Genomic DNA, 72,089 nt, shown 5'->3' with positions numbered 1-72,089 from the left:
ACGTGAACCTTCAGCCACAAAACCCTGGTGGTACGCTTTCCCTTGGTCAAGGATGCTAAACCAAGAGTACCCCCCCAAGGTGTCTAGCAGGTCCCGTATGCGAGGCAACGGGTGTCTGTCTGGTATCGTTTTCTGATTTAGGAGACGGTAGTCTATGCAGAGACGTAGCGTGCCGTCCTTCTTTCGCACGCATACGACCGGGGCAGAATAGGAGGACTGAGATCTGACTATCCATCCCTTCACCAGAAGGTCCTGGATATACTCTTTGACCTCTTTAAATAGCGGTTTTGGAATGGACGTGTATGTCCTCTGCACCGGAATGTCGTCTTTTAAGTTAATTACCATTTGCAGGCTAGGGTTGCATCCAATGTCGTTCCCATCCCTTGCAAAGGCCTTTGACTCTTCATACAACATCCTCTTGGCCATCTCTTGGTGTTCTTCCTCCAGGTGGCTGAGGCTCACGGGTGGATGCCACGTGGATGGAGCTGGTTCCGTAGGTGCAGCGGTGACCTCGTTGACTGTTACTGTGGATGTCAGTTCTTTGGGAGGATTAGCATCCACCACCCTTTCAATGTGCTGCAAGGTGCCCAGGGCAGTCTTTCGTGGTAGGGTTACATTATGCCTGGTGTTGTTGCCAACAGCAATCACGACGTACGGTTTGGTAGGGTTACGTATCTCCAACAGGCCTGCCCCTACATCCAGCTGTTCTAGTGGCTGACTGCCCTCCTCTGCCTCAAACAACACCCGACAGTCAGAGGAATCTATGGTTGGCGGAACCCGGCACCTCACCCAGGCTACTTGACCAGCAGGAATGACCATGTCATTTGCGCCTGTTCTCAAGCGGCCGTGCTGCACGCTCTGTCTTGCTGTCTGAATAAAGTTCACAATTGCTTCTGCTTCCTCATTAGGAATAGAGATGGCATTATGAAGCAGTTTCGCAAGAGTGGGTATCAATCTTTCTGGCTGTTCTTCAATGATCTGCTCCAAGACATTGAAGCCAATCAGTGGTTTCTCCATGGCCAGCTTACTGATAAGGAATGGGACACTGATGGACAAATTGGGGTCCTCGTTCCCTGGTAGGTTGATCATTATGGCCACCCAGCCCTCAAAAGGGATAAGATCTCCAGTAACTGCATAAACCTTTAGCTCTTCCATCTCCTCAATGATCTCAGAAATGGGTCGAACGTGGAGATCCGGCAGATAGCTGTCTTTCCAGGCACTGCTTATCATACTAACTTGTGCACCTGTATCAAGTAATGCAGTCACTGCCAGGCCGTTAAGCTTACACTGTATCAGAGCTTTCTTTCCTATTAGGTTGGCAATAGCTCCACGTTTAGTACATGGTGGCTCACGAGACGATTGAGTGGGGGATTTATTTCCGGTGTCACTGTCCTGTGTGCTAGCTGCTTTAAGGTTAATCTGTGAGGGAGGGTCTGAGTTTCTGCTCTTACGTTTGGTTTTCACTCTCACCCCTCCAGGGTGCTCAGTTTTGGGTTCTTGTCCATATCCGATCACTGGTTGCCCCGCTCCAGTGACCGGTTCCAGTTTCCCTGGTTCTTTTGTTTCTTCAAACAGCCCACGGCCCTGTGGCCTTCCTCCCCACAAGAGAAGCAATGATTACAGTCTGGTCGGTTTTGCTCCACACATTTTGAACAACCGTAAGGCCTCTCTTTCTTATTTTGAGAATACCGACTCCCCTGGTCGGAGAGTTGTGGCTGTCTCTGTTGTTTCAATGACTCGATCATGCTTGTGAGCTCATCCACTTTAGCTGCAAGCTCTTGAATTTGGTCTGGCTTTGTTTTGACTGCTAATGCTATGCTCTCTTGTTTGGTGTTAGATTCTTGGACAGCATTGAGCTCCAGTTGTGCACTGTGTGCATTTGTGGTCTGCCGACGGGAAGAACCGATCCTCTTCTGTCTCTCATTTTCCTCACTAGTGATTTTCATTACATGACGGAGTATTGTTTCATCACTTACATCATTATCTGACAGGAGGGACTTTAGTTCTCTGCGTATGTCACCGTGTTTGTAACCTAACCCCTGGTAGACTGTGTGTAGGAAGACGTCTTGAACAGTAGCTGTACTATACTGTATGCCTGCATCTGACAGTTTGGATGTGAATAGGACACGCTGCTTCAAGCCTATCACACGGTAGAGGAACTGTTGTGGTGTCTCATTATCGTCCTGTTTGGCACACATTAACTCTTGGAATAACTCTGTGCTGTTTTTCTCTCTTAGATGGGCCTGAAGGAACCCCCTGAGTTCACTCACTGTGAGGTCATCTTTATTGATTAGCATGTCTTTAAACATTCCAGGTTTTATCATTCTGAGCACACCACGGACAATCTCTGTGTCAGAGAAGCCTTCTCTGGTCCCTTCCTCCATCTGCTTACAGACCGTATTATAGCTTATGTCTGAGGACTGGTCTCCAATCTGACCCCCTTGTACTTTAAACTCCCTCCTCTGAAGATAAGAGAGCTCTCTTAAAGAGATCATCCCGTCACGGACAGGCTGGACAGCAGACGGGCTTGGTGAGTGGAGGGACGATGAGTCACTATGAGACTTGCTACCCTGTGAGGGTACGGGCGGAGAATACGGGGACTGTATTGTGGGTACCATAATGCTTTGTCTAAGCCTCTTGCCAAGCTCTTCATAACTAGTGAGCATATTCATTAACTCCATATTTGTGGCACCAGTAACTGTGCCTGCGGCTTGGGACATTTGGCTCATGGCATTGTTTGTGTTGGCTGCAGGGCTAGTTTGATGTGGTGTGGTGACACTGCCATCTGCACTGTGAGCACTATCTGATGTATGGATAACTGTCTCTGTGTTGTCTAACGGTAAATCACTTGTGTCATCTGATGAACGTAATACAATGCAGGTCTGGATCATTCTATCAATACCATCATTCAAAATCAACAAGTCAGTCATACCACTATCTTCTAATTCAGTCAAGCGCTTACTGTTCAGGAATGCACTTACATAGTCGAAGCAGGCCTCATGGTCTCCTTTAAGGTCAGATAGTTTCGGGTCGAGCCCCGGACCCAAGCCCTGGGCGATGTCGAAGAGGTCTTCTGCTGACAGGGTGAGTAGTTTTTTTCTAATGTCCCACACAAGGCGCTTTCTTCCATTGTCAGCCATGGCAGTAGCTCCTTGTATTTCACGCTACAGTTAAACAGCGTATTGAGTCCTGTCCTTCACACCGAGTGTCACACAATTCAACAACGTCTTGTGGTCTGACTCCGACAAGGCTCTGCTCTAGCAACCAATGTTCTGCAACGACTCCAACTGACGACAACCGCTCCAGCTGACTGCAACGACTCCAATGTTCTGCAACGACTCCGGCTGACGACAACAGCTCCAATGTTCTGCAACGACTCCAGCTGACGACAACAGCTCCAATGTTCTGCAACGACTCCAGCTGACGACAACGACTCCAACTGACGATGACTCTGCTTCCACTGACAGCTCTGTTCTAGCTGACGGCTCTGCTCCAGGTGACGGTGACTCTGCTTCACTCACCAGCTCTCTGCTCTAGCTGACGACGTTCTGCCTTCACCGACAACTCTGTTTCAACCGACAGTGTTCTGCTTTAGCTGACAGTGTTCTGCTTGCATCAGTCGGTTCCAGGTGTCATTTGAAGATCAGCGACAGACCAGTAGGTGGCGCCGATCCCGGACGAGCCCCCAAGATTTGTAACGGGTCTCAGGGCCGCTGAGTACCTCAGTACAAAACTGAACCTGAATAAACAGGAGAAAAGACGGAATCATGAAAAGACTTGACTGTTTGCTTTTCTTTCCAGAACGGATCTCTGTCGGTTTTATTAAACCCCAAATTATCAACCATCATGTAATCACGATACAATTCACATCATTTCTGTTTTAGTCTTTGGTACAGTAGTTTGGCTCATTTCCACATTAATAAGAATTCCAGTCACTTCAATACAAATTCCAATCATCTTAATTCACATCATCACTCACAGTAAATACCTTATTTGACTCTTAAATCAACAATGACCCCTTAGTAGAAAGGCATAATTTAATCTCACAGTATATAACTGGTTTGACACACTGTATAAAAGTGCATTATCAAAGTGCAGTTTTTAAGGTGCACTGTTCCTTTAAGCTACTGTTTACCAAACGTGACATTATATCTGTGTTGTTCACAGGCATTGACATGTTAATTTGTAATGTTTGTGTTTCACACTGTTGACAAAAGAACATAATCCGCGGGAGTTTTAGGCACCAAATGGCGTCACCCAGACCCTTGAAAACCCCGTTCTGACCCACCACGCTTTGGCACAAAATGGCGTCAGTTTCCTTTCTCATTATATCTTTTCTTCCTCAAAAGACGTCATTGTAAACATTCGTTTTTCACAATAATACTTAGCGAAAATACAATACTTATAAGGTCTGTTCTTATGAGGTAGATCGTTACATTGTTTACATGGTACTGACCTGAATAAACAGGAGAAAAGACGGAATCATGAAAAGACTTGACTGTTTGCTTTTCTTTCCAGAACGGATCTGAGGAAAACCGGAAGCTGCGCTCCTTATATTCAGACCCCAGAGAAACGTGGCTAGAACAAACGTTCCGTCCTCATTGCATGTTACACTTACAGTACATTTAAATCACAGAATTAAATGTAAACCCTCATGTAAACCTTCATAAACACAAAAAACACTCAAAACACATTACATTGGGTCACACTCTCCTGGGGGTGCCACACATGCGTGTCTGCGTGCGTGTGTGTGTGTACGGTTGTTAATGCACGTAACTCCGAGAACCGTTCGCCCCCACCGACACGTTCCGCGTTCCACAGGGAGTGCATTGCCCGGAACTCGAGTCGGCCGGACCCACGGTTCTCCAGAGCCACCACAAAAGGCTCTGCCCTGCAGTCCCCTCGCCTGCAGGGCCATTTCCAGCCTCTGCCCTCAGCCAATTGATTGCCATGGCAACCACCACACCTGACAAATTGATTAGCCTACTTAACCACAGTCAGTCAGTTTGCCCTCTTCCCACACAGACAGACCGACAGACACAGAGATCTACATGTGGACAGACAGACCGTTAAAACGGGTGCTGTGACAAGTTGACGGGTATTATTAGGTTCCCAATTTGCATCGTTCTCAAGTAGGCCGGTGGCCGACGGGCACGTACAGGTCTAGTCATTCTAGAGCTGTACAGTACGTGCCCGTCGGAGTTTATAACTCCACGTGTCTCTTCAATAGATGTTTATAACTCCACGTGTCTCTTCAATAGATGTTTATAACTCCACGTGTCTCTTCAATAGATGTTTATAACTCCACGTGTCTCTTCAATAGATGTTTATAACTCCACGTGTCTCTTCAATAGATGTTTATAACTCCACGTGTCTCTTCAATAGATGTTCAATAGATGTTTATAACTCCACGTGTCTCTTCAATAGATGTTTATAACTCCACGTGTCTCTTCAATAGATGTTTATAACTCCACGTGTCTCTTCAATAGATGTTTATAACTCCACATGTCTCTTCAATAGATGTTCATAACTCCACGTGTCTCTTCAATAGATGTTCAATAGATGTTTATAACTCCACATGTCTCTTCAATAGATGTTTATAACTCCACGTGTCTCTTCAACAGATGTTTATAACTCCACATGTCTCTTCAATAGATGTTTATAACTCCACATGTCTCTTCAATAGATGTTCATAACTCCACATGTCTCTTCAATAGATGTTTATAACTCCACCTGTCTCTTCAACAGATGGGAAGGTCATCCTAGAGTGCCCTGTGCTTCCTGTGCTGGAGGGCAGTGACGTCACGCCCCGTTGCCTGACCAGGGACAAGTCGAGCGACCGGCCGTTCGACGTCTATCACGACGGAGCCTTCCTCAGCCGAGGGACGACCATCCGCCGCGTCAGCAGGCTGGACCGAGGGCTCTACAAGTGTTCCATCTCTGGCCTCGGAGAGTCCCCAGAGAGCCTGATGGAGGTGACAAGTGAGTCGTCGTCGTCGTCAGTCAGTCACACAGTTGTTGTTTCCCCAGTGGCGTGCACAGATAAGACACTAGGTCTTGCCCTTTTGGCAATGTGGCAATTTTTGTGTGTGGACCATGCGGTGACATTGATCAAATCTTGATAAAAAAAACGCTTCTACTATATTATTTAGGCCCCCCACAATCTAAAGCTATGTTTCTATGTCAGTGGTTCTTCGATAAAAGAAATAGCAGACCTACAAGCTTTTGGCGCGCTATGAGCTTGTAGATCTGCTATTTTTCAATAGCTTTAAAGCACCAAAATGGGTGTCCCGCCCGAAAATGCGCTGTACAAGGTGCCCTTTTTTTCACTTGAGCACCGTCTGCCCCTCTAAATGTCTGTGTGCACGTTCCGCCCACTGAAACCGAGACGACTTTGCCTTTTTTCACTGCATGGCCAGAACTAAATGGAAACTAAATGAAAGCTATAAGCTATGAGGACTAAAACCTAGACTAAATGGAAACTAAATGAAAGCTATAAGCTATGAGGACTAAAACCTAGACTAAATGGAAACTAAATGAAAGCTATGACGACTAAAACCGAGACTAAATGGAAACTAAATTAAAGCTATAAGCTATGAGGACTAAAACCTGGACTAAATGGAAACTAAATGAAAGCTATAAGCTATGACGACTAAAACCTGGACTAAATGGAAACTAAATGAAAGCTATAAGCTATGAGGACTAAAACCGAGACTAAATGGAAACTAAATTAAAGCTATAAGCTATGAGGACTAAAACCGAGACTAAATGGAAACTAAATGAAAGCTATAAGCTATGAGGACTAAAACCTAGACTAAATGGAAACTAAATTAAAGCTATAAGCTATGAGGACTAAAACCTAGACTAAATGGAAACTAAATGAAAGCTATAAGCTATGGGGACTAAAACCTGGACTAAATGGAAACTAAATGAAAGCTATGACGACTAAAACCTAGACTAAATGTAGTGACAATTTGGTCGACAAATAAAAACTAGACTAAAATGTCAGGAAGGGATCGGGGAGAAGAGTTTAAGACATTTTACACTTTGCGGTTTCATGCTGAAAATAGCAGATCTGCAAGCTCACAATATGTGACGCGTTGTGAGCTTGTAGATCTGCTATTTTCAGCATGTGTGAATTCAGTCATTGCGACGGCATCGATGCCCGCCAAAATATGTTTTAGTCGACTAAATCAACCGTAGATTTAGTCGACTAAAAACTAGACTAACACACTAAAACATTCCAGGTGAGTAAAATATGACTAAAATTAAAGGAATTTTCAGTCCAAAGACTGACTAAAATAAAATAGACTGACTAAAATAAAATAGAACATTTGCTGCCAAAAACGACACTGTTGTCAGATGATTCTCGACCGTCCTCACCGTAAGAAGACCATCCAGTCAGTGTTGTTTTTGGCAGCAAATTTTCTATTTTAGTTTTAGTCGTTAGTTTTCACTTAGTTTTAGTCACATTTTAGTCACCTGGAATGTTCTAGTGTTTAGTCTAGTTTTAGTCGACTAAATGTCATACGATTTCAGTCGACTAAATCTACAGTTGATTTAGTCGACTAAAATGTGTTTTGACAGGCCTTGATGTCGTTGTAATGACATATTTTACACTTTGGTTGCATGCTGAAAATAGCAGATCTACAATCTGATTGTAGATCTGCTATTTTCAGCATGCAACCCAGCATAAAACTGAATCTCTTGTCCACTATAGTCCCTTCCTAACATTTTAGTCTAGTTTGTATTAGTTGACGAAATTGTCAGTGTATTTAGTCTCAGTTTTAGTCATCATAGATTCATTTTTATTTCGTTTTTATTTAGTTTTAGTCGGTGAAAAAAAAGGTAGTCGACGAACATTTTTCGTCTCAGTTTTAGTCGAGGAAAACAACACTGCATCATCCAGTGTTTGGATGGATACTACAAGTAAGACGCGCAAACGCGGGAAGCGAACGCAGCTTGTGTGTGTGTGTGTGTGTGTGTGTGCTACAGCTGCGCCCTGTGTGTGTGTGTGTGTGTGTGTGTGTGTGTGTGCTACAGCTGCGCCCTCTGGTGGCGGGCGGGTGGTGTAACAGCGTGACACACACACACACACACACACAGACATTCAGCCCTTGCTGTCATAGTAAGTGGCTCACTGCGTTCGCAATAAAGCTTGGGTTTGTCTTTCACAGACTCCTCCTCCTCCTCGTCTGACCCGGGCGCCGAGCCAGCAGAACCTCTCATGACTCTGACCCAGCTGATCGTCAAGATTCTGGTGTTCACTCCCTACGTCGTCTCCACCTTCCTCTACTTCTCCATCCAGAAGGAACGCGCCAGGAAGGCCAGAGCCAGGGGTGAGAACACACTTTCTCTATGTAGTTCTAGTTCTACGCAGAAGGACAGAGCCAGAGGAACACACTTCTCTATGTAGTTCTAGTTCTACGCAGAAGGACAGAGCCAGAGGAACACACTTCTCTATGTAGTTCTAGTTCTACGCAGAAGGACAGAGCCAGAGGAACACACTTCTCTATGTAGTTCTAGTTCTACCTAAAGGACAGAGCCAGAGGAACACACTTCTCTATGTAGTTCTAGTTCTATCCTGAAGGACAGAGCCAGAGGAAACACTTCTCTATGTAGTTCTAGTTCTATCCAGAAGGACAGAGCCAGAGGAAACACTTCTCTATGTAGTTCTAGTTCTATCCAGAAGGACAGAGCCAGAGGAACACACTTCTCTATGTAGTTCTAGTTCTACGCAGAAGAACAGAGCTAGAGGAAAACACTTCTCTATGTAGTTCTAGTTCTATGCAGAAGGACAGAGCCAGAGGAAACACTTCTCTATGTAGTTCTAGTTCTATAAAGAAGGACAGAGCCAGAGGAAACACTTCTCTATGTAGTTCTAGTTCTACGCAGAAGGCCAGAGCCAGAGGAAACACTTCTCTATGTAGTTATAGATCTACGCAGAAGGACAGAGCCAGAGGAAACACTTCTCTATGTAGTTCTAGTTCTACGCAGAAGGCCAGAGCCAGAGAACACACTTCTCTATGTAGTTCTAGTTCTACGCAGAAGGACAGAGCCAGAGGAACACACTTCTCTATGTAGTTCTAGTTCTATCCAGAAGGACAGAGCCAGAGGAAAACACTTCTCTATGTAGTTATAGTTCTACGCAGAAGGCCAGAGCCAGAGAACACACTTCTCTATGTAGTTATAGTTCTACGCAGAAGGACAGAGCCAGAGGAAACACTTCTCTATGTAGTTCTAGTTCTACGCAGAAGGCCAGAGCCAGAGGAAACACTTCTCTATGTAGTTCTAGTTCTACGCAGAAGGACAGAGCCAGAGGAACACACTTCTCTATGTAGTTCTAGTTCTATCCAGAAGGACAGAGCCAGAGGAAAACACTTCTCTATGTAGTTATAGTTCTACGCAGAAGGCCAGAGCCAGAGAACACACTTCTCTATGTAGTTCTAGTTCTACGCAGAAGGACAGAGCCAGAGGAAACACTTCTCTATGTAGTTCTAGTTCTACGCAGAAGGCCAGAGCCAGAGGAAACACTTCTCTATGTAGTTATAGATCTACGCAGAAGAACAGAGCCAGAGGAAAACACTTCTCTATGTAGTTCTAGTTCTATGCAGAAGGACAGAGCCAGAGGAAACACTTCTCTATGTAGTTCTAGTTCTACGCAGAAGGACAGAGCCAGAGGAAACACTTCTCTATGTAGTTCTAGTTCTATGCAGAAGGACAGAGCCAGAGGAAACACTTCTCTATGTAGTTCTAGTTCTATCCTGAAGGACAGAGCCAGAGGAAACACTTCTCTATGTAGTTCTAGTTCTACCTAAAGGACAGAGCCAGAGGAACACACTTCTCTATGTAGTTCTAGTTCTATCCAGAAGGACAGAGCCAGAGGAAACACTTCTCTATGTAGTTCTAGTTCTACGCAGAAGAACAGAGCTAGAGGAAAACACTTCTCTATGTAGTTCTAGTTCTATGCAGAAGGACAGAGCCAGAGGAAACACTTCTCTATGTAGTTCTAGTTCTATCCAGAAGGACAGAGCCAGAGGAAACACTTCTCTATGTAGTTCTAGTTCTATGCAGAAGGACAGAGCCAGAGGAAACACTTCTCTATGTAGTTCTAGTTCTACGCAGAAGGACAGAGCCAGAGGAACACACTTCTCTATGTAGTTCTAGTTCTACGCAGAAGGACAGAGCCAGAGGAAACACTTCTCTATGTAGTTCTAGTTCTACGCAGAAGGACAGAGCCAGAGGAAACACTTCTCTATGTAGTTCTAGTTCTATGCAGAAGGACAGAGCCAGAGGAAACACTTCTCTATGTAGTTCTAGTTCTACGCAGAAGGACAGAGCCAGAGGAAACACTTCTCTATGTAGTTCTAGTTCTATCCAGAAGGACAGAGCCAGAGGAACACACTTCTCTATGTAGTTCTAGTTCTATCCTGAAGGACAGAGCCAGAGGAAACACTTCTCTATGTAGTTCTAGTTCTACGCAGAAGGACAGAGCCAGAGGAAACACTTCTCTATGTAGTTCTAGTTCTACGCAGAAGGACAGAGCCAGAGGAACACAGTTCTCTATGTAGTTCTAGTTCTATGCAGAAGGACAGAGCCAGAGGAACACAGTTCTCTATGTAGTTCTAGTTCTATCCAGAAGGACAGAGCCAGAGGAACACAGTTCTCTATGTAGTTCTAGTTCTATGCAGAAGGACAGAGCCAGAGGAACACACTTCTCTATGTAGTTCTAGTTCTATCCTGAAGGACAGAGCCAGAGGAACACACTTCTCTATGTAGTTCTAGTTCTATCCAGAAGGACAGAGCCAGAGGAAACACTTCTCTATGTAGTTCTAGTTCTATGCAGAAGGACAGAGCCAGAGGAAACACTTCTCTATGTAGTTCTAGTTCTATCCAGAAGGACAGAGCCAGAGGAAACACTTCTCTATGTAGTTCTAGTTCTATGCAGAAGGACAGAGCCAGAGGAAACACTTCTCTATGTAGTTCTAGTTCTATCCAGAAGGACAGAGCCAGAGGAAACACTTCTCTATGTAGTTCTAGTTCTATCCAGAAGGACAGAGCCAGAGGAAACACTTCTCTATGTAGTTCTAGTTCTATCCAGAAGGACAGAGCCAGAGGAAACACTTCTCTATGTAGTTCTAGTTCTATCCTGAAGGACAGAGCCAGAGGAACACACTTCTCTATGTAGTTCTAGTTCTATCCTGAAGGACAGAGCCAGAGGAAACACTTCTCTATGTAGTTCTAGTTCTATGCAGAAGGACAGAGCCAGAGGAAACACTTCTCTATGTAGTTCTAGTTCTATGCAGAAGGACAGAGCCAGAGGAAACACTTCTCTATGTAGTTCTAGTTCTATGCTGAAGGACAGAGCCAGAGGAAACACTTCTCTATGTAGTTCTAGTTCTACGCAGAAGGACAGAGCCAGAGGAACACACTTCTCTATGTAGTTCTAGTTCTATGCAGAAGGACAGAGCCAGAGGAACACACTTCTCTATGTAGTTCTAGTTCTACGCAGAAGGACAGAGCCAGAGGAAACACTTCTCTATGTAGTTCTAGTTCTACGCAGAAGGACAGAGCCAGAGGAAACACTTCTCTATGTAGTTCTAGTTCTATCCAGAAGGACAGAGCCAGAGGAAAACACTTCTCTATGTAGTTCTAGTTCTATCCTGAAGGACAGAGCCAGAGGAAACACTTCTCTATGTAGTTCTAGTTCTATCCAGAAGGACAGAGCCAGAGGAAAACACTTCTCTATGTAGTTCTAGTTCTATCCAGAAGGACAGAGCCAGAGGAACACACTTCTCTATGTAGTTCTAGTTCTATCCTGAAGGACAGAGCCAGAGGAAAACACTTCTCTATGCAGTTATAGTTCTATCCTGAAGGACAGAGCCAGAGGAACACACTTCTCTATGTAGTTCTAGTTCTATGCTGAAGGACAGAGCCAGAGGAACACACTTCTCTATGTAGTTCTAGTTCTATGCAGAAGGACAGAGCCAGAGGAACACACTTCTCTATGTAGTTCTAGTTCTATGCAGAAGGACAGAGCCAGAGGAACACACTTCTCTATGTAGTTCTAGTTCTATCCAGAAGGACAGAGCCAGAGGAAACACTTCTCTATGTAGTTCTAGTTCTATGCAGAAGGACAGAGCCAGAGGAAACACTTCTCTATGTAGTTCTAGTTCTATCCTGAAGGACAGAGCCAGAGGAACACACTTCTCTATGTAGTTCTAGTTCTATGCAGAAGGACAGAGCCAGAGGAAACACTTCTCTATGTAGTTCTAGTTCTATCCTGAAGGACAGAGCCAGAGGAAACACTTCTCTATGTAGTTCTAGTTCTATCCAGAAGGACAGAGCCAGAGGAAACACTTCTCTATGTAGTTCTAGTTCTATGCAGAAGGACAGAGCCAGAGGAAACACTTCTCTATGTAGTTCTAGTTCTATCCTGAAGGACAGAGCCAGAGGAACACACTTCTCTATGTAGTTCTAGTTCTATGCAGAAGGACAGAGCCAGAGGAAACACTTCTCTATGTAGTTCTAGTTCTATCCTGAAGGACAGAGCCAGAGGAACACACTTCTCTATGTAGTTCTAGTTCTATCCAGAAGGACAGAGCCAGAGGAAAACACTTCTCTATGCAGTTCTAGTTCTATCCTGAAGGACAGAGCCAGAGGAAACACTTCTCTATGTAGTTCTAGTTCTATGCTGAAGGACAGAGCCAGAGGAACACACTTCTCTATGTAGTTCTAGTTCTATGCAGAAGGACAGAGCCAGAGGAAAACACTTCTCTATGTAGTTCTAGTTCTACGCAGAAGGACAGAGCCAGAGGAACACACTTCTCTATGTAGTTCTAGTTCTACGCAGAAGGACAGAGCCAGAGGAACACACTTCTCTATGTAGTTCTAGTTCTATCCAGAAGGACAGAGCCAGAGGAAACACTTCTCTATGTAGTTCTAGTTCTATCCTGAAGGACAGAGCCAGAGGAACACACTTCTCTATGTAGTTCTAGTTCTATCCAGAAGGACAGAGCCAGAGAACACACTTCTCTATGTAGTTCTAGTTCTATCCAGAAGGACAGAGCCAGAGGAAACACTTCTCTATGTAGTTCTAGTTCTATGCAGAAGGACAGAGCCAGAGGAAACACTTCTCTATGTAGTTCTAGTTCTATCCTGAAGGACAGAGCCAGAGGAAACACTTCTCTATGTAGTTCTAGTTCTACGCAGAAGGACAGAGCCAGAGGAACACACTTCTCTATGTAGTTCTAGTTCTACGCAGAAGGACAGAGCCAGAGGAACACACTTCTCTATGTAGTTCTAGTTCTACGCAGAAGGACAGAGCCAGAGGAACACACTTCTCTATGTAGTTCTAGTTCTATCCAGAAGGACAGAGCCAGAGGAAACACTTCTCTATGTAGTTCTAGTTCTATCCTGAAGGACAGAGCCAGAGGAACACACTTCTCTATGTAGTTCTAGTTCTATCCAGAAGGACAGAGCTAGAGGAAAACACTTCTCTATGTAGTTCTAGTTCTACGCAGAAGGACAGAGCCAGAGGAAACACTTCTCTATGTAGTTCTAGTTCTATCCTGAAGGACAGAGCCAGAGGAAACACTTCTCTATGTAGTTCTAGTTCTACGCAGAAGGACAGAGCCAGAGGAACACACTTCTCTATGTAGTTCTAGTTCTACGCAGAAGGACAGAGCCAGAGGAACACACTTCTCTATGTAGTTCTAGTTCTATCCTGAAGGACAGAGCCAGAGGAAACACTTCTCTATGTAGTTCTAGTTCTATCCTGAAGGACAGAGCCAGAGGAAACACTTCTCTATGTAGTTCTAGTTCTATCCAGAAGGACAGAGCCAGAGGAAACACTTCTCTATGTAGTTATAGATCTACGCAGAAGGACAGAGCCAGAGGAACACACTTCTCTATGTAGTTCTAGTTCTATCCAGAAGGACAGAGCCAGAGGAACACACTTCTCTATGTAGTTCTAGTTCTATCCTGAAGGACAGAGCCAGAGGAAACACTTCTCTATGTAGTTCTAGTTCTACGCAGAAGGACAGAGCCAGAGGAAACACTTCTCTATGTAGTTCTAGTTCTATCCTGAAGGACAGAGCCAGAGGAAACACTTCTCTATGTAGTTCTAGTTCTATCCTGAAGGACAGAGCCAGAGGAAAACACTTCTCTATGTAGTTCTAGTTCTATCCTGAAGGACAGAGCCAGAGGAAACACTTCTCTATGTAGTTCTAGTTCTATGCAGAAGGACAGAGCCAGAGGAAACACTTCTCTATGTAGTTCTAGTTCTATCCTGAAGGACAGAGCCAGAGGAAACACTTCTCTATGTAGTTCTAGTTCTATCCTGAAGGACAGAGCCAGAGGAACACACTTCTCTATGTAGTTCTAGTTCTATGCAGAAGGACAGAGCCAGAGGAAACACTTCTCTATGTAGTTCTAGTTCTATGCAGAAGGACAGAGCCAGAGGAAACACTTCTCTATGTAGTTCTAGTTCTATCCAGAAGGACAGAGCCAGAGGAACACACTTCTCTATGTAGTTCTAGTTCTACGCAGAAGGACAGAGCCAGAGGAAACACTTCTCTATGTAGTTCTAGTTCTACGCAGAAGGACAGAGCCAGAGGAAACACTTCTCTATGTAGTTCTAGTTCTACGCAGAAGGACAGAGCCAGAGGAACACACTTCTCTAAGTAGTTCTAGTTCTACGCAGAAGGACAGAGCCAGAGGAAACACTTCTCTATGTAGTTCTAGTTCTACGCAGAAGGACAGAGCCAGAGGAAACACTTCTATATGTAGTTCTAGTTCTACGCAGAAGGACAGAGCCAGAGGAAAACACTTCTCTATGTAGTTCTAGTTCTACGCAGAAGGCCAGAGCCAGAGGAAACACTTCTCTATGTAGTTCTAGTTCTACGCAGAAGGACAGAGCCAGAGAACACACTTCTCTATGTAGTTCTAGTTCTACGCAGAAGGCCAGAGCCAGAGGAAACACTTCTCTATGTAGTTCTAGTTCTACGCAGAAGGCCAGAGCCAGAGGAAACACTTCTCTATGTAGTTCTAGTTCTATCCTGAAGGACAGAGCCAGAGGAACACACTTCTCTATGTAGTTCTAGTTCTACCCTGAAGGACAGAGCCAGAGGAAACACTTCTCTATGTAGTTCTAGTTCTATCCTGAAGGACAGAGCCAGAGGAACACACTTCTCTATGTAGTTCTAGTTCTACGCAGAAGGACAGAGCCAGAGGAACACACTTCTCTATGTAGTTCTAGTTCTACCCTGAAGGACAGAGCCAGAGGAACACACTTCTCTATGTAGTTCTAGTTCTACCCTGAAGGACAGAGCCAGAGGAACACACTTCTCTATGTAGTTCTAGTTCTATCCTGAAGGACAGAGCCAGAGGAAACACTTCTCTATGTAGTTCTAGTTCTATCCTGAAGGACAGAGCCAGAGGAAACACTTCTCTATGTAGTTCTAGTTCTATCCTGAAGGACAGAGCCAGAGAACACACTTCTCTATGTAGTTCTAGTTCTATCCTGAAGGACAGAGCCAGAGGAAACACTTCTCTATGTAGTTCTAGTTCTATCCAGAAGGACAGAGCCAGAGGAAACACTTCTCTATGTAGTTCTAGTTCTACGCAGAAGGACAGAGCCAGAGGAAACACTTCTCTATGTAGTTCTAGTTCTATCCAGAAGGACAGAGCCAGAGGAACACACTTCTCTATGTAGTTCTAGTTCTATCCTGAAGGACAGAGCCAGAGGAAAAGACTTCTCTATGTAGTTCTAGTTCTATCCAGAAGGACAGAGCCAGAGGAAACACTTCTCTATGTAGTTCTAGTTCTATCCTGAAGGACAGAGCCAGAGGAACACACTTCTCTATGTAGTTCTAGTTCTATCCTGAAGGACAGAGCCAGAGGAAAAGACTTCTCTATGTAGTTCTAGTTCTATCCAGAAGGACAGAGCCAGAGGAAACACTTCTCTATGTAGTTCTAGTTCTATGCAGAAGGACAGAGCCAGAGGAAACACTTCTCTATGTAGTTCTAGTTCTATCCAGAAGGACAGAGCCAGAGGAACACACTTCTCTATGTAGTTCTAGTTCTATCCAGAAGGACAGAGCCAGAGGAAACACTTCTCTATGTAGTTCTAGTTCTACGCAGAAGGACAGAGCCAGAGGAAACACTTCTCTATGTAGTTCTAGTTCTATGCAGAAGGACAGAGCCAGAGGAACACACTTCTCTATGTAGTTCTAGTTCTACGCAGAAGGACAGAGCCAGAGGAAACACTTCTCTATGTAGTTCTAGTTCTATGCAGAAGGACAGAGCCAGAGGAACACACTTCTCTATGTAGTTCTAGTTCTACGCAGAAGGACAGAGCCAGAGGAAACACTAAAACTAAAACTAAAACTAAGACTAAATATACTGACAATTTCGTCGACAAATAAAAACTAGACTAACATGTTAGGAAGGGACTAGTGGACAAGAGATCCAGTTTCATGCTGGGTTGCATGCTGAAAATAGCAGATCTACAATCTCGCAACGCGTCGCAGCGCGACGCGTTGCGAGATTGTAGATCTGCTATTTTCAGCATGCAACCAAAGTGTAAAATATGTCATTACAACGACATCAAGGCCCGTCAAAACACATTTTAGTCGACTAAATCAACTGTAGATTTAGTCGACTAAAATCGTATGACATTTAGTCGACTAAAACTAGACTAAACACTAGAACATTCCAGGTGTGTTAGGTGTGCCAGTGACAATATTGACGATGACAACATTCCCTCCAAACTTCTCAGAGACTCAGCCGTCTCCGTACAGCTCCAGTCATCACCCACACAGTAAACCTCTCCATCAAACAGGGACAGGTCCCCCGAGATGTAAAACTGGCCAAAGTAATGTGGAACGCCCTACCAACAGTCATTAAGACATGCACATCAGCTTGACTCCCACAAAACCGCTCTCAAAGGGCTCTCGAAACTGGCCCCCGTAAAATCTGAATGTCTCTGTCTCCCTCTCCCTCTGTCTCCCTCTCCCTCTCCCTCCCCCTCCCCCTCCCCCTCCCCCTCTCTCTCCCTCTCTCTCTCTCTCCCCCTCTGTCTCTCTCTCTCTCTCAGCTGCTGCAGCAGCAGCCAATGGCAGGAGGAGAAGACGAGTCAATGATGTCATCATGGAGGTGGCTGTGTAGCCAATCAAAAGTGTTGAAGGTGACAGTTCAACTTCCTGTCACAGTCACACATTGATGCAGCGCCCGCTCCCCCCCCCTCTCTCTCTCTCTCTTCCCCCCTCCCCCCCTCTCTCTCTCTTCCCCCCTCCCCCCTCTCTCTCTCTCTTCCCCCCTCCCCCCCTCTCTCTCTCTCTTCCCCCCTCCCCCTCTCTCTTCCCCCCTCCCCCCCCTCTCTCTCTCTTCCCCCCTCCCCCCTCCCCCCTCTCTCTCTCTCTCTTCCCCCCTCCCCCTCTCTCTCTCTTCCCCCCTCCCCCCTCTCTCTCTCTTCCCCCCCCCTCTCTCTCTCTCTTCCCCCCTCCCCCCCCTCTCTCTCTCTCTTCCCCCCTCCCCCTCCCTCTCTCTCTCTTCCCCCCTCCCCCCCCTCTCTCTCTCTCTTCCCCCCTCCCCCTCCCTCTCTCTCTCTTCCCCCCTCCCCCCCCTCTCTCTCTCTCTCCTCCCTCCCCCCCTCTCTCTCTCTTCCCCCCTCCCCCCTCTCTCTCTCTCTTCCCCCCTCCCTATCTCTCTTCCCCCCCCCTCTCTCTCTTCCCCCCTCCCTCTTCCCCCCTCCCTCCCCCCTCTCTCTCTCTCTTCCCCCCTCCCTATCTCTCTTCCCCCCCCTCTCTCTCTTCCCCCCTCCTCTCTCTCTTCCCCCCTCCCTCTCTCTCTTCCCCCCTCCCCCCCCTCTCTCTCTCTTCTCTCTCCTGATAATAGTTTAGCAGAACTCTGCATGTACACACTCTCTCTCTCTCTCCCCCCCCCTCACTTCCTCTCTCTCTCTCTCTCTTCCCCCTAGCTCACTTCCTTCCTCTCTCTCTCCCTCTCTCTCTCTCTCTAACGTTAATTCTGAATTGAGTGCAGGGCAAAACCATAGATATAATTAAAGTTGTCATTATAAGTAAATTGATATGATAACAGTATAGTAGCTTTTTCATATTTTCCATTCTGTTTTGCATATTCTCCTATACATAATGCCTATATTTTTATATTTAGATGTACAATTTCAGAAAATGTGTAATAGGATAAATCATTGTCTTTGTGTAAGTATGATCAACTGAATGCATAAAGGCAATTTTTTGTTTTTACTTTTCCTGTCATTTCCGTTCATCATATATTCATCATATAACCTTTTGTAAGTGTTAAGATTATAATAAAGATTATGATTTGCATTTCAAAGCTTCCTGCTTCCATCTATGAAATGGTACAATAAAGGACCGTGGAACTGTTTTAGGCTAAGGTTTGACAAACATAAAAAGGTTTGGTAAAACTGTACTATAGGGCCAATGTCAGAACCTTTACTGTTTAAAGGAGAATTCCATGCTAGAATTCTTTCTTATCTTTCTTACCTTTCTTTGTAGTTGTTACGTCCCCACCAAAGAGGTCCAGGTGTTTTTTGTGCAAAAACTCCTTATTGGCTATTTTCCCTACCATAAGCCCTCAATGAATTGCATTGAATTGTATGGGGCTATGGGGTGTTATGCTAGTTCGCTTATTCCAATCGAAAGAAGTAGTAAAGTGTGCCGCTTGGGATATTATTTACATTATGAAGAGAGGATATATACAAAGAAATTATAATTTTGAGCGATGGAAATAAGCGAATTAGCACAACACCCCATAGCCCCATTCAATTCAATGCAATTCATTTAGGGCTTATGGTATAGGGGAAATAGCCAATAAGGAGCTTTTGCACAAAATAACACCTGGAACTCTTTGATGGGGGACGTAACAACTACAAAGAAAGGGAAGAAAGCCTTCTAGTATGGAATTCTCCTTTAACATTCAGTAAAACAGCTCTAACATTTATGAATACAGAATGCAACAATCTATTTATCATCTTTAAGTTTAATATAACATAACAAACTCATAGTATCACATACAGCATCCCCTTTAAAACAGTTTAAGTGCCATAAACGTCAAGACGTCTAATTGGCAATTAAGTACCGGATTTCTTTATTTAAATTTTATATATATATATTTTATTTCATCCATATTTTGAAAGTCCCTCTAATCTGGTGTATACAGGTGATGACATCATGCACATTACATGCATAATAGAATTACACATTCTTTCTTTCTTTATAATGGGAGAATTGGCACTCAGAGCCTAAACTGGTGACCACCAGGTGGCGCTAAAAGAGAAACCATGTGGTTCCCAAACCTATTCATGTCAAGGACCCCCATATTGAAAAGCTATGCCAGGGACCCCCCCCCCCCCAGGGACCCCCATGAGAGAAGACCTTTACGGCTCCAGCAGTGATTCTCAACCCGTTTAATTTCAAGGACCCCCAGTTTGACATGCATCAGTCTACGGCAGGGGTGGTGCAACTTTGACCATGGAGAGGGCCACTATATTTCCACACTCACTCCCTAGGGCCATATATTACTGTCGTAGCAAAAAATAGCCGATCTACAAGCTCAAAACGCGTCGCAGTGCGACGCGCTTTGAGCTTGTAGATCGGCTATTTTTGCTATATTCGAATTGGAATCCTGAAAATGTACATTTTTATGTAATTTCAAATGCCTTTAATTATACGTGTGTTGAAGCATTGAGCTACTCATTTAGACTGAAGTATAATTAAAGCGGGTCATGTTTGCATGTTGTGGAATTGTAAACAGCTGAAACCAATATTATATCAGTGTTCTGATATTAACCTGAGGGCCACATTAAGTGAAGGTGGGGGCCGCATGTGGCCCCCGGGCCTCCAGTTGCCCGAACCCACCTCACCCCTGCCCACTTTGACAGGCTGGGATGGCTTGGGGTCGACGACAGAGTACAGCATCTTGCAATGGGTCTGGTCCACAAGATTCGATACACCACCAAGATACCCATGTACCTGTCTAAATACTTCACTAAGATACCCATGTACCTGTCTAGATACTTCACCAAGATACCCATGTACCTGTCTAAATACTTCACTAAGATACCCATGTACCTGTCTAAATACTTCACTAAGATACCCATGTACCTGTCTAAATACTTCACTAAGATACCCATGTACCTGTCTAGGTACTTCACTAAGATACCCATGTACCTGTCTAAATACTTCACTAAGATACCCATGTACCTGTCTAAATACTTCACTAAGATACCCATGTACCTGTCTAAATACTTCACTAAGATACTCATGTACCTGTCTAGATACTTCACTAAGATACCCATGTACCTGTCTACATACTTCCTTAATGTAAACGAAGTCCACACCCACAACACCAGAGGGAGTGCAACAAACCATGTACAACCCAGATTCGGCACAAACAAGGGACTAAATTCTTTTCGATCCTATGCCACCAAAATGTGGAACGCCCTACCAACAGTCATTAAGACATGTGAATCCCTTGAGTCCTTCAAAACCGCTCTCAAAGGGCACCTACGGATGGCTGCAATTCGAAACTGGCCTCTGTAAAATCTGAATCCCCCCCACCGCCCCCCCCATTTCCCCTCACTGTATAATGTATATTTTCCCTTTTTTGCTTCCTATATGATGAATTCCTGTTCTGTTCTTTAGCTACATAGAAATGTCTATTTGTATGTCTCTAAATGTTTGTATGTCTCTAAATGTTTTGATGAATTGAACAATGTGGACCATGTTGTAAACAAGTGTAATGCTTAATTGGGTCGTCCACTCACAGTTAACAGTCTTTGTATTGAGTTTGTGCTTAAAATGTACTGTAAATTCTATAAATAAATATTTCAATCAGTTCTGTTTCATCGTTGAATTATATTACCTTCATTAATTAATCCACACTTCCATGTAAATGTCTAATTATATCATCTTCATTAATTAATCCACACTTCCAGGTAAATGTCTAATTATATTATCTTCATTAATTACTCCACACTTCCAGGTAAATGTCTAATGATATTACCTTCATTAATTAATCCACACTTCCAGGTAAATGTCTCCACGATCTATAGCATCACAAGCACTGCTACAATACCACCGGACGGACACTATGAACCTGTAACTAAACATATTATCACTTTTTACTTTGCACCAAACTCCTTTAATTAATATTAAACTAAACATTATCTGGGCCATGGTCTCGGAAGGCATAACTATAGCATGACGTTTTTCATCATTTTTGAGGTAAAAAGACGAAAATCACTCCGAGACCGCATTGATGAAGAGGCCATGGTTGCCCAGAAATGTCAAACACAAATTACACAATACATACATTATGTACTATTATACTGTAATGCATCCAGCATTAGACTCTCCATATGGCAGACTGTTCATTAGACTCTCCATATAGCAGACTGTTCATTAGACTCTCCATATAGCAGACTGTTCATTAGACTCTCCATATGGCAGACTGTTCATTAGACTCTCCATATAGCAGACTTTAGATGTTCAATGATGCCATCTAGTGGACAGAATAGAATAATGAATGTACAGTGAGAACGGTTTGGAGCTCTGGAAAGAAAGAAAGAAAGAAAGAAAAGGTACTATGTTTACCCTGCAGGGTAACTGGACTAAGGAAAGGAAAGGTACTATGTTTACCCTGCAGGGTAACTGGACTAAGGAAAGGAAAGGTACTATGTTTACCCTGCAGGGTAACTGGACTAAGGAAAGGAAAGGTACTATGTTTACCCTGCAGGGTAACTGGACTAAGGAAAGGAAAGGTACTATGTTTACCCTGCAGGGTAACTGGACTAAGGAAAGGAAAGGTACTATGTTTACCCTGCAGGGTAACTGGACTAAGGAAAGGAAAGGTACTATGTTTACCCTGCAGGGTAACTGGACTAAGGAAAGGAAAGGTACTATGTTTACCCTGCAGGGTAACTGGACTAAGGAAAGGAAAGGTACTATGTTTACCCTGCAGGGTAACTGGACTAAGGAAAGGAAAGGTACTATGTTTACCCTGCAGGGTAACTGGACTAAGGAAAGGAAAGGTACTATGTTTACCCTGCAGGGTAACTGGACTAAAGGAAAGGAAAGGTACTATGTTTACCCTGCAGGGTAACTGGACTAAGGAAAGGAAAGGTACTATGTTTACCCTGCAGGGTAACTGGACTAAGGAAAGGAAAGGTACTATGTTTACCCTGCAGGGTAACTGGACTAAGGAAAGGAAAGGTACTATGTTTACCCTGCAGGGTAACTGGACTAAGGAAAGGAAAGGTACTATGTTTACCCTGCAGGGTAACTGGACTAAGGAAAGGAAAGGTACTATGTTTACCCTGCAGGGTAACTGGACTAAGGAAAGGAAAGGTACTATGTTTACCCTGCAGGGTAACTGGACTAAGGAAAGGAAAGGTACTATGTTTACCCTGCAGGGTAACTGGACTAAGGAAAGGAAAGGTACTATGTTTACCCTGCAGGGTAACTGGACTAAGGAAAGGAAAGGTACTATGTTTACCCTGCAGGGTAACTGGACTAAAGGAAAGGAAAGGTACTATGTTTACCCTGCAGGGTAACTGGACTAAGGAAAGGAAAGGTACTATGTTTACCCTGCAGGGTAACTGGACTAAAGGAAAGGAAAGGTACTATGTTTACCCTGCAGGGTAACTGGACTAAGGAAAGGAAAGGTACTATGTTTACCCTGCAGGGTAACTGGACTAAGGAAAGGAAAGGTACTATGTTTACCCAGGGTAACTGGACTAAGGAAAGGAAAGGTACTATGTTTACCCAGGGTAACTGGACTAAGGAAAGGAAAGGTACTATGTTTACCCTGCAGGGTAACTGGACTAAGGAAAGGAAAGGTACTATGTTTACCCAGGGTAACTGGACTAAGGAAAGGAAAGGTACTATGTTTACCCTGCAGGGTAACTGGACTAAGGAAAGGAAAGGTACTATGTTTACCCAGGGTAACTGGACTAAGGAAAGGAAAGGTACTATGTTTACCCTGCAGGGTAACTGGACTAAGGAAAGGAAAGGTACTATGTTTACCCTGCAGGGTAACTGGACTAAGGAAAGGAAAGGTACTATGTTTACCCTGCAGGGTAACTGGACTAAGGAAAGGAAAGGTACTATGTTTACCCAGGGTAACTGGACTAAGGAAAGGAAAGGTACTATTTTTACCCAGGGTAACTGGACTAAGGAAAGGAAAGGTACTATGTTTACCCAGGGTAACTGGACTAAGGAAAGGAAAGGTACTATGTTTACCCAGGGTAACTGGACTAAAGAAAGGAAAGGTACTATGTTTACCCAGGGTAACTGGACTAAGGAAAGGAAAGGTACTATGTTTACCCAGGGTAACTGGACTAAGGAAAGGAAAGGTACTATGTTTACCCAGGGTAACTGGACTAAGGAAAGGAAAGGTACTATGTTTACCCAGGGTAACTGGACTAAGGAAAGGAAAGGTACTATGTTTGCCCAGGGTAACTGGACTAAGGAAAGGAAAGGTACTATGTTGTTAACCCAGGGTAACTGGACTAAGGAAAGGTACTATGTTTACCCAGGGTAACTGGACTAAGGAAAGGAAAGGTACTATGTTTACCCAGGGTAACTGGACTAAGGAAAGGAAAGGTACTATGTTTACCCAGGGTAACTGGACTAAGGAAAGGAAAGGTACTATGTTTACCCTGCAGGGTAACTGGACTAAGGAAAGGTACTATGTTTACCCAGGGTAACTGGACTAAGGAAAGGTACTATGTTTACCCAGGGTAACTGGACTAAGGAAAGGTACTATGTTTACCCAGGGTAACTGGACTAAGGAAAGGTACTATGTTTACCCAGGGTAACTGGACTAAGGAAAGGAAAGGTACTATGTTTACCCAGGGTAACTGGACTAAGGAAAGGAAAGGTACTATGTTAACCCAGGGTAACTGGACTAAGCTCAATAACTTGTTTACAGCCATGCCCTGCTCATAGAACATTTCATGGTAGAGGTTCAATGCCTTGCTCAAAGGGCACTTCAGCGGTGGTAATTTTTAACGTGCCGGTCCGGGGATACGAACTATAGCGACCTTCCGATATCAAGACCGCTCCGCAAACCGTTCGGCCACCGCTGCCTGGCTCATGGACTATAAGAACCAAAAAGAACAGAAAAAGTGGAAAAGGGGTACCAGTCACAGTGAAATCAAAATGAGGTCCTGGGTGAGAAAACTATAAACTCAAGCGATAACCTTAACCCATTTAGGCCCGACGGCGACATTTCTAAAATGTCTTCTAAATCCTGACAGTTGTGTCAGGATTTGTGCCACATTTTCACGATTCTTTTCAAAAATAGCAGACCTACAAGCTCGTAGGGCGCCACGTGCTATGAGCTTGTAGATCTGCTATTTTTCAACTGCTAAATTATGACATGTTTAAAACGTTAAGCGGGAGAGGTGTAAAATTCACAGCAGCAGACCTTCTACTGGGGTCAATGCTGACAAAAAGTACCGTTGCCGGACCCAGAATGGACACTGGACAAAGAGGCCTCCGCGAGGCAACTATCTGGACATACCCACGCGTTCAGGGAGATGTCCTCTACCACACCCCACTCTCCGCTAAGCGGGAGAGGTGTACAATTCACAGCAGCAGACCTTCTACTGTGGTCAATGCTGAAAAAAGTACCGTTTCCGGACCCAGAATGGACACTGGACAAAAGACGGCTCCGCGAGGCAACTATCTGGACATACCCACGCGTTCGGGGAGATGTCCTCTACCACACCCCACTCTCCGCTAAGCGGGAGAGGTGTAAAATTCACAGCAGCAGACCTTCTACTGTGGTCAATGCTGAAAAAAGTACCGTTTCCGGACCCAGAATGGACACTGGACAAAGAGGCCTCCGCGAGGCAACTATCTGGACATACCCACGCGTTCAGGGAGATGTCCTCTACCACACCACACTCTCCGCTAAGCGGGAGAGGTGTAAAATTCACAGCAGCAGACCTTCTACTGGGGTCAAGGCTGACAAAAAGTACCGTTGCCGGACCCAGAATGGACACTGGACAAAGAGGCCTCCGCAAGGCAACTATCTGGACATACCCACGCGTTCGGGGAGATGTCCTCTACCACACCCCACTCTCCGCTAAGCGGGAGAGGTGTAAAATTCACAGCAGCAGACCTTCTACTGTGGTCAATGCTGAAAAAAGTACCGTTTCCGGACCCAGAATGGACACTGGACAAAGAGGCCTCCGCGAGGCAACTATCTGGACATACCCACGCGTTCAGGGAGATGTCCTCTACCACACCCCACTCTCCGCTAAGCGGGAGAGGTGTAAAATTCACAGCAGCAGACCTTCTACTGGGGTCAATGCTGACAAAAAGTACCATTGCCGGACCCAGAATGGACACTGGACAAAGAGGCCTCCGCGAGGCAACTATCTGGACATACCCACGCGTTCAGGGAGATGTCCTCTACCACACCCCACTCTCCGCTAAGCGGGAGAGGTGTAAAATTCACAGCAGCAGACCTTCTACTGTGGTCAATGCTGAAAAAAGTACCGTTTCCGGACCCAGAATGGACACTGGACAAAGAGGCCACCACAAATTATGTGGTGGCAGCAAAGACTTGGATTATCTCCACATTGCTACAGCAATACATGCAGTGCAAAAACAACATAACAAATTAAATAGCAGCTACTGGAAAGACGTTGCAGAAAAACTTGGTTGGCCAATTAGTACACAAAACAGAGTGAGGTCTTCTGTGAGAAAGCTCCAAACCATTTGGCAGCAAAATAGAGGTGGTGTGAAAGGCCTTCATAATCTGTTAGATGAAGGACACCAAGACACTCTTGTACAAACACACAATGTAACTGCTCATGTTGCAAGTGCTTGTTCAGTTGATATTGGTAACAGCCTACACATAGAGGATGTGGATGGAATTAGTGAATGTCCAGTTATTGGCGATGCCTTGACCACAGATAAGAAACAGAGTGATGATGAAGCTGACAAGATTGCTTTAGAGATTCTACAAGTTAACACATCTGCTACACCCATGAAAATGCGTGTGAACAGGGTGAAAAGGGGTGCCAAACATCCACTAGATGCTAATGAGTGGGTCATGCCAAGTAAAAGGGCTGTCTATTGCATTTGCCAAGCCCCAAATGACCGAAATAAAGCTATGATTGCATGTGACCTCTGTGGAGCCTGGTTCCACATGGACTGTCTTGGAGTTGCACCTAGTCGAGACTTTGACAAACTCAATTATGCGTGTTTATCCACCACTTGCAATCATGAACCATTGACACAGGGGATTTTATATACTGAAAAGAATAGCAGTGTTCATGTGCAGCCTATAAAGCCAGTTGTTGTTGTTGTGCACCATGGAGAGCAGGAAGACAGCGCTAGTGTAGATGAATCACATTTAAATCAAACTAGCAGTGTTCATGAGCAGCCTATAAAGCCAGTTGTTGTGCACGATGGAGATGAGGAAGACAGCGTAGATCACTCATATGCATTTCATGAGAGCACTGTACATAATCAGTCTGTACAGACTCTGAGTCTAGATGCTGGTACTGTTCAGAGTGTCATGGGACTATCTAGTGCTACATTAGGACCCTTCAAACACAGTGCCATTGAACCTACTACCTTTACTTTGAAGTCTTCAGAATGGGACACTGTAAACTCCTTAAGAGTCAAAGGAAATAAATATTTTAAGATGTATGAATGGCAAGAGCTGTTTGCCAGCAAAGTCAAGGAATCGAATCCATACTGTATAATCCGTTTTGTTAATCACTACTTTTCTACCGCTGTCGTTAGAAAATCAAGCAAGCCATGTCTGACAATCATTGGTGCCTGCCGGCATACTTCATGTGAGATGACCTTTAAAATACATCTCTATTCATTCGAAGACGGCATATTTCATATAGCTTACACTGGCAACATACATCACACAAAGGACAAATTGAGAGGTAGATACATTAGAAGCACAGAGCGTGCAAACTTGGGTAGATCAATGACGAACCGATTTGCACATAATGCTTACATTGAGGCAGTGAACAATGCAGACCCAAGGTCTTTAATAGCTGGAAATCGTAGCGGAGTTGGCAAAGACCCTTCTTTGTACAGGCAGGTCAAATATGAACAGCGGAAACTAGGATGGAAGGATAACAGTGAGATCAAAGCTTTGATGGACCTTAAAAAAGAATGGGAGGATAAAGACACAGACAGTGTTGTTGTAAAAGGATTCATTCAAGTTATTAAAGTTAGTCCTCTTAAGGTTATATGTTTTAGTGAAGCAGGAGTGAAACTGTGGCACAATGCGACAGCACAATGTGCGGCATCATGGGATGCCACAGGGGGAATCATTAAGACTAAACTAACAGAGAAAAGGATTTTGTAATTATAGTAAGTTCATTTAATTCATCAACTCCTGTTGCATTCATGATCTCTGAAGAACATACTCAATCGGCTATAGAGGAACTACTCACACAATTGAGATGCAAAGAGAAGGAGATATTTGGTACAAACACAACACCGATTCAGATTAATAGTGACAGGTCCATAGTGCTTTTAAAAGCCAGTATGCGTATCTTCAATCAAGATAGCATGAGTATGTACTTGTTACGCTGCTGGAGAATAGTGGTAGGAAAGGCAGATAACAAAGATTTAGATTTCTGTACCATAAGGGCATGTAAGAGTCATTTGATGAAACAGGCAAGTCACATTTGCAAACAACAGTACATACACAGAGATAAGAGGTATAATTTGGCTATGTACATCTTCAGCACTTTAGTTAATGCCAAAACACTACAACAAACAAGTACAATAGTACAAGCTGCTTGTATTGTACTTGGTAGTAAAAGGAACTCCAGCGTGGTGCAAGCCAGTCTTGACACCATCATGTCTGAGACACAGAATCTAGCGCCACAGAAAGAAAATGTTGATACAAAGCATGATCAACAAGACACTGACACTGTGATTGATCATGACTTCTTTGGTGATTTTGAGGATGTCAGTGAAAGTACATCTCCCTTCAAAGAACATTTTGACACAGTAAGGACTGAAGCCAATAAAGCAATGAAAACCACCAATGACACAGGTGAAAATACCTACCATGGGGAACTGATTTTAAACAAGCTGTTCAAGATGCTCCCAACTATTCCAATATGGTCAGATCTCCTCTCAGGTGATTTGCAGAGATTCTCTGGAGCCTATGCTGCACAAATAAACCTGTGTAAGAAAAGCACAGCTATTTCTGAGGCCACATTCAAAAACACAAAAGTGTTGCTTTTACAAAATGAGAAACACAGACTTGACGAATGTGTACAGCACATGCGCTTATTTTACAACCAGTCAGCCATAGATTTCTGTGACAAAGCAGCATACAGAACAACACAGGTAGAGTGCGTAAACCCAGCACCTGTAGAAAATTGGAACAAAAAACGAAAATTGCCAAAACATCTTAGGGGCTCTTATCAACACCGGCCATCCCCACATTCAAAGATGTTCTTACAAAATCAAAGCTCAGCAAGTGTGCCAGACAAAACAAAGCCACAAATCAGAGGCACAGAGACAGGATTTTGCAATAGTATATGCAGGTTTGCAAATAATGAAAATAATTGTTGGCTAAATGCAACTCTACAATCTATACTGCATCTACAAGTAGTACAAGATACATTGAAACCATTGACAACTACTTTGATGGTTCAGTTGTCATCTATGCCGGGGAATTTAGCAGCTCTCATTCAAGCGTTTTTTCAAAATCCAGGTCACACATTTGATTGCAAAACAATCCGTGGTGTCACTCAACAACTAGTGAATAGCATCCCAGACTTGGCCTTAGGAATGCACAATGACCCATTAGATTTTATACACAAACTAGTAGTTTGGTTGAGTATGTGTGGTGTCCACACAGTTGTTCAAGCAAAACATACAGACATCTGTGCATTCTGTGCCTGGACAGTTGAAAGCAATTCTTCTATTACTAATATTTTTGCATTACCGCTGCCACAGAAAAGAGAGTCCCTCAATTCTCTTTTCGAACACTCAATCATGGAAGGTGTAAGTCCAGACAAGTGTACACCATGTGGTTGTGATATGAAGCGACAAATATGTTGGAATGACTCTCCTGATTTCATTACTCTTTCTCTGTCGCGTGTTACTGATCGTGGGTCGGTGAGCCGCAAGCATGTAGAACCATCTGGTGTAATCGAAATTCCTATTTGTGACGGCGGTAAAATTAAGTATAAGTTGGCCTCAATCATTTGTCATATAGGCGCTATGGCCAAAACTGGACACTTTTGGGCAGACTTGATTTATGACAATGTTGTAATTAAAGCAAATGACACAATGATATAAATTTTACCAGCAGCAAATGCTGTGCGAGAGTCAAAAGTAAATGGGTGCTTATATTTCTATGTGAAATGTGGTGATGCTGGCATCACAATAGACAAGGATAATAATAGAACAATAACGGAGGACAATTTGGAAAAAGATGATGTGGTTTTATGCAATGAAAGTCTAAATGACAATATGTGTGATTGTGAAGCCATACCATTACCAATTCTAACATTTCTACAACAGACTACAAAAATGTCACACACGGCTTGAAGAAGCAGCGTCGCAGGACTCAACATTTAGACGGAAACTTGAGAAATTCAATCTAGCCAACACATCAGTGTCATTAGTGTCTCAGCAATTTTCTACCACAGAAGTATGCACCATATTAAACAGCTTTGTAGAATACACACTTCGGTCTCCTTTCCTTGGAGATGACCTGCTTTGCCTGAAAAGTCTTAGTCTGTATAGTTGTACTCAATGTGGTGACAAGGCCTTACCATCTACAAAGAACATGTCACAATTCATAGTGCAGCCACTTGACGTGTCACAAAAAGGCATCTTAGACACAATTGCACAAATATTACCTGCTCAATCTGAACAATGTGAAACATGTCAGCAGGAAAAGAGCTTATCAACATATGAAGTAATTAACAGCCCACAGACCTTACTTCTCCTGTTAAGAGCTGCCACAAAAATTCAAAACACGTTCAATTTATCCTGTCTGTACCACCAAAATGAGTATGCTTTGACCAGTATGTGTGTATTTTACGACAGGCCACCATACGTGTCATTGGACATCCGTAAAGATCATAAATGGCATATCTGGACAAATGAATCGAATGACACAGCAGGATATACCTTTGAGCTGATGCAAATGCACTTATAGGTACGTTGCACTTACAGTACCATTTTGTACTTTTGAGTGATGTTTGCACTGATTGACTTTGTAGTTTTTGCATGTTTTGCATGTGTTTGAATAATGTTTGCTGTATTAACACAGATGCGCACACACATGCAGTAAATTGATCAAATCTGTAACTACTAACTATTAAAGTAGCTTCTCAGTCCACATTAAGACAAATTGTGATGTTTAAAAACAAATATTGTAGGGATTTGGAAACTTTTAAATGAGCGTTTTATTTCTGATTGTGATGATCATTATTGATATGATTTCTTCTTCTTCTGTGTAACAGTGAATGAGAAATGATTAATGATTAATTAAAAGGTATTTTCTTTCTAACTTTCAAAGCCTTGTCTGTATTATTTTATTCTTTTATAACTGTAATGCTATGGAGAGTAATGCTATAAAAAGCATTAAAATAATGCTATAAAACGATCGATCGTTGTCACCTCATCTATATGGGCACCGCCCAGCCAGAAAAAGAGTAAAAACTAGAAAAAGTGCCCTTCTGGGCACAGGTCTCCACCAGGATTCTTCCTCAGCCTAGTGGGAATATGCGTGCACAGTTTCATCGCAATCAGACGCTGCGTTGAGGAGTTGTGGCGATTTGTACAAAGCGGGCTACTCCTGAAAACTGTAGGAGCCAATCGTGGCCAATCAGGATGGAATATGAGAAATCAAACAAACCTTGTCTTGATCACATGACTATGGAGATCATGTGTACCGATTTGCGTGAAATTTGGATAAAATCTGAAGGAGTAATAATATAAAATGTGTTTTACATATGTCGGCCTCCTGGTGGCGCTATAAAGAGCAGATGTGAAAAATTCCAGGCAAAGGTTTTTCCTTGGCCTCTAGGGAGTTGGCATACAAAGTTATCCACAGATCCGTGCAGTTAGAGGTAAAAACACTTTTCGGCCAGTTATAGCGCCACCTTGAGGCTGAGTTGAAATGGTTCATGTGGCATTTCGTCCTCGGCCTAGTGGCAATATGCGTGCACAATTTCACGGAAATCACGCGATGTGTTGATGATTTGCAGCATTTTGTTTGAAACTGAGCACTCCTGTGAACTTTGGAAGCCAATCTTAACCAATCAGGATGGAGTCTGAGAAATCTGAAAGACCGGTTTCGTTGAATGGCTGTAGAGAGACTGTGTACCAATTTGCGTGATGTTTGGACAAAATCTGTAGGTGTACTGTGCAAAAACTTGTTTTGCACAAAGCGGCCTCCTGGTGGCGCTATAACAGGCCGTTCTGGAAAGTTTGGGGCAGAGGTTCATCGTTGGCATCCAGGGAGTGTGTGTGCAAAATTTGGCATGGACCGGATTAACGGTGCCGGAGATTAGCTGCTCACGGACACACGGACGGACACACGGACGGACGGACACACGGACGGACACACGGACGGACGGAGTGCAAAACATACTCTCCCCTCATGCCTTCGGCCTGGTGGAGACAATAAACTATTACTGTTAATGGCCCATCTACATAGTGAATGACATTACCATTGTCATTGATGCAGACATTAGTGTTCAAACACCAGTAATTACCAAAATAATTAGTATTACTTTGCAATGCATGTTATAGGCCAGTGATTTCATGTCAATGCCCCAAGGCACAGCACTTTTTTCAGCGTTGACCCCAGTAGAAGTGGTGTGGTAGAAGTGTATACATTTTATTTTGTCGTTAGTAAAACGATCAATTTTAAATGGCCTTATTTAAGCAGATTACTTACAAACAAGTGTTACAACTAAGTGTAACGCATTGCATTCAAACATAAATGTATTTACATCGTACCCGTTCACAACTTGTACATTATGCATTCCTTGAAATATTCCTTGTGTACTTTTCCAGAGATGGGAACCCATTTTGGCGTTAGCATCATGTTATGCTTTAGCTATTGAAAAATAGCAGACCCACAAGCTCGTAGCGCGCCAGGTCTGCTATTTTTAGAAAAATCTAAGAACCACTGACATAGAAACATAAGCTTTTTCAGAAAACCGTCAGGATGTAGAAGACATTTTTTAGAATCTGATCTCAGGTCAGAATGGGGTAACTTAACACACAGGAATAACATTTCAAAGTGACAGAGAGTATATGTGGATGGGACAAGGAAATGCAGCACAGACGGGTAAACTTGAGTTTAGCCTGGACAGAGTTATTTATTAAGCAGTCTTTTCAGCCATGGGATCTGAGCATAGGCCGGTCATAATTACGGGTGCAGTACTTAGTTTAGACAGTTTTTGGTTAGACCAGTCATTAGTCCTACATCTACAACCTATCTCAAACCCTCACCCTAAACCTAACCTCCCACGGGGCAGCACACCTAAACCTAACCTTAACCCATGTCTAACCAATGACTAGTCTAAACCTAACCTCCCACGGGGCAGCACACCTAAACCTAACCTTAACCCATGTCTAACCAATGACTAGTCTAAACCTAACCTCCCACGGGGCAGCACACCTAAACCTAACCTTAACCCATGTCTAACCAATGACTAGTCTAAACTTAACCTCCCACGGGGCAGCACACCTAAACCTAACCTTAACCCATGTCTAACCAATGACTAGTCTAAACCTAACCTCCCACGGGGCAGCACACCTAAACCTAACCTTAACCCATGTCTAACCAATGACTAGTCTAAACCTAACCTCCCACGGGGCAGCACACCTAAACCTAACCTTAACCCATGTCTAACCAATGACTAGTCTAAACCTAACCTCCCACGGGGCAGCACACCTAAACCTAACCTTAACCCATGTCTAACCAATGCTATGTCTAACCAAAGTATGCCTCCCATAATTACAACATTATCGCCTAATCGAAATTGTGAGATAATCAATATTATTTTTGGATAATTGCCAGAATAATTTATATTCATCTGTACACATAATTCTGTTGGGGAAAATAGCTAAAATAGCAAATATACAAGTCGATTTAGATCTGCTATTCTTCTATTTTTAGTATAAAATGATCAAGGTCAAGGATATACGGTCCGTTTTGGGCATAGTACATTATTTTGATCATTGTCAGTTATGTCCGTACTGTATATTTAGGTTATTTGTCGTATCTGAAGTATCTGCCCGGTGCAATTCGTCTAAAACGCCTAAAAGTGAGAAAAGAGACTAATAATGTTCCAGTGTGAAAATGTCAAAAACAGAATTAAATTGTTAATTGCAATTCTTTGTACAACTAATCAACTAAAATGTCATGATTGTGAATTCTGAGAATCTCTCAATGTGTGTTAAAAAAGAGAAAAGAAAGAAATGGTACAAACAAACTCATATCACTGCTACGTCCTTACGTTTCATTCTCGGGATAAACATTGTTACATTTATGTTCAATAAGCTGTTCAATCAATATTGTCAATACTTGCCATATCCTTTATCGTGATGAAGTAAACCTGAAGCCAAAGCCATTCAGAGAAACAAAGGATAGGATGAGCGGAACATCCGTTGATATCCAAAGCATGTCAGGATAGGATGATGACCAGTGAAAGAGGATTACCGGCGCCTTCTAACTCCAGAGCTTCAGACCATTCATTAAAGGAGAATTCCATGCTAGAATGCTTTCTTAGCTTTCTTACCTTTCTTTGTAGCTGTTACGTCCCCACCAAAGAGGTCCAGGTGTTTTTTTGTGCAAAAACTCCTTATTGGCTATTTCCCCTACCATAAGCCCTCAATGAATTGCATTGCATTGAATGGGAATTGAATGGGGCTATGGGGTGTTATGCTAGTTCGCTTATTTCCATCGAAAGAAGTAGTAAAGTGTGCCACATATTATTTACATTATGAAGAGAGGATATATACAAAGAAATTATAATTTTGAGCGATGGAAATAAGCGAATTAGCACAACACCCCGTACACCCCATTCAATTCAATACAATTCATGTAGGGCTTATGGTAGGGGAAATAGCCAATAAGGAGCTTTTGCACAAAATAACACCTGGACCTCTTTGGTGGGGACGTAACAACTACAAAGAAAGGTAAGAAAGCCTTTTAGTATGGAATTCTCCTTTAAGTAAACAATTCTCATAGCATCTCATGTTTAGTGCTACATTACTCTGTTTTTTTTGTAGTTTAGAGCTTCTGTTTCGTTTTATTTCATACTTTACCAACCGACCAACCTCAACTGTGTCAGCAGTATACAAACTAACCTTCCAACCTCAGTTATTAGCACAGGTATTTAAAAAAGTTAAAAGTAAAAAAAACAAACAAAAAAAACAACAACTAAAAAGGTTTGATGCACACGTAAACTAATAACTAACCCAAAGCAGAATGTTTGCATCCAAAAGATTTTCAAGATGAGAGACATATAGGCACATGCGCCAAACCCAGTGGCTCTCAAATAAGAGCATAGACACCTGAACACCCCAGTTCAGAATTTTAAAAGTGTGCAAATTATAATAAGCAGATGACTATTGACTAGGACTCTTCTGAGAATTAACCAGGGGGGCAGTCAGCCAGATATTTCGTGAAGATTTCGTGAATCGGTAGTTCATATGTGGCGCCTGTTGTGGCGCTGGACTGGACCCAAAAAGCCCCATAGCTCCATAGAGGCCCATGTATTTTGGCCCAACTTCACCTAGACTGTATTACCTTAATAAACATGGTCATGAATACTTTCTGCTTCCAGTCACTAGTTTAAAGTCTCATTTCTAATGTCATAATATTCTTTTTGGAAAATTATGGTCCCATTAATTAAAAAAATGACCATAAAGAAAAAAAAACATCGCGTATGTTCTGAGGGGCGTGGCTACCGTTACAGTCTATGATCGGGATTCCCCTCCCACTCGAGTCAAAATAAAAACCAACGGAGAAGAAGGGGGGAAGTCCCGCCTCGTTGTCTGGGCAGCCAATGGCCAGCTGGTCCAAAACGGAGCCAGCCAATGGGCCAGCTGGGCCCAAACGGATCTAGAAAGATGGCGATTTACAATGAAGCGATTTCAGGCTTCATTTTACGTTCATGTTAGACCCGGAGAACGCTTTGTCCATATTTTTTACAGTCTATGGAATTAACCAAGTCAAAATGATGAAGGGACATTGACCCATTTAGGACTGAGGAAGATACATACAATATAGCATGTACCAGTGTTGTTTTTGGCAGCAATTTTTTATTTTAGTTTTAGTCATATAGTCTTTTGAATAGGTTTCCTTTAGTTTTAGTCACATTTTAGTCACCAGGAATGTCTTAGTGTTAAGTCTAGTTTTAGTCGACTAAATGTCATAAGATTTTAGTCGACTAAATCTATGTTGTGATTTAGTCGACTAAACTGTATTTTGACGGGCCTTCACTGAATCACTGATTTTACACTTGCTGAGAATAGCAGATCTACAAGCACACAACTGTGCTTGTAGATCTGATATTTTCAGCATGCAAACAAGTGTAAAATGACTTATAGTGGATCTCTTGTCCACTAGTCCCTTCCTAACATTTTAGCCTAGTTTTTATTATTTGTTGACGAAATTGTCAGTGTATATTTAGTCTTAGTTTTAGTCATCATAGCTTAGTTTTCATTTAGTTTCCATTTCGTTTTCGTCAGTGAAAAAAGGTAGTCGACGGACATTTTTCGTCTTTGTTTTAGTCGACGAAAACAACACTGGCGTGTACGTAAGCCACAAGAACCCGGAAATCCTTTATCCCATTTTGACCTGAGATCAGATTCATACGAGGTTTCCGCCGGACACACACTGGTCTGATTAACCCATTCTGACCTGAGATCAGATTCTAAAAATGTCAGTCGCTTTTTACAAGCTATTTTTACAAATAGCAGATCTACAAGCTCGTATCGCGCCACCGAGTGGCGCGATATGAGCTTGTATATCTGCTATTTTTAAATAGCTAAAGCATAACATGATGCCGACACCAAAATGGGTGCCCGGTCAGAATGGGTTATTTGGCATCAAAGGTTTCACCTGACAACAGCGGCTCGAGCACGCGCCTCACACATGTATGGGTAACAAGACCACTCACCCCGTTTCTGTTTTCCTCCCAGAACCTTCCCCAGTGAGGGGTGGGAGAGGCTGGACAGCAGACGGCTTTGACGACTTTGAATTTCTCTAACTATAAACTTTCATGACAGCAGAACAGCCTAAGTACAAATATAATTTATGAAAATCTACTACAGTGAAGTCTGTTCACAGAAGTTGTTGTAGGATATGTGGGGGATTATCTGACGAGGTACCATTTGAGGGGGCAAAACCTTACATATACTAACCCATTCTGACCGGGCACCCATTTTGGTGTTGGCATCATGTTATGCTTTAGCTATTGAAAAACAGCAGATCTACAAGCTCATAGCGCGCCACCGAGTGGCGCGATATGAGCTTGTAGATCTGCTATTTTTGAAAAATCGAAGACACTTTTAGAATCTGATCTCAGGTCAGAATGGGTTAATAATGAAACTGTCAGGATGTAATAGACATTTTTAGAATCTGATCTCAGGTCAGAATGGGCTAAATAATACTAAATTGTTTATAGGTTCAGTATAAGTCAAATAATATAGCCTTTCCACAGGAGTATCTTTTTATATTTTTCCAAAAAGAATACAAACAGCCAATAGCATTATTACAAAGTTATCCCCCTCACTGGGGAAAATTCCGGGAGGAAAAACGGGCACGCACCGGGGCGAGTCTTCCGGTATGTAAGGCTTGTGTCATAGACACGGCTTCAGAACATGGACGGCTCTGAACACAATAGAAAGGATCATTTAACGGTTAACCCATTCTGACCTGAGATCAGATTCTAAAAAATGTCTATTACATCCTGACAGTTTCATTATTAACCCATTCTGACCTGAGATCAGATTCTAAAAGTGTCTTCGATTTTTCAAAAATAGCAGACCTACAAGCTCGTATCGCGCCACTCGGTGGCGCGATATGAGCTTGTAGATCTGCTATTTTTCAATAGCTAAAGCATAACATGATGCCAACACCAAAATGGGTGCCCGGTCAGAATGGGTTAAGGCTTTGCAAAAATAAAAGCAAGATTCATATTAGCCAGTATTAAAAGGACCACTTCACCACTTTTCAACCTATCTTCATATTCACATAAGGTCCTCACTTATAATCATGAAGAAACGGTGCAATTCTTTTTCTACTCGGTCTGTGTCTCATTATGGAGGGCTGTTGGGCAGTTCAGAAACCAGTCTGTGTCTCATAGGAGGGCTGTGGGCAGTTCAGAAACCAGTCTGTGTCTCATAGGAGGTCTGTGGGCAGTTCAGAAACCAGTCTGTGTCTCATAGGAGGGCTGTGGGCAGTTCAGAAACCAGTCTGTGTCTCATAGGAGGGCTGTGGGCAGTTCAGAAACCAGTCTGTGTCTCATAGGAGGGCTGTGGGCAGTTCAGAAACCAGTCTGTGTCTCATAGGAGGGCTGTGGGCAGTTCGGAAACCAGTCTGTGTCTCATAGGAGGGCTGTGGGCAGTTCAGAAACCGTCTTCCAGTGACATCATCGATGGGGAATACAAGCTCATAGAAACTGCAGGCTTTCTAGTCCTGAAAAGTTGCAATGCGAAAATGGAAGCCATCGTTCTCACGATAATGAAAATCTAAACATTTTTGTAAAAAAATATTGTTTAAAAGAAAATCTGCCTAATGATGATGTCACTGGAAGACGGTTTCTAAACTGCCCACAGCCCTCCTATGAGACACAGACTGGTTTCTAAACTGCCCACAGCCCTCCTATGAGACACAGACTGGTTTCTGAACTGCCCACAGCCCTCCTATGAGACACAGACTGGTTTCTGAACTGCCCACAGCCCTCCTATGAGACACAGACTGGTTTCTGAACTGCCCACAGCCCTCCTATGAGACACAGACTGGTTTCTGAACTGCCCACAGCCCTCATATGAGACACAGACTGGTTTCTAAACTGCCCACAGCCCTCCTATGAGACACAGACTGGTTTCTAAACTGCCCACAGCCCTCCTATGAGACACAGACTGGTTTCTAAACTGCCCACAGCCCTCCTATGAGACACAGACTGGTTTCTGAACTGCCCACAGCCCTCCTATGACACAGACTGGTTTCTGAACTGCCCACAGCCCTCCTATGAGACACAGACTGGTTTCTGAACTACCCACAGCCCTCCTATGAGACACAGACTGGTTTCTGAACTGCCCACAGCCCTCCTATGAGACACAGACTGGTTTCTAAACTGCCCACAGCCCTCCTATGAGACACAGACTGGTTTCTGAACTGCCCACAGCCCTCCTATGAGACACAGACTGGTTTCTAAACTGCCCACAGCCCTCCTATGAGACACAGACTGGTTTCTAAACTGCCCACAGCCCTCCTATGAGACACACACTGAGTAGGAAAAAAATCGTGCAATTTTTTCATGATTATTAGTGATGACCTATTATATGAAGATAGGTTGAAAAGTGGTGAAGTGGTCCTTTAACCTCTGGATTGATAGCATACCAAACAGAACATTGGAAACGACTAACAATATCATCAGTCACATTTATTTAAGCGTTCACAGATATGATTTTTTTAAAACTTCCAGAGACGTAAGGGCCATTCCCACACCAAGCACGACAAGCATAACGATTAGTAGTTCGTCGTCAAAACTGATGGCGTTGAGGTTGTGGACGTGATCTTTGAACCCCAGACAGTGCTCATATTCTAGGGGGGGGAACATTAGCCAAATAATATCACGATCTACAAGCTCACAACATGCCGCGGGACGCGTTGTGACCTTGTAGATCTACAAGCTCACAACACGCCGCGGGACGCGTTGTGAGCTTGTAGATCGCCTGTTTTTTTTTAGAGATCTGTCGTAGGCGGGCGGGCGGGCGGGCGGACAAAGCGGTCCAGGTTACAGAGCAGCGGTTCTCAAACAGTGGCACACTGTCAATTATTCATGTTACATTATTGTTAACCCATTCTGACCTGAGATCAGATTCATACGAGGTTTCCACTGGACACACACTGGTCTGATTATAACCCATTCTGACCTGAGATCAGATTCTAAAAAAAAATGTCAGTCGTTCTTCGATTTTTTCAAAAATAGCAGACCTACAAGCTCGTAGCGCGCCACTCGGTGGCGCGCTATGAGCTTGTAGATCTGCTATTTTTTCAATAGCTAAAGCACGACATGATGCCAACACCAAAATGGGTTCCCGTTCAGAATGGGTTAAATATCTGCATTTACAAGACGTCTGACACAATCAGAGAATGTAGAAGAATTGTTATTTTGATCAACATTTATTTGCCCGTTATCTCTCCTAATGGCGCCAACGTCAACACAGCATGGATCCATGTGGACATCATTCTTTCGCTTTGGGTCTGAAGGCACTAAATATCGTCAAATGGTGGTTCCGTGGCTCAAATGCAGAATACATAATGGCCCTCGATGTGAAAAGGGTTAGTGGGGCCCCGGGGACCACTAGGGGTCCTTGAAGAGAGTTCCAGGGGGTCCCCAGCTAAATGATAATTAGGAACCAAATGGACCCTTATGGGACACTATGGGAGTTAAATTATCTTTGATTTTACATTATACATTGGGGTCCCAGAAATAGAAATGCCATTAAAACACAATCAGTGCTTCAAAATAGGAGCTCTGGTGTGCCAGAGTTGTCTCAGCGCTTTTACTCTGAAAGCCATGACCCGGAAATAATCTACTAAAAAAAAGTTGACTTTATACATTGCTATAGCTTACATTGCGATCATTTTAATGCTCATTTAATTTGAACTGCTCCAGAGGGTTTAAGCGGTTAAAATATATATATTTAGTTATCATGCTTGGTATGACCAGCCCATAACTCTCAATGCAGTGCTTCAACGATACAAACATTTGTACAATCTCTAGGGAAAATAAAAAAAAAGAAAGAATGAAAATCATCACAACGAGACCCATTTTTCCTACCGGTTGGTTCCCAACGGGAACCGGTTCAGTTCTTTTTGGTTCTTTGGTCCATGAGCCAGAGCTCCAAAATTGTACCGTTAATTATGAATTGAGTGGGCTAAACAATACCTATATTAAATTGTTTATAGGATCAATATACGTAAATGAATATACGATAGCCCTCCCACAGTAGTAGCTTTCTCATTATTTTCTATTTTTTGCATATTTTCCTATATAATGGAAAAATACATTTGTAATACAATAAATCATTGTCTTCGTGTACGTAATCAACTGGGGAAGTTTCACGGCGATAACAATTTAACCCATTCTGACCTGAGATCAGATTCATACGAGGTTTCCACTGGGCACACACTGGTCTGATTAACCCATTCTGACCTGAGATCAGATTACAAATAAATGTCAGTCGTTCTTCGATTTTTCAAAAAATAGCAGACCTACAAGCTCGTAGCGCGCCACTCGGTGGCGCGCTATGAGCTTGTAGATCTGCTATTTTTCAATAGCTAAAGCATAACATGACGCGGACACCAAAATGGGTTTCCCGTTCAGAATGGGTTAATATTAGGTAATGGTTTTGCTTTTACACTCAATTCATAATCGACGTTCCAATTTTGGGAGCTCTGGCTCATGGACATTATAAGAACTGAACCGGTTCCCGTTGGGGAACGGAGCGGGTGGGAAAAGGGGTCCTGAGGGAGTGCAGTGAATCTGTGTAGTTTGTGTCACGAGGAATAATACCTCTCCTCTCTCTCTCTCTCTCTCTCTCTCTTCAGTAAAATCTCTTGTTGCGTTCCTGCCTCTTCTGGAAGACCACGGCGCCCACCACCGCACACACCACGATGCCCAGCAGAGCGCACAGCAGGAGGAGGAACACCTTCCAGCCGGTGAGCGGCGTTCCCCGGAAGTTCCCCGTGGGATCGTCGATGTTGTCTGTGAGAGAGAGGAGGAGAGAGGAGGAGGAGGCAGAGTTTGACCCATTTTAGACCTGAGAAAGGGCCGATTCATACTCCTACTTTAGAGCCCAATACAATTTACAATTTAGGCATTTAGCAGACGCTCTTAATCCAGAGCGACTTACATTAAGCAATAACAAAAAAGCATGGGAATACATCACATAAAAGTATTTATCATGAAACATGCGTAAGCTAAGAAAGTAACAGTGGAATATCTATATAGTGAAACTATACATATTTACTACTATGCTATACATATGTACTATGGCGTGCTATGACTACATACAATGCAATTATAGTGCTGTCTACATAACATGCTATAAGTCTGTATCAAATGCTATCTAAGTCTACAGAAATGCTATCTAAGGTGCTAGGGTTAAGTGCTATGGGCCATCATGGAGTCTGAAAAGGTGGGTTTTCAGACTACGGCGGAAGATTGGGAGTGATGCTGCAGTTCTGACTGCAATGGGAAGTGCATTCCACAGTTTTGGAGCCAGAAGGGAGAAGAGTTTGGGCGAATAAAAGTCGGTTCGGCGCTGTAGAGCCTACAATGTGACGTCATTTGGCTCTGTAGAGCCTACAATGTGATGTCATTTGGCTCTGTAGAGCCTACAATGTGACGTCATTTGGCTCTGTAGAGCCTACAATGTGACGTCATTTGGCTCTGTAGAGCCTACAATGTGACGTCATTTGGCTCTGTAGAGCCTACAATGTGACGTCATTTGGCTCTGTAGAGCCTACAATGTGACGTCATTTGGCTCTGTAGAGCCTACAATGTGACGTCATTTGGCTCTGTAGAGCCTACAATGTGACGTCATTTGGCTCTGTAGAGCCTACAATGTGACGTCATTTGGCTCTGTAGAGCCTACAATGTGACGTCATTTGGCTCTGTAGAGACTACAATGTGACGTCATTTGGCTCTGTAGAGCCTACAATGTGATGTCATTTGGCTCTGTAGAGCCTACAATGTGACGTCATTTGGCTCTGTAGAGCCTCCAATGTGACGTCATTTGGCTCTGTAGAGCCTACAATGTGACGTCATTTGAGGTTCGGGGGGGGGGCTCTTCGGTGCTACTGACATTTTCTGACGAGCCAAAATCATTTCGGCACTACAGCGCCGAAACAGCGGAAAATAGGAGTATGAATCGGCCCAAAAGATTCTACAAAAGGTCATCTAAATCCTGACAGTTTTCTGAATAAACGTCGTTCTCCAACCCCCAGAAATAATTACCTACATCTGAAAACATGTTGTTTTCAGGGAACCCCAATTCATCAAAACATTTAGAGACGTACGAATAAAGACACTTCTATATAGTCAAGGAACGGAACAGGAATTCATCATAAAGGAGGTAAAAAAAGGGAAAAGAAATATATACAGTGAGGAGAAAGGGGGTGGGTGGTGATTCAGATTTTACGGGGGCCAGTTTCGAATTGCAGCCGTCCGTAGGTGCCCTTTGACCATGACTTTGTCCACATGGTGCAGCCTTTGATACCTTTTTTTTTAATATATATATTTTTTTTTATCCCACGATTTTGTAACCCATTTTTCACCCCTGTGTCAATGATCTAATGTGATCCTGGGCTCTACACACCCTCCACCAACCTAGTCCCCATATATGGGGGACAAGGGGAGAGCAACGGACTTGAACTCATGCTTCCTTCATGCCTGAGTGTCCAAGTTGTTCCTTTACACCTGACAGGGGGGAGTTTCCCTGGTTGGACGTAGCGCGTGGAAGGAACACGTTATTCCAACCAGTTCCTTTCCCCTCCATCAGGCGTCCCGGCTGGCCAGGGGGAGGCAGTTTAGTGACCAGGATTACTGCACGTTTTTGTGAGGGTACCTACCCTAGGGGACACGGGGAGAACATGCAAACTCCACACAAAGGCCCTTTCGCCAACCCCGCCTCGGGTATGGGCACTGATGACGTGGAGGAGGAAACACGCCGCCAGCACCCACAGCGCCCCGAGCGGGAATCGAAACCAGGACCTTCTAGCTGTGAGGCGACAGCACTACCAACTGTGCCAACGTGCCCCCAGCCTTCGATACCTTTGACCATGACTTTGTCCACATGGTGCAGCCTTCGATACCTTTGACCATGACTTTGTCCACATGGTGCAGCCTTCGATACCTTTGACCATGACTTTGTCCACATGGTGCAGCCTTCGATACCTTTGACCATGACTTTGTCCACATGGTGCAGCCTTCGATACCTTTGACCATGACTTTGTCCACATTACCTTTGGGGGACTTGAAGAGGCTGACGCTGGGTTCAATCTTGGTCCAGTCTTGGCTCTCCTCCTCTGGGGTGTGCTCCACCATGAGCTGGTACATCTTCATGGAGATGACGTCGTGGTTGTCTGGAAAGACAAGTAATCACAACTGTGTGAACCGAGCGGTGCAGGCTCTCTCTCTGTGTGTGTGTGTGTGTGTGTGTGTGTGTGTCTCCCGGACATCTCTGCATTTCCCCTCCTACCAGAAAGATCGCCGGTCGCTGCAGAGGCGCCAAAGAAATAACCCGTTGGGAGTCGAACGCCCCCGATGTCGATGCACTCCCTCCACTCGTTCTTGTCCTCCACGTCGACCATCACCTGTTTGGGGAAGTCGCACAGCAGTGTTGATTTTGACAGCAATTTATTTTATTTTAGTCATAGTCTCTTGGAATAGTTTTAGTCACCCGGAATGTTTTAGTGTTAAGTCTAAGTTTTGGTCGACTATAAATATCATCAGATTTTAGTCGAACTAAAATGTATTTTGGGGGGGGGGGGGCCTTGATGCCGTCGCAACTGCTGATTTTTACAATTGCTGAAAATAGCAGATCTACAAGCTCACAACGCGGCACACTGCGACGCGTTGTGAGCTTGTAGATCTGCTATTTTCAGCATGCAACCAAGTGTAAAATTACTTTTTACAGAGGGTATGCGCATGCATAAAGTGAATGGCAAATTGAGTGGCAAAGTGAGTTTAACAATGTTTAATGCAATCAGATAGGACATATGGGCTGTCAAGGAGAGAGAGAGACACACACACACACACACACACACACACACACACACACACACACACACACACACACACACACACACACACACACACACACACACACACACACACACACACACACACACACACACACACACACACACACACACACACACACACACACACACGTTTTGTTCTGTGCGAAATGTGTGTGTGTATATATGTGTTTCTGCATACTTGGCTGCTGTGTCGCAAGATACATTTGAGTGTGAACTGACAATAAAGTACTGTATCACTATATAACTATATCACATCAATAACCGTGTCAGTGTCAACATTGCCATTTTTGAAAATTTGTGAAAATAATTGAATATACAGTGCCTCCGGAAAGTATTCACACCTTCACTTTTACCACATTTACCTCATTTAAAAAATGGATTAAATTCGTTTTTTTCCTCATCAATCTACACACAATACCCCATAATGATGAAGTGAAAAAAGCTTTCAAATATTTTGTTAATTTATTAAAAATAAGAAACTGGAACATAAGTTCCAGTTTTCACACTCTTGACTTAGTACTATAAGTTGAGGCACCTTTGGCAGCAATTACAGCCTTAAGCCTTTTTGGGAATGATCCTACAAGCTTGGCACACTTGAATTTGGGGTATTTCCCCCCCCCCTTCTTCTCTGCAGATCCTCTCAAGCTCTGTCTGGTTAGACGGGGAGCGTCGCTGAACAGCTATTTTCAGGTCCTTCCAGAGCGAAAGGTTTTTTAACTCAAATCAGTGTTTCGGGCATGAAAGATTATTCTGGGGGTCCTCGACATGAAAAAGGTTCATCACCTGACATAGTAGGAACATGGGCTTTTTCAGGATGAGAAACCATTTGTAGAATGGTCCTGGGGTCTAGACTAGAGAGTGACATTTTGTCGGGATTCCCGTGGGTCACGCGATTCCCGCGGGAATCCCGTGGGATGGGATTAACATTTTTATTAATCCCGTGATCGGGACGGGACGGGAATGAAAGTCAACGGGAGCGTGCAGGAGCGGGAATGATCATTTTCAGCTGGTCGTGGCGCCAACCAAAAGAACAGAAGCACCCATATTTGTAGTCATCTTTCAGTGAGACAACGCTCTTTTGACTTGCGTTAGCAAGTCAAAAGAACTACACATACCAATAATCCAGTAGTAAAAAAAAACAAAAACAGGAGCGGGATGGGAGTGGGAGTCATCTCGAGTGGGAGCGGGATGGGATCAGGAGTCATTCTACAGGAGTGGGACAGGACAGGATTTTTTAGTTTTTTACCCTGTTCCAGGATTGGGACAGGACAGGATTTCTTCTGTGCGAGTGGGACAGGACAGGAGTGGAAATCCACTCCCGTGTCAGTCTCCTGGGGTCTAGACGGTACTGTACGGTAAGTCATTAGAATGGTCCTGGGGTCCAGACGGTACTGTACGGTAAGTCATTAGAATGGTCCTGGGGTCCAGACGGTACTGTACGGTAAGTCATTAGAATAGTCCTGGGGTCCAGACGGTACTGTACGGTAAGTCATTAGAATGGTCCTGGGGTCCAGACGGTACTGTACGGTAAGTCATTAGAATGGTCCTGGGGTCCAGACGGTACTGTACGGTAAGTCATTAGAATGGTCCTGGGGTCTAGACGGAACTGTACGGTAAGTCATTAGAATGGTCCTGGGGTCTAGACGGTACTGTACGGTAAGTCATTAGAATGGTCCTGGGGTCCAGACGGTACTGTACGGTAAGTCATTAGAATGGTCCTGGGGTCCAGACGGTACTGTACGGTAAGTCATTAGAATGGTCCTGGGGTCCAGACGGTACTGTACGGTAAGTCATTAGAATGGTCCTGGGGTCCAGACGGTACTGTACGGTAAGTCCTTAGAATGGTCCTGGGGTCTAGACGGTACTGTACGGTAAGTCATTAGAATGGTCCTGGGGTCTAGACGGTACTGTACGGTAAGTCATTAGAATGGTCCTGGGGTCTAGATGCTACTGTACGGTAAGTCGTTAGAATGGTCCTGGGGTCTAGACGGTACTGTACGGTAAGTCATTAGAATGGTCCTGGGGTCCAGACGGTACTGTACGGTAAGTCATTAGAATGGTCCTGGGGTCCAGACGGTACTGTACGGTAAGTCATTAGAATGGTCCTGGGGTCCAGACGGTACTGTACGGTAAGTCATTAGAATGGTCCTGGGGTCTAGACGGTACTGTACGGTAAGTCATTAGAATGGTCCTGGGGTCTAGACGGTACTGTACGGTAAGTCATTAGAATGGTCCTGGGGTCCAGACGGTACTGTACGGTAAGTCATTAGAATGGTCCTGGGGTCCAGACGGTACTGTACGGTAAGTCATTAGAATGGTCCTGGGGTCCAGACGGTACTGTACGGTAAGTCATTAGAATGGTCCTGGGGTCCAGACGGTACTGTACGGTAAGTCATTAGAATGGTCCTGGGGTCTAGATGCTACTGTACATACGGTAAGTCGTCCTTTGGAGTAGCGGATGGCGAGGTACGTGTCGTGCTCCTTGTTCCTGATCTCCGCCGAGCACCCGCCCAGCTCCGAGGAGCGGCCATCTTTGCCGTGGTCGTAGCCCACCGTGCCGTTGTTCACCATGGCCGAGATGTACGGAAACGTCCGCTATAGAAGGGAGAGAGAGGGAGGGGTTAGCTTGTTTTTTGCTATAGTGGCAACCGCAAACAGAAGGGAGAGAGAGGGAGGGGTTAGCTTGTTTTTTGCTATAGTGGCAACTACAAACAGAAGGGAGAGAGAGAGGGAGGGGTTTTAGCTTGTTTTTTGCTATAGTGGCAACTACAAACAGAAGGGAGAGAGAGGGAGGGGTTTTAGCTTGTTTTTTGCTATAGTGGCAACTGGCAACCGCAAACAGAAGGGAGAGAGAGGGAGGGGTTTTAGCTTGTTTTTTGCTATAGTGGCAACCGCAAACAGAAGGGAGAGAGAGAGGGAGGGGTTTTAGCTTGTTTTTTGCTATAGTGGCAACCGCAAACAGAAGGGAGAGAGAGGGAGGGGTTAGCTTGTTTTTTGCTATAGTGGCAACCACAAACAGAAGGGAGAGAGAGAGGGAGGGGTTTTAGCTTGTTTTTTGCTATAGTGGCAACCACAAACAGAAGGGAGAGAGAGAGGGAGGGGTTTTAGCTTGTTTTTTGCTATAGTGGCAACCACAAACAGAAGGGAGAGAGAGAGGGAGGGGTTTTAGCTTGTTTTTTGCTATAGTGGCAACCACAAACAGAAGGGAGAGAGAGAGGGAGGGGTTTTAGCTTGTTTTTTGCTATAGTGGCAACCACAAACAGAAGGGAGAGAGAGAGGGAGGGGTTTTAGCTTGTTTTTTGCTATAGTGGCAACCGCAAACAGAAGGGAGAGAGAGAGGGAGGGGTTTTAGCTTGTTTTTTGCTATAGTGGCAACCGTAAACAGAAGGGAGAGAGAGGGAGGGGTTTTAGCTTGTTTTTTGCTATAGTGGCAACCGCAAAAAGAAGGGAGAGAGAGGGAGGGGTTTTAGCTTGTTTTTTGCTATAGTGGCAACCGCAAACAGAAGGGAGAGAGAGAGGGAGGGGTTAGCTTGTTTTTTTGCTATAGTGGCAACCGCAAACAGAAGGGAGAGAGAGAGGGAGGGGTTTTAGCTTGTTTTTTTCTATAGTGGCAACTAGGGGTGCAACGGTTCAGTTAGACCACGGTTCGGTTCGAACCTCGGTACGGAGGCCACGGTTTCGGTATAGTAAAAAAAATTACACCCGTGTGACGGGAAGTGACCCCCAGGAACGCGCCCAGGGGGCCGGGCCGGTTCCGGCGAGCCGCCCCGTGTCCGAAACGGTTGAGAAATGACAGAGTTACTGTGTGCCGGTCCCTCTACTGTACCCTCTACTGTACTGTACTGTACTGTCACTGTACTGGCACACACGAAATAATCATAATATACAGTTAATAATGTGCGTGTGTGTTTGTGTGTGTGTTAGGTTGCGCACAGGTGGTGAAAAACAACCATGCTGTTTTCATGCTCATACCCAGCCAGCCAGCCAGCCAGGCAGTGGCTTGCACCACTCGAAAAGGTTTATTTATAGCATTTTCTTTTCTTCTGTCTTTTTTTAGCATATATTATTTTATTAGGCATTTCTGCCTTTTCATTATTTTAAAGGGGGAAAAAACCTGTTTGTTGACTTTTCGCTGACGAGATAACCCTCAAACATGGATAGCACATGGCTAACGTGATAGCCGTAAGCCGTGCCAGTGTGGGGAGACGGATTGGAGGAGGAGGTTGAGGAGGAAGCGACAGCGGCTGTAAACGTTCTCCCTCCAGGCCAAATGGCCAATAATGGATTTAATAATGCCAAGTAGGTCTCTGCATTGATACGGTCGACATGTTGTGTTGCTGTCAATCGCTTTTAGTTTTGACTACCGCAAAGCTACCGTTGTAACTATAGCCATTGAAGTACAACAGAGAACTTTGGGACATTGAGGGGGCAGAAAACAGCGCCCGAGCAGCGCTGTTCATGCAGCCTGGAGTGTGACGCAAATAACAGCAATTTTAGGCATGTGTGCAACATGACAACTGTTTTAAAGTATTGTACAGTGACAACTACAGTCTCTGTAATGTTTATGTTGTACTATTACTAAAAAAAACGATCTAAAATAAAAGGGATTTAAGATCAGAAAACGCATTTATTATTATGCAAATTAAACCGTAAAGCTGATAAGCACACTCTGTTATTTCTTAACGGTCGGCTAACCGGCTAGACGGTTACCCCCCCGACATCCCTAATCTCAACCAATAAAATGTGGGGGGGGGATAGGAGGGGTGGACGGCGTCGCTGTATACGTCAGGACCGTCTTGTTGAAAAACAATGTATTCTAAACGAGATGTCACGGTTGGGCTCGCATCGCTGGCAGTCTGGCCCTCGTGTGGCCCTCAGTGTGGCCCTCAGTGTGGCCCTCAGTGTGGCCCTCAGTGTGGCCCTCAGTGTGGCCCTCGATCGGTTGGCCTGTGATGAACTATTGCTACGGTCATGTAGCTGTGGGTGAGTTGGAAGGGAGAAAGATCAAGCATGCTCACTTTTACTGACAACCAGAGTAAACCTTCTACTGACAACCAGAGTAAACCTTCTACTGACAACCAGAGTAAACCTTTCACTGACAACCAGAGTAAACCTTCTACTGACAACCAGAGTAAACCTTCTACTGACAACCAGAGTAAACCTTCTACTGACAACCAGAGTAAACCTTTCACTGACAACCAGAGTAAACCTTTCACTGACAACCAGAGTAAACCTTCTACTGACAACCAGAGTAAACCTTCTACTGACAACCAGAGTAAACCTTCTACTGACAACCAGAGTAAACCTTCTACTGACAACCAGAGTAAACCTTTTACTGACAACCAGAGTAAACCTTTCACTGACAACCAGAGTAAACCTTTTACTGACAACCAGAGTAAACCTTCTACTGACAACCAGAGTAAACCTTTTACTGACAACCAGAGTAAACCTTCTACTGACAACCAGAGTAAACCTTCTACTGACAACCAGAGTAAACCTTTTACTGACAACCAGAGTAAACCTTCTACTGACAACCAGAGTAAACCTTTTACTGACAACCAGAGTAAACCTTCTACTGACAACCAGAGTAAACCTTCTACTGACAACCAGAGTAAACCTTTCACTGACAACCAGAGTAAACCTTTCACTGACAACCAGAGTAAACCTTCTACTGACAACCAGAGTAAACCTTTCACTGACAACCAGAGTAAACCTTTCACTGACAACCAGAGTAAACCTTTTACTGACAACCAGAGTAAACCTTCTACTGACAACCAGAGTAAACCTTCTACTGACAACCAGAGTAAACCTTCTACTGACAACCAGAGTAAACCTTCTACTGACAACCAGAGTAAACCTTTCACTGACAACCAGAGTAAACCTTTCACTGACAACCAGAGTAAACCTTTTACTGACAACCAGAGTAAACCTTCTACTGACAACCAGAGTAAACCTTCTACTGACAACCAGAGTAAACCTTTCACTGACAACCAGAGTAAACCTTCTACTGACAACCAGAGTAAACCTTTTACTGACAACCAGAGTAAACCTTCTACTGACAACCAGAGTAAACCTTTTACTGACAACCAGAGTAAACCTTCTACTGACAACCAGAGTAAACCTTCTACTGACAACCAGAGTAAACCTTTCACTGACAACCAGAGTAAACCTTCTACTGACAACCAGAGTAAACCTTTTACTGACAACCAGAATAAACCTTCTACTGACAACCAGAGTAAACCTTCTACTGACAACCAGAGTAAACCTTCTACTGACAACCAGAGTAAACCTTTCACTGACAACCAGAGTAAACCTTTCACTGACAACCAGAGTAAACCTTTTACTGACAACCAGAGTAAACCTTCTACTGACAACCAGAGTAAACCTTTCACTGACAACCAGAGTAAACCTTTCACTGACAACCAGAGTAAACCTTTTACTGACAACCAGAGTAAACCTTTCTACTGACAACCAGAGTAAACCTTTTACTGACAACCAGATTAAACCTTTCACTGACAACCAGAGTAAACCTTCTACTGACAACCAGATTAAACCTTCTACTGACAACCAGAGTAAACCTTTTACTGACAACCAGATTAAACCTTCTACTGACAACCAGAGTAAACCTTTTACTGACAACCAGAGTAAACCTTTTACTGACAACCAGAGTAAACCTTTTACTGACAGCATGCCCAACCGGAGTGAAGAGAAAACACACAAAAACTGTCAATGACTTAGATTTAGATCAGATGGATAAATATTAAATTAATTAACCCATTTTGGTGTTAGCATCATGTCGTGCTTTAGCTATTGAAAAATAGCAGATCTACAAGCTCATAGCTCAAGCTCATAACGAGCTTGTAGGTCTGCTATTTTTTGAAAAATCGAAGAACGACTGACATAGAAACATGGCTTTTTCAGAAAACTGTCATTTTCAAACAGACATTTTTAGAATCTGATCTCAGGTCAGAATGGGTTAAATTAATTAATTAAATGAAATAACTAGTACAAGGTGATATGCATATATATATATATATATATATATATATATATATATACTGACAACAATATATATATATATATATATATATATATATACACACAAATAGATCACGAGCGAGGACTCACGTCGGTGTCGTCGTCGTTAGAATAAGTGTCTATAAATACGGCCAGCCCGTGGAACAACAGATCGTTGTTGGAAAACACAGGCCCTGCGAAGAGAACAAGTGATTGGCTTCGGAGAACGGCTAACGTGCGCATGCACGCACGCACGTGCACACACACACACACACACACACACTCCGGACACACTTACATCCATCCCATGGAGGTCATTGCGGAAGGAGTCCAAAAACAAAGCCAGGCCAACAAAATGATCTTGGTTTCCAAACACTGGGCCTAAAGGAATGAACAGAGACACAGACAGGTGGAGGCGGGGCCATACATGAATGAATGGAGACACAGACAGGTGGAGGCGGGGCCAGACATGAATGAACGGAGACACAGACAGGTGGAGGAGGAGCCAGACATGAACACAGACAGGTGGAGGAGGAGCCAGAGATGAATGAACAGCCAGACATGGACAGACACATTGGAAACAGTTAAAGGAGAACTCCATGCTAGAAGGCTTTCTTACCTTTATTTGTTGTCGTTACATCCCCAAACCATTGACCAAAGAGGTCCAGGTGTAATTTTGTGCAAAAGTGCATTATTGGCCATTTCCCCCCCCAATATAAGCCCTCAATGGGAGTTGGGTTTTTGTGCTAATTCACTTATTTCCATCAAAATAAGTAGTAAAGTGTGCCGCTTGGGATACTATTTACATTATGAAGAGAGGATATATACAAAAAAATTGATTTTTAAGTGATGAGAATAAGCGAATTAGCACAACACCCCAATGCCCCATTCAATTCAATGCAATGCAATGCAATTCCTTGAGGGCTTACAGTATATTAGGGGAAATAGCCAATGATGCACTTTTGCACAAAACAACACCTGGACCTCTTTGGTGGAGACGTAACAACTACAAATAACACCTGGACCTCTTTGGTGGAGACGTAACAACTACAAATAACACCTGGACCTCTTTGGTGGGGACGTAACAACTACAAATAACACCTGGACCTCTTTGGTGGGGACGTAACAACTACAAATAACACCTGGACCTCTTTGGTGGGGATGTAACAACTACAAATAACACCTGGACCTCTTTGGTGGGGACGTAACAACTACAAATAAAAGGTAAGTAAGCCTTCTAGCATGGAATTCTCCTTTAAGGTGCGTTCAAACCTGAAGATATAGATTTGCTTCCAGTCGCTTCAATCGTTTTACTCATTTTATTTGTAACTTTGGGGATAGTAACCAAATAGACCTGCTCGTTCTCCCCGAGACGGTTCAGTTCAATACATTTAACTTAATTCCTGCTACTATATAATTTATGAGCAGCAAAACTAGTTCCTATTTCTTTGCAAATGTTTTTTTGTTTTTTTTTCACCATTGCAGAGTCAGTTCAAACAGCCAAAACATTTCACATTTCAGGTGCACTTTATAGTCCGGCAATTACGGTAGCTTGAAAAAAAATGTAAAAAGAAAGGGCCCGCCTTCTTCAGCGATTGGGCTACCGCGATTCCAGATGGAAGTCGGTTGTGAAACATGGCGTCTTCCATCTGGCGAAAGTCAGGTTACGAAGATAACAGGCGGCCGTTCGCTTCAGGTCTGAACGCAACGTTACTGTACCTGGTCAGCACCACGAGTCATGACACTAGCATGTGAGGGCTGGAATGTTATGCAATGAACATGATACATAATACAGTATATTTCATATCAGAGATTCTCAAACTGTTTACTGTTCAAGGGTCCCCCTTTTTTTGATAGTCTAGTAGCCAGCCCATAGAGCCCCATTGTGAACCCAGACATGTTGACTACACCAAGGTATTATGTTATAAATGTTGAGTAGGGGTCCCCAGCATGTAGAAACTGATGTTATAAATGTTTAGTATGGGTCCCCAGCATGTAGAAACTGATGTTATAAATGTTTAGTATGGGTCCCCAGCATGTAGAAACTGATGTTATAAATGTTTAGTAGGGGTCCCCAGCATGTAGAAACTGATGTTATAAATGTTGAGTAGGGGTCCCCAGCATGTAGAAACTGATGTTATAAATGTTTAGTATGGGTCCCCAGCATGTAGAAACTGATGTTATAAATGTTGAGTATGGGTCCCCAGCATGTAGAAACTGATGTTATAAATGTTGAGTAGGGGTGCCCAGCATGTAGAAAGTGATGTTATAAATGTTGAGTAGGGGTCCCCAGCATGTAGAAACTGATGTTATAAATGTTGAGTATGGGTCCCCAGCATGTAGAAACTGATGTTATAAATGTTTAGTATGGGTCCCCAGCATGTAGAAACTGATGTTATAAATGTTGAGTATGGGTCCCCAGCATGTAGAAACTGATGTTATAAATGTTGAGTAGGGGTACCCAGCATGTAGAAACTGATGTTATAAATGTTGAGTAGGGGTCCCCAGCATGTAGAAACTGATGTTATAAATGTTGAGTATGGGTCCCCAGCATGTAGAAACTGATGTTATAAATGTTTAGTAGGGGTCCCCAGCATGTAGAAACTGATGTTATACATGTTGAGTAGGGGTCCCCAGCATGTAGAAACTGATGTTATAAATGTTGAGTAGGGGTCCCCAGCATGTATAAACTGATGTTATAAATGTTGAGTAGGGGTCCCCAGCATGTAGAAACTGATGTTATAAATGTTTAGTATGGGTCCCCAGCATGTATAAACTGATGTTATAAATGTTGAGTAGGGGTCCCCAGCATGTAGAAACTGATGTTATAAATGTTTAGTATGGGTCCCCAGCATGTAGAAACTGAGGTTATAAATGTTGAGTAGGGGTCCCCAGCATGTAGAAACTGATGTTATAAATGTTGAGTAGGGGTCCCCAGCATGTAGAAACTGATGTTATAAATGTTTAGTATGGGTCCCCAGCATGTAGAAACTGATGTTATAAATGTTGAGTAGGGGTCCCCAGCATGTAGAAACTGATGATATAAATGTTTAGTAGGGGTCCCCAGCATGTAGAAACTGATGTTATAAATGTTGAGTAGGGGTCCCCAGCATGTAGAAACTGATGTTATAAATGTTTAGTATGGGTCCCCAGCATGTATAAACTGATGTTATAAATGTTTAGTAGGGGTCCCCAGCATGTAGAAACTGATATTATAAATGTTGAGTAGGGGTCCCCAGCATGTATAAACTGATGTTATAAATGTTGAGTATGGGTCCCCAGCATGTATAAACTGATGTTATAAATGTTGAGTAGGGGGTCCCCAGCATGTAGAAACTGATGTTATAAATGTTGAGTAGGGGTCCCCAGCATGTAGAAACTGATGTTATAAATGTTGAGTAGGGGTCCCCAGCATGTATAAACTGATGTTATAAATGTTGAGTATGGGTCCCCAGCATGTAGAAACTGATGTTATAAATGTCGAGTAGGGGTCCCCAGCATGTAGAAACTGATGTTATAAATGTTGAGTAGGGGTCCCCAGCATGTAGAAACTGATGTTATAAATGTTGAGTAGGGGTCCCCAGCATGTAGAAACTGATGTTATAAATGTTGAGTAGGGGGTCCCCAGCATGTAGAAACTGATGTTATAATTGTCGAGTAGGGGTCCCCAGCATGTAGAAACTGATGTTATAAATGTCGAGTAGGGGTCCCCAGCATGTAGAAACTGATGTTATAAATGTTGAGTAGGGGGTCCCCAGCATGTAGAAACTGATGTTATAAATGTTGAGTAGGGGTCCCCAGCATGTAGAAACTGATGTTATAAATGTTGAGTAGGGGGTCCCCAGCATGTAGAAACTGATGTTATAAATGTTGAGTAGGGGTCCCCAGCATGTAGAAACTGATGTTATAAATGTTGAGTAGGGGTCCCCAGCATGTAGAAACTGATGTTATAAATGTTGAGTAGGGGGTCCCCAGCATGTAGAAACTGATGTTATAAATGTCGAGTAGGGGTCCCCAGCATGTATAAACTGATGTTATAAATGTTTAGTATGGGTCCCCAGCATGTAGAAACTGATGTTATAAATGTCGAGTAGGGGTCCCCAGCATGTAGAAACTGATGTTATAAATGTTGAGTAGGGGTCCCCAGCATGTAGAAACTGATGTTATAATTGTCGAGTAGGGGTCCCTAGCATGTAGAAACTGATGTTATAAATGTCGAGTAGGGGTCCCCAGCATGTAAAAACTGATGTTATAAATGTCGAGTAGGGGTCCCCAGCATGTAGAAACTGCCGGATGCTAACTTGCATAATGTTGGGCATAATATGTGACCATACCAATTACAACCTATAGAAGGCAAAATATTCAAAGTTTCATCATGCTTTATGTAGCATGTGATGTGTCAAACGAGGGAGTTTTCATGACGCTGAATCCATTCCAGGCATTAGTTTTGCAAAATAAACACTCATTGGGCTAAAAACGGCCAAGTGGGCAATTTTGAATATTTTGCCTTCTATAGGTTGTTAATGGTATGGTCACATATTATGCCAATTATGAAAATTGCCCAACATATGCAAGTTAGCATCCGGCAGTTTCTACATGCTGGGGACCCCTACTCAACATTTATAACATCAGTTTCTACATGCTGGGGACCCCTACTCAACATTTATAACATCAGTTTCTACATGCTGGGGACCCCTACTCAACATTTATAACATCAGTTTCTACATGCTGGGGACCCATACTAAACATTTATAACATCGGTTTCTACATGCTGGGGACCCCTACTCAACATTTATAACATCAGTTTCTACATGCTGGGGACCCCTACTCAACATTTATAACATCAGTTTCTACATGCTGGGGACCCCCTACTCAACATTTATAACATCAGTTTCTACATGCTGGGGACCCATACTAAACATTTATAACATCAGTTTCTACATGCTGGGGACCCCTACTCAACATTTATAACATCAGTTTCTACATGCTGGGGACCCCTACTCAACATTTATAACATCAGTTTCTACATGCTGGGGACCCCTACTCAACATTTATAACATCAGTTTATACATGCTGGGGACCCCTACTCAACATTTATAACATCAGTTTATACATGCTGGGGACCCCTACTCAACATTTATAACATCAGTTTCTACATGCTGGGGACCCCTACTCAACATTTATAACATCAGTTTATACATGCTGGGGACCCATACTAAACATTTATAACATAAAACGTTGGCGTACTCAACATGTCCGGGTTCACTTTTTGGCTACTAGGCTAAATCTACAACAGATCACTGGTTACATTATTGTGTACAGCGTCTGACCTAAGGTTCATTCATAGTCTGGATTTTCGATGGTGAGGTGACCACCGCTCCGGTGGTGAGGTGACCACCGCTCTGGTGGTGAGGTGACCACCGCTCCGGTGGTGAGGTGACCACCGCTCCGGTGGTGAGGTGACCACCGCTCCGGTGGTGAGGTGACCACCGCTCCGGTGGTGAGCTGACCACCTCTCCGATGGTGAGCTGACCACCGGAGCTGAAATAACGTTGAGCGGTGGTGAGTAAAAACAGAGAGAAGGGCTGAGGGGCGATGGCGGTGGTTTGCGCTTCACCGCGGCTCGTGACGTCATGTTGTAGTTCGGTGGTCACCTCACCACCGAAAAGCCAGACTATGAATGAGCCTTTACAGACCTGTAAAGGGTCCATTTGGTTCCACGTTCAGAATCAGTGATGTATTGTACATACTGTAGACATGATGGAGAGCGAGGCTCGTGGAGGGATGCAAATAAATTAAAACATCACAGCACCGTGTTGTAGCTAGTGATGTGAAACATGCCCAGGCACGCGTCTTGCCCATTAAAGGACAACTTAAGTTTTTTTCAACCAAGGTTCATGTTTTAGGTTGTTATTAGAGAAACTAAAAGGTGAGAGTTAATTTTCTTTCATTTGCTGCTTTCTTTCGTTTTAGGGATTTTAGCAGTTTTTGATATGTATTTTTTAACACAATTTTATGGTGATTTATTTTTTTATGGTTTACTATAGTCCTAATAAACACCAGGAAATTACATCTGGCCACAAAAGATCACGGGATCTATTGAATGTGACAAACTGACATATTGAGCCTATACACACAGTATAAGCCTTCCCCCAGTAGGCTACCTTCACATTCAGTAGATCCTGTGATCTTCTGTGGCCAGATGTAATTTCCTGGCGTTTATTAGGACTATAGTAAACCATAAAAAAAGAAATCACCATAAAATTGTGTTAAAAAATACATATTTAGCCCCATGCTCGAATGCCCCCGCCCCCCTGTCAAAAACTGCTAAAATCCCTAAAACAAAAGAAAGCAGCAAATGAAACACTCATCTTTTACTTTATCTAATAACAACCTAAAACATGAACCTTGGTTGAAAAAAACTAAAGTTGTCCTTTAAATCCTTTCATAATGTGACATTTCTGTTTCTGAAATTTAACAAACAACGAACGGGTAACTGGCAATAGAGCACCGAAGTCTGACGTCAAATTCGTCAATATCGGTAGAGGGCGCAAATCCACAGGTCTGTGTACTTTTTATTTGCATTATAATCCTTTTAGATAGCCTCATAAGAATAAGTTTGAAAACCCCCGGCCGCTTCACTCATATATGAAGATATGAAGAATCAACCGACTGAGAGAAAACGCTAATGTTACTGCTGCGGAATTAGTTACATTTTCGCTAGAAGCAGACTGTATCATATAACGAGAGACTGACGGTCTCAAACGATACAGAGACGCCTCCCTGACAATAACGCAGAGACAGCTTGTTTATTTTTGGACCACAACGCTTATATTAAAACGATTTAAAGATGTGAGCCCATCATGTTATTCTCCGTAGAGAAATGACTTCCGTGAACCAGGGCAGAAACCAGGGGATGAGCGAGTGACGTCAGGACTTCAGTGCTCTATTATCCCATTTTAAAGAAAAAGGAGGGAGGGAGGACAGGACATCATCATCAGGCACAAATTAATCAGTTCCGTTCCATATATGGGCACAAAACAAAAAGGGGCCGCATGCCATGCCCATGTATGGCAGTGTCAGACGGTCAGACTGTTGTGGGGACGTGTGCGGTGCCAACATGGCTGCCCAACGAAACCTACAATGTCCAGTCAAAGTCTACTAGGGGCGTCTACTGACCTGGACCAGTGTTGTTTTCGTCGACTAAAACTAAGACGAAAAACGTTCGTCGACTACTTTTTTTTTTCCACTGAAGAAAACTAAATGGAAACTAAATTAAAACGATGCTATGGTGACTAAAACTATATGACTAAATATACTGACAATTTCGTCGACAAATAAAAACTAGACTAAAATGTTAGGAAGGGACTAGTGGACAAGAGATCCAGTATAAGTCCTTTTACACTTGGTTGCATGCTGAAAATAGCAGATCTACGAGCTTGTAGATCGGCTATTTTCAGCAAGTGTAAAAACACTCATTATGACGGCATCAAGGCCCGCCAAAATACATTTTAGTCGACTAAATCAACTGTAGATTTAGTCGACTAAAATCTTATGACATTTAGACTAAAACTAGACTAACACTAAAGACATTCCAGGTGACTAAAATGTGACTAAAACTAAGTGAAAACTATTCAGGAGACTATGACTAAAATAGAACAACCCTGACCTGGACGCAGTCTGTCTACTGAGGCTGAACCTGGATCAGTGTTGTTTTTGGCAGCAAATTTTGATTTTAGTTTTAGTCATAGTCTTTGGAATAGTTTTCATTTAGTTTTAGTCACATTTTAGTCACCTGGAATGTCTTAGTGTTAGTCTAGTTTTAGTCGACTAAATGTCATGAGATTTTAGTCGACTAAATCTACAGTTGATTTAGTCGACTAAAATGTATTTTGGTGGGCACTGATGCCGTCGTAGTTGCTGAAAACAGCAGATCTACAAGCTCACAACGCGTCGCAGCGTGAGCTTGTAGATCTGCTATTTTCAGCATGCAACCAAGTGTAAAAGGACTTATACTGGATCTCTTGTCCACTAGTCTCTTCCTAACATTTTAGTCTAGTTTTTATCTGTTTACGAAATCATCAGTATATTTAGTCTTAGTTTTAGTCACCATAGCTTAGTTTTCATTTAGTTTCCATTTAGTTTTCTCCAGTGGAAAAAGGTAGTCGACGAACATTTTTCGTCTTACGCCAGGGCTCCACTGGGCACGTTGCGTCTCCGTCGCGTGCGTCAAAAAAACGAACCGGGGCAATTTTAATGGTGACGGAGACACGACGCAACGCAACGCGGGCAGAGGAGCCCCGGAATGTTAAGGCCTATTCATAGTCTGGATTTTCGGTGATAAGGTGACCACCGCTCCGGTGGTGAGCTGACCACCGGAGCTGAAATAACGTTGAGCGGTGGTGAGTAAAAACAGAGAGAAGGGCTGGAGCGGTGGTGGTGGTTTGCTCTTCACCGCGGCTCAGTGACGTCATGTTGTAGTTCGGTGGTCACCCCACCACCGAAAATCCAGACTATGTATGAGCCTTAAGTCGACGAAAACAACACTGACCTGTCCTGGATGCAGTCTGTCTACTGAGGGGGCTGTGGTACCTGGACCATGTGTCTACTGAGGGGGCTGTGGTACCTGGACCATGTGTCTACTGAGGGGGCTGTGGTACCTGGACCATGTGTCTACTGAGGGGGCTGTGGTACCTGGACCATGTGTCTACTGAGGGGGCTGTGGTACCTGGACCATGTGTCTACGGAGGGGGCTGTGGTACCTGGACCATGTGTCTACTGAGGGGGCTGTGGTACCTGGACCATGTGTCTACTGAGGGGGCTGTGGTACCTGGACCATGTGTCTACGGAGGGGGCTGTGGTACCTGGACCATGTGTCTACGGAGGGGGCTGTGGTACCTGGACCATGTGTCTACGGAGGGGGCTGTGGTACCTGGACCATGTGTCTACTGAGGGGGCTGTGGTACCTGGACCATGTGTCTACGGAGGGGGCTGTGGTACCTGGACCATGTGTCTACGGAGGGGGCTGTGGTACCTGGACCATGTGTCTACTGAGGGGGCTGTGGTACCTGGACCATGTGTCTACTGAGGGGGCTGTGGTACCTGGACCATGTGTCTACGGAGGGGGCTGTGGTACCTGGACCATGTGTCTGCTGAGGGGGCTGTGGTACCTGGACCATGTGTCTACTGAGGGGGCTGTGGTACCTGGACCATGTGTCTACTGAGGGGGCTGTGGTACCTGGACCATGTGTCTACTGAGGGGGCTGTACCTGGACCATGTGTCTACGGAGGGGGCTGTGGTACCTGGACCATGTGTCTACGGAGGGGGCTGTGGTACCTGGACCATGTGTCTACTGAGGGGGCTGTACCTGGACCATGTGTCTACGGAGGGGGCTGTGGTACCTGGACCATGTGTCTACTGAGGGGGCTGTGGTACCTGGACCATGTGTCTACTGAGGGGGCTGTACCTGGACCATGTGTCTACTGAGGGGGCTGTGGTACCTGGACCAGGTGTCTACGGAGGGGGCTGTGGTACCTGGACCATGTGTCTACTGAGGGGGCTGTACCTGGACCATGTGTCTACTGAGGGGGCTGTGGTACCTGGACCAGGTGTCTACGGAGGGGGCTGTGGTACCTGGACCATGTGTCTACTGAGGGGGCTGTGGTACCTGGACCATGTGTCTACTGAGGGGGCTGTGGTACCTGGACCATGTGTCTACTGAGGGGGCTGTGGTACCTGGACCAGGTGTCTACGGAGGGGGCTGTGGTACCTGGACCATGTGTCTACTGAGGGGGCTGTGGTACCTGGACCATGTGTCTACTGAGGGGGCTGTGGTACCTGGACCAGGTGTCTACTGAGGGGGCTGTACCTGGACCATGTGTCTACTGAGGGGGCTGTACTAGTACCTGGACCATGTGTCTACTGAGGGGGCTGTGGTACCTGGACCATGTGTCTACGGAGGGGGCTGTGGTACCTGGACCATGTGTCTACTGAGGGGGCTGTGGTACCTGGACCATGTGTCTACGGAGGGGGCTGTGGTACCTGGACCATGTGTCTACTGAGGGGGCTGTGGTACCTGGACCATGTGTCTACTGAGGGGGCTGTGGTACCTGGACCATGTGTCTACTGAGGGGGCTGTACCTGGACCATGTGTCTACGGAGGGGGCTGTGGTACCTGGACCATGTGTCTACTGAGGGGGCTGTACTAGTACCTGGACCAGGTGTCTACTGAGGGGCAGGGACGGATTAACCCCCCGAGGGCCCCTGGGCCGGTAATTTTAGCAGGGCCCCCATGGCGCGCGTGCGCACAATTTTTTTGTGTTTTTCCGTGTTTTTATCATCTTTTTTACCTAAATTTAACAAAATCAATGGCCAATGAAGGTCCCCAGGAGCCCTTTTCAGGGCGTCAAACCTAGTACCTTACGGTCCAATTTCCCTGAAGGGCCCCTGAGAGCCAAGGGCCCCTGGGCCACGGCCCCACTGGCCCAATGGCTAATTTGTCCCTGCTGAGGGGGCTGTACCTGGACCATGTGTCTACTGAGGGGGCTGTGGTAGTACCTGGACCAGGTGTCTACTGAATGAGGGGGGGGGGGGGGGGGGGCTGTACTGTAGTACAGTACCTGGATGCAGTCTGTCTACTGAATGAGGGGGGGGGCTGTACTGTAGTACAGTACCTGGATGCAGTCTGTCTACTGAATGAGGGGGGGGGCTGTACTGTAGTACAGTACCTGGATGCAGTCTGTCTACTGAATGAGGGGGGGGGCTGTACTGTAGTACAGTACCTGGATGCAGTCTGTCTACTGAATGAGGGGGGGGGGGCTGTACTGTAGTACAGTACCTGGATGCAGTCTGTCTACTGAATGAGGGGGGGGGGCTGTACTGTAGTACAGTACCTGGATGCAGTCTGTCTACTGAATGAGGGGGGGGGGCTGTACTGTAGTACAGTACCTGGATGCAGTCTGTCTACTGAATGAGGGGGGGGGGCTGTACTGTAGTACAGTACCTGGATGCAGTCTGTCTACTGAATGAGGGGGGGGGGCTGTACTGTAGTACAGTACCTGGATGCAGTCTGTCTACTGAATGAGGGGCTGTACTGTACTGTGAATGGGGGGGCTGTACTGTAGTACAGTACCTGGATGCAGTCTGTCTTTCGTGTACCAGATGGCGACGCCGTCGCCGTGGAGGTTCTTCTTCCCCGAGCCGTGGATCTTGAAGTGGACGTGCATCTCCCAGTCCTTCAGGTGGCAGGGCTGTGTGGGGGGGGAGGAACAACATACATTTAACCCATTCTGACCTGAGATCAGATTCATACGAGGTCTCCGCCGGACACACACACTGGTCCTGATGAACCCATTCTGACCTGAGACCTGAGAAAAATGTCAGTTGCTCTTCGATATTTCAAAAATAGCAGACCTACAAGCTCGTATCGCGCCACTCGGTGGCGCGATATGAGCTTGTAGATCTGCTATTTTTAAATAGCTAAAGCATAACATGTGCTTTGGCCATGTCATCGGGGACCCCCTGCCCCGCTCCCTCCCGACCGACCCCCAATATAAAATGGACTGCTACAATAACCTTTACCCATTCTGACCTGAGATCAGATTCTATAAAAAAGATTCTTCTACATCCTGACAGTTTTCTGGAAAAGCTATGTTTCTGTGTCAGTCGTTCTTCGGGGTTTTTTAAAAATAGCAGACCTACAAGCTCGTAGCGCGCCACTCGGTGGCGCGCTATGAGCTTGTAGGTCTGCTATTTTTCAATAGCTAAAGCATAACATAATGCTAACACCAAAAGGGGTTCCCGTTCAGAATGGGTTTATAATAGAGACAATACACCATATAATAATAAATTAATACATAAATACTGAGACCAGATATAAGGAGTATGCATGATGTACTTATGTGAATACCATGTAAACTCTTCATTTCCATTTTCCAGCAATTCAGTTTTTTTTTTTTGGGAAAGATAATTTGGGGACCCCCGAATTCTCGACCCACGGGTTTGGAACCCCTGCATTACATCATACATGGAGGCCCATGGGGCCACATGAGGGCCCCCACCTTCACTTAAAGGAGAATTCCATACTAAAAGGCTTTCTTACCTTTCTTTGTAGTTGTTACGTCCCCACCAAAGAGGTCCAGGTGTTCTTTTGTGCAAAAACTCCTTATTGGCTATTTCCCCTACCATAAGCACTCAATGAATTGCATTGAATTGAATGGGGCTATGGGGTGTTGTGCTAATTCACTTATTTCCATCGAAAGAAGTAGTAAAGTGTGCCGCTTGGGATATTATTTACATTATGAAGAGAGGATATATACAAAGAAATTATAATTTTGAGCGATGGAAATAAGCGAATTAGCACAACACCCCATAGCCCCATTCAATTCAATGCAATTCATTGAGGGCTTATGGTAGGGGAAATAGCCATTAAGGAGCTTTTGCTCAAAGTAACACCTGGACCTCTTTGGTGGGGACGTAACGACTACAAAGAAAGGTAAGAAAGCCTTTTAGTATGGAATTCTCCTTTAATATCATAACAGACCTCAGGTTAATATCAGAAATTTATATTATTGATTTCAGCTGTTACAATTCCAAACATGACCCGCTTTTGAATGTCCAATGTGTTTGGATTTAGTTAACATAACTATAACTAAATTCATTTTAAATTAACCCATTCTGAACGGGAACCCATTTTGGTGTTATAGCATCATATTATGCTTTAGCTATTGAAAAATAGCAGACCTACAAGCTCGTAGCGCGCCACCGAGTGGCGCGCTACGAGCTTGTAGGTCTGCTATTTTTGAAAAATCAAAGAACGACTGACATTTTTAGAATCTGATCTCAGGTCAGAATGGGGGTTAATCAGACCAGTGTGTGTCCAGTGGAAACCTCGTATGAATCTGATCTCAGGTCAGAATGGGTTAAATAAAAAAAGGCAATTTTTCAGGATTCAAATATTGCAAAAATAGCCGATCTACAAGCTCAAAACGCGTCGCACCGCAACGCGTTTTGAGCCTACAAGTTTTGAGACCTACAAGCTCGTAGCGCGCCACCGAGTGGCGCGCTACGAGCTTGTAGGTCTGCTATTTTTGAAAACTGTCAGGATGTAGGAGCCAAAACTGACCTAAAGCACATTTTGAGTGATTTACAATATTATTGCATTTTTCTTTATTATTATTGTATTATAATAACAAGGGGATTAGTGTTGTTATTATTATTAATAACGACGACCTCCGCCATTCATTGGATGTTGTGAGTTTGAATAACGATAAACGATAAAGAAGTGGAGAATTATTCAATGATGATACGAGTCAATACTAAAAGTTCTGCTGGATATTATACTGTGACTAGTGAAATCGCCATTATAGTCAGGGTGTAGAAGACCTTTTTAGAGTCTGATCTCAGGTCTAAATTTGGGGTTAGAAGTAAGAAAATGTGAGTAATTAAATTTTTCCACCACCGCTAAAGACGCTTACCACGGTGTTCCAGATGGACCCCTGTTTACTGTTCTCAGCTAAAGACGCTTACCACGGTGTTCCAGATGGAGCCCTGTTTGCTCTTCTCATCGGGGGTCAGACGGACGTAGGAGCTGGTCACCAAAGTACTGCCCCAGAAGTCCCACTGGCTGGACGGGCTGCTGCCCACACCTGAATACAACACAAGACCAAAGAGCAAGACGTGTGGAATGTTAAAAAAAACATAATCTCTCTCTATCTCTCTCTCTGGCACAACAGCGCCCCCACTGGTACTAATAGTCATATTGGTAAAGGAGAAGAAGAAGAAGAAATGCGTTCTGGTGAATCAAGTTTACCAAGGGTAACTGGACTAAGCATCAGATACTTGTTTACAGCCAGGCCCACATGGAGCATTTCATGGTAGTGGTTCAATGCCTTGTCCAAGGGCACTTCAACGGTGGTAATTTTAACGTGTCGGACCGCTGATTCGAACTGGCGACCTTCCGATATCTAGCCCGCTCCGCAATCCACTCGGCCACCGCTGCCACAGGAAAGGTACTATGGGCGCTTTCACACCCAAAGTTCGCTTAGAAGGTCCGGATCAAGGACCAAGGACCAAATATTTGCATTTTGATTTTGGTCCGTTTGGTGTTCACACTGGACTTTGTAAAGCGTACCAAATATGTAAACAAATGACACGTGGACATGTTAAGCGAACCAAATAGTGAGGGGGAAAAGAACATGAGGGGAAATCACTGTCTACAATTTTTGGGGCAACCTTCAGTCACACAGAGAGAAGAGAACAGCAACATGACAGGCAGCAACAACTTGCTATTGCATTCATTCTTATTAATTATTTTATTAGCCAAATAAGAGCAACAGATGAACAGAGGAGCAGGTGTTTGAACAATAATGTGCTTGCTGCTGAATGCTGATGCATAAATTCACGGAGACGTATAGCCTACTACAAGGTATCCCCGATAAAAAGGACTTTTCTTCCATGTGTGCACCTTCACCCATGTTATTTCTGCTCATCAAATCGGCGCCGCGGCGGGCATTTCCATGTCATCTTATGGTTTGGTCAGTTGGTTATTGAGCTTCAAGTCAGAACAGCTCCGCTGCAGCTAATTGAGTTGACCTAGTTTTACGTCTTTTGCTATAGTGATGTAATCAATTAATCATTTGGGACCACCTGTGTATAGCTTATTTAACATTGGCTTTTTCTCGATACCTGCGGCCTGCGCGACATGGATGATTTTAAATATTTCTCTGTCTCTGCGTCTCTCCCATATCAATATATGGGTCTCTCCCCCAGTCCCCTCATGTGCGTGCGCGCCCACGCGCCCACACACACACACACACACACACACACACACACACACACACAAAAAGGAGGGGACACGAGTTGAAAGAGAAACTCGCATGAAGATTCATGCATCGCAGATTCGCATGCTTTGTCATAACTTTGCGTGGCGGCGGCCAGCGCATGCTTAAAATAAACAGATCTACAAGCGTCAAGCTTACATCGTGTGCCATACCGTACAGTGGCGACGCCGTACACCATTCCATGTCGATAACTTGCGCATGTGAACCTCGTATGCTGCGCTGCGCCTCGACATATACTGTATGCGTCTACTATTAAAATCAGACTGTCAGCTGTCATATGATCCCCGTAAAAAAATACATGCTTTTATAACTATAATTATTAATGCAGCCTCACAACTGCCGACGCCCGACGGCTATTTTGCCTATCGTCCTGTATTTGGTCCTCTATAAAGTCCGAATGCATTCACACCAGTAACGAAGCGCACCGTGGTTCGTTTCGAAGCGAACCGAGTCCGGCCTTTTTTAGCGGACCATGGTTCGTTTCTTTGATCCGCACCAGAGTTCGTATGCACGTTCACACCAACCGAACCAAAGGGGTAAGCGGACCATGGTTCGTTTTAAACGAACCAAACATGTCCGGTGTGAAAGCGCCCTATGTTTACCCAGGGTAACTGGACTAAGGAAAGGAAAGGTACTATGTTTACCCAGGGTAACTGGACTAAGGAAAGGAAAGGTACTATGTTTACCCTGCAGGGTAACTGGACTAAGGAAAGGAAAGGTACTATGTTTACCCAGGGTAACTGGACTAAGGAAAGGAAAGGTACTATGTTTACCCAGGGTAACTGGACTAAGGAAAGGAAAGGTACTATGTTTACCCAGGGTAACTGGACTAAGCTCAAGAACTTGTTTACAGCCAGGCCCTGCTCATAGAACATTTCATGGTAGGGGTTCAATGCCTTGTCCAAGGGCACTTCAGCGGTGGTCATTTTAACGTGCCGGTCCGGGGATACGAACTAGCGACCTTCCGATATCAAGACTGCTCCGCAAACCGTTCGGCCACCTCTGCCCTGTAAACAAGTCTTAGTGCTTATGCTGGTTTTATCCTCGTAGCAGATGTTGTATTGACCTGTACTGTACCCATTCTACAAACTGCCAATACATTTTTCAATCGATCCATTCTACATAACGGCAATGGCATGTGTTTCACAGGGCAACAAGACAACTCACCCCGTTTCTGTTTTCCATGCAGAATTTTCCCCAGTGAGGGGTGGGAGAGGCTGGACAGCAGACGGCTGGACTTTGAATTTCTCTAACTATAAACTTCCATGACAGCAGAACAGCCTAAGTACAAGTATAAGTATATATGTTGTTGTGATGCACAGTAATAAGCTAATGTAGGTAGGATCTAATAAATAAATCAAATCAAATCTTGTATACGTTCAAGAGAAACGGCAGAAACCCATGCACCCACAATGGCAACGAATGTTTTGGCAAATCTTTAGATTTAAAATACACAAAGGGATTTTAAGGTGTACTGTCTCGACTCGAGTAATAACATGCATATTTATGTCTATATTTATTATGTGTGAGCTTACTCTCAGTGCCTGTACGGCTGTACGTGTTCACTTTGCAGAGCACGTACCCTTCCATTGCAGACTCGTATTTGTATGAGTTATAAATAACAGCAAATCAAGTTGATAGAGGAGTTACTGTGTGTGCGTCACGTTTGAGACTATGGGTTGGTTCGGATTGATTGATTGATTGATTGAAATATGTATTAACAGTTTGCAGAATTACAGTACATTTCAAGCACAACTCAATACAAAGACTGTTAACTGTGAGTGGACGACTCAATAAAGCATTACACTAACACTTGTTTACAAGAGGGTCCACCATGTTCAATTCATTAAAACATTTAGAGACGTACAAATAGACACTTCTATATCGCCAAAGAACAGAACAGGAATTCATCATAAAGGAGGTAAAAAAATAACACCTCGGATAAAAATGCTTTTTATTAAACTACTAACGCGGGATGCAGAAATTCTAATCGCTGGAGCTGCAACTAACTAACACCCGTGGGACAAATTGTGAGTACTTTATATTTGAAATCTGAATGTTTATATATACGGAAATCTTGTAAATGCAGCGAGCGCAAAAAACAGGGTGAAGTTTCTTCATGACTCTCGTATGAATACGAGAGTCATGAACCATGGCTATGTCTACTAGTATAGTAGTAGGTTGAGGTTTATAGCTTCCAAACTTAACCACCCCTCCATCCATCCATGCATATACCTACCAGTGTTGTTTTTGGCAGCAAATTTCTATTTTAGTTTTAGTCATAGTCTCTTGAATAGTTTTCACTTAGTTTTAGTCACATTTTAGTCACCTGGAATGTATTAGTGTTTAGTCTAGTTTTAGTCGACTTAATGTCATAAGATTTTAGTCGACTAAATCTACAGGTGATTTAGTCGACTAAAATGTGTTTCGACAGGCCTTGATGTCGTTGTAATGACATATTTTACACTTTGGTTGCATGCTGAAAATAGCAGATATACAATCTCACAAAAAATAGCAGATATACAATCTCACAACGTGAGATTGTATATCTGCTATTTTCAGCATGCAACCCGGCATAAAACTGGATCTCTTGTCCACTAGTCCCTTCCTAAACATTTTAGTCTAGTTTTTATTTGTAGACGAAATTGTCAGTATATTTAGTCTTAGTCATCATAGATTCGTTTTTATTCAGTTTTAGTCAGTGAAAAAAGGTAGTCGACGAACATTTTTCGTCTTAGTTTTAGTCGACGAAAACAACACTGCCAATATACCTTACCTTGATATGGTTTCATCAGAGAATGCTCTCGTTTGAGATGTTCGGCATTCCCGTCCGTGATGTCGCCGCGCACACAACTCAACTGATGACATGTGAGGAGGAGGAAGAGGAGGAGAGAGGTGCCAAGATGCGAAAGAACACAAAGAAGGCTTCTTCTTCTGCCCATCATGGTGAACATGGAACAACAAACAAACGGCCTTGGGGAAGAACAAGGTGTCAGTACACACACACACTCACTCACTCACACAACTGTTTTGTTTCCTTATTTTCAAGGAAGCGCCATGACGCCGAGCAGCCAGCCGTGTTGCCAGATTCAGCGAGAGAAATAAGCAGACCTGGTCTTTGAAAACAACCACGCTTTAAAAAAAAAAAGGAAAACAATTGTAATATGTTTGAAACATTTAACAACACTTGTCCCTGGCATGAAATATTTTATCATTTATCAAGTCATAACAGAACCATCTAAACACTACAGCATGCAGAGGAGAAGTCATAACAGAACCATCTAAACACTACAGCATGCAGAGGAGAAGTCATAACAGAACCATCTGAACACTACAACATGCAGAGGAGAAGTCATAACAGAACCATCTAAACACTACAACATGCAGAGGAGAAGTCATAACAGAACCATCTAAACACTACAACATGCAGAGGAGAAGTCATAACAGAACCATCTAAACACTACAACATGCAGAGGAGAAGTCATAACAGAACCATTTAAACACTACAACATGCAGAGGAGAAGTCATAACAGATTCTAAACACTACAGCATGCAGAAGAGAAGTCATAACAGAACCATCTAAACACTAGGCTACAGCATGCAGAGGAGAAGTCATAACAGATTCTAAACACTACAGCATGCAGAGGAGAAGTCATAACAGAACCATCTAAACACTACAGCATGCAGAGGAGAAGTCATAACAGAACCATCTAAACACTACAGCATGCAGAGGAGAAGTCATAACAGAACCATCTAAACACTACAACATGCAGAGGAGAAGTCATAACAGAACCATCTAAACACTACAGCATGCAGAGGAGTAGCCCTGGAACATGACTGCCATGATGATTATCATGACAGTCATGCAGTAACTTTGCCCTGTTTTTTGCAGTCGCTGCATTTACAAGATTTCCGTATATAAACATTCAGATTTCAAATATAAAGTACTCACAAAGTGTCCCACGGGTGTTAGTTAGTAGCAGCGCGAGCGATTAGAATTGCTGCGTCCCGCGTTCTTTAATAAAAAGCATTTTTGTCCGAGCTCTCCGGCTACTCTTTTCAAACGGGGTTCGTTTGGGAAATCCACAGTTGCACACCGGGAGCGCACTCGCCTATTAGTCTGTATTGGCAGGGCGGTCAGCGTACCTATATCGAACACACCGAGTGCCACCCTCCTCCCGACCGATAGGGGCGCGTAGTTGAAAGCCAATGGCAAAATAACACCTCGGATAAAAATGCTTTTTATTAAACAACGCGGGATGCAGAAATTCTAATCGCTGGCGCTGCTACTAACTAACACCCGTGGGACACTTTGTGAGTACTTTATATTTGAAATGCGAATGTTTATATATTTTAATTATTTGTAAATGTAGCGTCTGCAAAAACCAGGGTGAAGTTACGTCATGACTCTCGTATGAATACGAGAGTCATGTTTACAGGGCTAGCAGAGGAGAAGTCATAACAGAACCATCTAAACACTACAGCATGCAGAGGAGAAGTCATAACAGAACCATCTAAACACTACAGCATGCAGAGGAGAAGTCATAACAGAACCATCTAAACACTACAACATGCAGAGGAGAAGTCATAACAGAACCATCTAAACACTACAACATGCAGAGGATAAGTCATAACAGAACCATCTAAACACTACAGCATGCAGAGGAGAAGTCATACCAGAACCATCTAAACACTACAACATGCAGAGGAGAAGTCATAACAGAACCATCTAAACACTACAGCATGCAGAGGAGAAGTCATAACAGAACTATCTAAAGTTCTAAACACTACAACATGCAGAGGAGAAGTCATAACAGAACCATCTAACACTACAGCATGCAGAGGAGAAGTCATAACAGAACCATCTAAACACTACAACATGCAGAGGAGAAGTCATAACAGAACAATCTAAACACTACAGCATGCAGAGGAGAAGTCATAACAGAACCATCTAAACACTACAGCATGCAGTCATAACAGAACCATCTAAACACTACAGCATGCAGAGGAGAAGTCATAACAGAACCATCTAAAGTTCTAAACACTACAACATGCAGAGGAGAAGTCATAACAGAACCATCTAACACTACAGCATGCAGAGGAGAAGTCATAACAGAACCATCTAAACACTACAACATGCAGAGGAGAAGTCATAACAGAACCATCTAAACACTACAACATGCAGAGGAGAAGTCATAACAGAACCATCTAAACACTACAGCATGCAGAGGAGAAGTCATAACAGAACCATCTAAACACTACAGCATGCAGAGGAGAAGTCATAACAGAACCATCTAAACACTACAGCATGCAGAGGAGAAGTCATAACAGTTTACGGTGTTGTGTTGGGTGAAATCAACATTTACAAGCAACTCTACATAAAAAACAAGCCAAAAGTCACTTATAATAAGAAGACATGGCAACACTGCCAGCCAGCCCTGCCCATATTATCCTCCGGCAGGAAACCTACACCGTGACTCAAGTTTATCTGTGATTTCATTAATCTAACAGACGGAATAAAAATAGCTTCATACTCGTTAAATTACCAAATTACATATAACTAAACTTTACGCAAAAAAAAACGGTGAATTGTAAAACCTCGAATTAATTTGCTGCCATTTGGGATACAAATACGTTCTGTCTGGTTTTCACACGGCCGGTTTCCGTAAACGGGACTGAATATCTAAACCTATCAGAGACGAGCACATCACAAATCGGGCCAATCGGAGAGAAGCCCACAGAGACATTCAAATTAGCTTTATTGGCATATGAGAAAACATACGTTTACGTTGCCAAAGCAAAACAGAACAAAATACAGTAAAAACAGTTGAAAATGGGGAAAGTATATACAGCTGGGCCGCAGCTCTGTTTTACAAGTGCAGTGTTTTCTGGGTCTTTTCTCCCCGAGACACATGAGGCGTAATTATTTGTGTCACTTCCACTCCACAACCACTAGGTGGTAGTAGAAGGCAATGCAATAGGGTCATCTGTTCGACTGGATCAGTGGTTTTCCAATAAAATATCCACAATATCTCTGCCCGTCTATCCAACTCACTGCCAACACACAGCCGTTTAATTTGATATTCCCAGTGAGCTAATTTATAGTGGAACATTTCCCCCCCCCCACCAACATACAG

The 72,089-nt window shown here is 43.8% G+C and overlaps 1 protein-coding gene across 1 annotated transcript; it reads right to left on the bottom strand.

The window, feature by feature from the left end:
- Positions 1-39,298: 39,298 nt before the first annotated feature.
- On the bottom strand, positions 39,299-68,958 carry lman2 (lectin, mannose-binding 2). Its single transcript, XM_083786074.1, has 8 exons — positions 68,729-68,958; positions 64,640-64,758; positions 62,244-62,361; positions 51,410-51,492; positions 46,528-46,689; positions 43,530-43,644; positions 43,294-43,413; positions 39,299-41,032 (listed from the first exon to the last, which is right to left on the bottom strand). Exons 1-8 carry the CDS (start codon positions 68,904-68,906, stop codon positions 40,872-40,874), a joined length of 1,056 nt encoding a protein of 351 aa, XP_083642200.1. The 5' UTR covers positions 68,907-68,958; the 3' UTR covers positions 39,299-40,871.
- Positions 68,959-72,089: the final 3,131 nt, after the last annotated feature.

The sequence above is a fragment of the Protomyctophum parallelum genome (assembly GCF_964188405.1).
Source record: "Protomyctophum parallelum genome assembly, chromosome: 16".
In the NCBI taxonomy this organism is placed as follows: domain Eukaryota; kingdom Metazoa; phylum Chordata; class Actinopteri; order Myctophiformes; family Myctophidae; genus Protomyctophum; species Protomyctophum parallelum.
Note: the sequence above shows the minus strand (reverse complement) of the source record. Positions and strands in the feature narration are given on the sequence as shown.

Coding starts and splice junctions, on each gene's coding strand:
- lman2 (XM_083786074.1), bottom strand. CDS start 68,906: ATGTTCACCATGATGGGCAGAAGAAGAAGCCTTCTTTGTGTTCTTTCG. Junction 46,690..51,409: donor ATGACCTCCATGGGATGGAT/GTAAGTGTGTCC, acceptor TCCCTTCTATAG/CGGACGTTTCCGTACATCTC. Junction 41,033..43,293: donor CCTCTTCAAGTCCCCCAAAG/GTAATGTGGACA, acceptor TCTCTCTCACAG/ACAACATCGACGATCCCACG.